General features: G+C 34.1%; 6 protein-coding genes, 1 long non-coding RNA gene and 6 pseudogenes across 9 annotated transcripts; 5 read left to right on the forward strand and 8 right to left on the reverse strand.

The window, feature by feature from the left end:
* Positions 1-4,552: 4,552 nt before the first annotated feature.
* Positions 4,553-4,960, forward strand: LOC120190286 (E3 ubiquitin-protein ligase RNF144B-like). Its single transcript, XM_039193384.1, has one exon. It carries the CDS (start codon positions 4,553-4,555, stop codon positions 4,958-4,960), a length of 408 nt encoding a protein of 135 aa, XP_039049315.1.
* A 1,125-nt stretch (positions 4,961-6,085) lies between these two features.
* Positions 6,086-6,987, forward strand: LOC120190404 (annotated as a pseudogene).
* Positions 6,988-22,387: 15,400 nt separating this feature from the next.
* LOC120190025 (protein ELF4-LIKE 4-like) lies at positions 22,388-24,148 on the forward strand. Of its 3 annotated transcripts, none has more exons than XM_039193153.1 (2): positions 22,388-22,775; positions 23,553-24,148. In XM_039193153.1, the coding sequence occupies exon 2, from the start codon at positions 23,583-23,585 to the stop codon at positions 23,925-23,927; it is 345 nt and encodes a 114-aa protein (XP_039049084.1). In that variant the 5' UTR covers positions 22,388-22,775; positions 23,553-23,582; the 3' UTR covers positions 23,928-24,148. The 3 variants fall into 3 exon arrangements, with proteins under 3 accessions (XP_039049084.1, XP_039049085.1, XP_039049086.1); XM_039193154.1 differs by lacking the exon at positions 22,388-22,775 and adding an exon at positions 22,838-23,295; XM_039193155.1 differs by lacking the exon at positions 22,388-22,775 and adding an exon at positions 23,324-23,348.
* Positions 24,149-32,377: 8,229 nt separating this feature from the next.
* Positions 32,378-34,550, forward strand: LOC120190693 (annotated as a pseudogene).
* A 105-nt stretch (positions 34,551-34,655) lies between these two features.
* LOC120190694 lies at positions 34,656-35,396 on the forward strand. The gene is made up of 2 exons (XR_005522636.1): positions 34,656-34,810; positions 34,968-35,396. It is a non-coding gene; the product is annotated as an uncharacterized LOC120190694 (long non-coding RNA).
* An 18-nt stretch (positions 35,397-35,414) lies between these two features.
* LOC120190287 lies at positions 35,415-37,796 on the reverse strand (annotated as a pseudogene).
* Positions 37,563-38,090, reverse strand: LOC120190288 (GDSL esterase/lipase 1-like). The gene is made up of 2 exons (XM_039193385.1): positions 37,877-38,090; positions 37,563-37,795 (listed from the first exon to the last, which is right to left on the reverse strand). Exons 1-2 carry the CDS (start codon positions 38,088-38,090, stop codon positions 37,563-37,565), a joined length of 447 nt encoding a protein of 148 aa, XP_039049316.1.
* A 317-nt stretch (positions 38,091-38,407) lies between these two features.
* LOC120190691 (GDSL esterase/lipase 5-like) lies at positions 38,408-39,281 on the reverse strand. Its single transcript, XM_039193742.1, has 3 exons — positions 38,938-39,281; positions 38,721-38,842; positions 38,408-38,621 (listed from the first exon to the last, which is right to left on the reverse strand). The coding sequence occupies exons 1-3, from the start codon at positions 39,182-39,184 to the stop codon at positions 38,616-38,618; spliced, it is 375 nt and encodes a 124-aa protein (XP_039049673.1). The 5' UTR covers positions 39,185-39,281; the 3' UTR covers positions 38,408-38,615.
* A 666-nt stretch (positions 39,282-39,947) lies between these two features.
* Positions 39,948-42,372, reverse strand: LOC120190692 (annotated as a pseudogene).
* Positions 42,373-46,145: 3,773 nt separating this feature from the next.
* Positions 46,146-48,152, reverse strand: LOC120190744 (annotated as a pseudogene).
* Positions 48,153-51,526: 3,374 nt separating this feature from the next.
* On the reverse strand, positions 51,527-54,297 carry LOC120190633 (annotated as a pseudogene).
* Positions 54,298-65,651: 11,354 nt separating this feature from the next.
* Positions 65,652-67,573, reverse strand: LOC120190152 (translation initiation factor eIF-2B subunit alpha-like). The gene is made up of 5 exons (XM_039193278.1): positions 67,097-67,573; positions 66,708-66,860; positions 66,453-66,594; positions 66,020-66,261; positions 65,652-65,873 (listed from the first exon to the last, which is right to left on the reverse strand). Exons 1-5 carry the CDS (start codon positions 67,532-67,534, stop codon positions 65,667-65,669), a joined length of 1,182 nt encoding a protein of 393 aa, XP_039049209.1. The 5' UTR covers positions 67,535-67,573; the 3' UTR covers positions 65,652-65,666.
* Positions 67,574-68,015: 442 nt separating this feature from the next.
* Positions 68,016-68,976, reverse strand: LOC120190154 (protein LURP-one-related 11-like). The gene is made up of 3 exons (XM_039193279.1): positions 68,662-68,976; positions 68,319-68,558; positions 68,016-68,170 (listed from the first exon to the last, which is right to left on the reverse strand). The coding sequence occupies exons 1-3, from the start codon at positions 68,899-68,901 to the stop codon at positions 68,036-68,038; spliced, it is 615 nt and encodes a 204-aa protein (XP_039049210.1). The 5' UTR covers positions 68,902-68,976; the 3' UTR covers positions 68,016-68,035.
* Between the last annotated feature and the right edge of the window lie 2,870 nt (positions 68,977-71,846).

Raw genomic sequence — 71,846 nt, forward strand, 5'->3', positions numbered from 1 at the left:
AAAGCAAAACCCCCCATCCTGAAAAGCTGATGGTACCCAAGAAAGTTCAGGTTCTCGTCTTAATGAATTTGTTCTCCAATTTACATGGCCATATGGCCGTCTTTAAAGGCTTAACCACCCTATCGACCGGTTTGAAGGCTAACCAAATAATTAAACGAAATAAAGAGTTAGTACTTCCATTTGCTTTATCCACCAAACGTGCAATTGAACAGAACAAGCCAAGATTTGTATCAATCCTCTCAACGACAGCCTTGTTTAGAACTTCTAATTTCAAAATTTAATTTCTCATTATCATCTTAAAGGACAAGAAAAGCGTAGGTTCAGCAATGACATCATAACATGGTTATAATAGCTAGATATTGAGCTATTGGTCCAGCCAACCATTCTGGTTCAGAAATCCTTTCAGATTATTTGTAGAAACACATGAAAGTAGACCTAGAATACCACCAACAAGAAAGGATATAGCAGTTTTGCCTGTTTGACTTGGCCAGGTAGAGATTATTGCCAAGTGATAACCAAAATTTAACAGCTCTATTCAAGGTATGTTGCAGATTCTTGGTGTAATTTTACAAAGAATCAGGGAATACAATTCAGCTTCATGAACAGTTTGCAACTTACAACCCTCGGAAATTTCCAATGCCAAGACCAACAAAAGAAAGCATTACATATTCTACAATCAGCTATAATTAATCAGTTTAATCATCCAAGGTCTAGCATACATATATTAATCCGAATGCCAGTTACTAGTGCTTCACATTAGTGTCATTAACAAATTCTAAGCTTAGTGCACAGCTCAGTCTCAAAGGCAAATGTAGAATGGTCTATTGGAGAATGTAAATATGTAATATCCGTGTTTATTAAACATACAATAAGGTATGTAAGGAAGTTCCATGTCAAAACTGTTTCAAATGAGGAAAAAACTATGAGAAACTTATCAGTTATCATTCACCTCTAGACAACATTACTCTTACTTGAAGCTCTTGCGAACCAAGCTCAGAATCTGCTGTGCTTTTGCTACTATTTTATCTCCAGTAGTATCCCTAGAGCAAATGCATTTGGTTTAACTAAACCAACAATTGTTGCATCACACAAATACATAATCATGTTACCAACGATACAAGAATATTCTTCTTAGAATTATAGGCAAAAAGCAAGATACAAGATAAATAAATATGAAATAAAATGTTAATCAAATCCACTATATTCCTTCCATGATTTTTAACATGGTTACATGTCAAATAAGTTAGCGGAAAGATCTAAAGAACACTTGATGGAGAAGTTGAAAGCTTTCTTCTTTGTAGAAAAAAACAATCCAAGTAGACAGGAACTAGACAATCCAGGGAAAGAATCAACAAAAGAACAGCAATAAAATTTTAAAAGGAAAAGAAGTAAATGAAAGATCTACCCATTTACAGAAGATCTCAGCAAGGACATATCTGCAGTATTCGTAATCCCTTTCTCAGTTCAGATAATTTCTTTTCTCCAATCCAACAAAAGAACTCCCTAAAAATGAATTGCATTGCAAATGTAAACCAAAAACTTGGCGGAAATTTCAATTTCACGAAGAAGAAGAACAAGTCTCGTATGTTCCAGTGCCATTGACTTTCAACAGCTGCCTTCTTCAAAACCAAGAACCCAACAACACCAAACTGCATGATGATAGCAATGCCGATGAACAAAAGCCCAATCTTTTGCCCCGTATTGAGCTTGTGATTACGTGACAGTTGTGGTGGCTTGTCCCAACTACCATGATTGGTTCGATTCTGGTGTGCTCTGCAGGCGGCGATGGCCGAGAAGGCGCTGGAGGAGGCGATGGGGGAAGGTGGTGGCGGTGGCGAACATGATGATAGCAATGCCGATGACACAAAGCCCAATCTTTGCCCCGTATTGAGCTTGTGATTACGTGACAGTTGTGGTGGCTGTCCCCAACTACCATGATTGGTTCGATTCTGGTTGTGCTCTGCAGGCGGCGATGGCCGAGAAGGCGCTGGAGGAGGCGATGGGGAAGGTGGTGGTGGCGGTGGCGAAGATGGAGGAGGAGGAGAAACTGGTGTGGGTGGGGGCGATGGCGGGGGAGGAGGTGGCGGGGGTGGGGGAGGCGGAGGTGGAGGGGCGGGGGCGGACTTATATTAGACGATTGTGATTCAACAAATATGCAAAGACCGTAAAGAAAAGGCCGAAACTTAAGAGCACTAATTGTAATAATGGCGGTTCCATAATAACAAAAAAGCTAAGCAAACACGCAGAATCTTTGGGGGGGGGGGGTTCAAAATCAAGGATTTTGCTGCATTTTAGCTGGTGGGAATGACCCAAAATTGTTGCCTTCGATTATTCAGCTTTTCTTGTTAGACTTACAACATTAGCTGGATTCTTGCAGCTCTTGTTTTCTTTGAGAAATCAAGCCAATAGTATCTTCCAAATCCTTGACGTATTCAACTTCTGCTTCTCCAATTCAAAATCTATGGGGTTTTTTTATTGCAAAGGTCGAGACTTTAGGCTTTCAAAACTCTAGGGTTCAGCCTAAGAAAGAGATGCTTTTTTTAACATTGGCATCTGTGATTTCTTTCCCTGTTTCGAAGGGATTGAAATGAATCATAAAATGGGGAGGTTTTATCCATGTTTGTCTTTTTTCGTATGGAAGATTCAAAGGAGACAGGGCAGGGGAAGATTTGGGCAAAGAATATTTAATGTTTTTAGTTTTTACAAGGACAGTATTATCAATTTCTGGAAAAAAAATTCAAAAAAGAATAATAATACAATTCATAAAGGAATGGGTCAAACAGGTTGGTGACAGATTGGGAAAACATTAAAAAAAGGTCCCCTTTTTGTAATTTACTTAATTTTCTTTTCTCACCGTCTCACTCACTCACTCAAATCTCATCTTCATTTTCTTAATTATTCTTTATGGTATTTCAAAATTGAATGATTTTTTTTTATTTAGTTTGTGTTATTTAAAATTTAAAATTTTTAAGATTTTATTTTATTAAATCAATTAACTGTTGATATCATTTATTTAATTTTATTTGAGCTTTAAAATCTAAAATTCTAAAGTATAAATTTAAATTTTAACCTTCAAAACTTAAACCCTAAATAAGATATATGTTATTAAAATAAATAAAATTCTCCTAACTAAAGTTTACACAACATATGTATCATGTAATTTTTTTTTAGTTTTAGTCTTTACGGTTCCAATGATTTGCTTTGACTAATTCAGACCGACTCGTATCGCACATTTAGCTTTGGTGGGTGAATCTTCCAGTAGGAATTTTTTGCATACACAAAGACTCGAACTCGAATCCTTGCTTAAGCGAAATAATTTTTATTTTTTTTTATGAGTATATGTATTTTAAAATTTAAATTTCATTAAGATCACTACTCTCAAACTAGAAGATTTATCCAATACACTTGAATTTAAGTATTCATGAAGATTGATATTATTTAAAATAAGTATATCATTAATAACAATTAAAATAACGATTGAATGCACGAACTAATATACATCAGCGGTTAAATGAATCATTATTGATCCTAGAGGTTATAGGTTCAAGCATCAGCGATTGCAAGGGTGACTGGGTGCTCATTATCAAATGATTAAGAGTATTTATAACAGATATTATTATATAATCACCTTTGCTTAATCCAAAAAAATATTGACAGAATAATTTTTTTTTAAATTAATTAATTCAAAAGTAAATTAACCTTAAATGGAAAACAAAAAAAATTATTGGTTTTAAAATAAAATTTAAAAAATTAAGGTTGAATTACACGATTAGTCATTCAACTTCCATAAATTTTTATTTTGATCACCTTAAAATTAAGAATTGATAAGTTAAAAACTAAAATCAAATAATCTAATTGAATTGTGTTGCATGAGGTGTTGTTAACATAAAAGTTAAATTGACAACTTTTTATATTGAAAAACTCTCAAGTGAACAGAGGAGAAAAAAAAACAAAAGGCGTTTGTGAGGGCTGAAAAGAGTGTGATAACTCCTTGTAAAGTGTTAAAAAACTGAAGAACGAACAACACAACAACTTCATTTAATTCTTCCATTGGAAGAGTTGCACGGGAAATTGATTCTCATAATCGATACACTGCATCTCCCCACTAATATTAATTAGTCATTATTTAATCCAATCCAAATGCTTAGGCTACGGTACTCAAGGCAAAACCCTCCACCTTCCTTTTGCATGAAATTATAAAATCTGGAAGTAGATGTCAATTTTATTAAGTGCTTATCTGTTCTCATCGTCTATATCCAAGTGTGGGTGAAAATGGTGAAAATAGAAGAGTAGCGTGATGGTGATACCATTAACTTGGTCGATGATTTCTATTTCTCGGCCCTATATGACAATGAAGAAATATTTCCAATATCTGATGAGAAATATGCACTCGAGTTACATTTGCAAGAGGTTTTAATGTCATCTGCAATCTCCTCTGGAACTGGGTCTGGATCCATACATCATTTCCAGACATATCAGCATGTCAACTCTGTGACAACTCGTAAAGGAAAAGAGAAACAAATCGGTGAGTCATCGAACTCTCTAGCTGTTAATGGCAGTTTGTCTTATTTGCATGGATGTCAATCCATTCGAGGAGATGTTTAGAAGCAACACTTGCTCACATTTGTTCTGCAAAGATTGCGTTGGCAAATACGTCGCCGCCAAAATCCAGGAAAACATAGCAATGGTTAAATGCCCCGATATGGACTGCAATGCTGCTTTGGAACCTCAGTTTTGTCGTTCGATTGTTCCCGGAGAAGTGTTTGATCGATGGGAAAATGTTCTTTGTGAATCGATGGTCATCGCGTCCCAGAAATTCTACTGCCCTTTCAAGGATTGCTCTGCCATGTTGGTGGATGATGGAGAGTCTGATGTGGTGCGATCGGAGTGTCCGGTTTGTCACAGGCTGTTCTGTGCACAAGGCAAAGTCGTGTGGCATGCCGGAATCTCCTGCGGCTAATATCGAAATCTGGGTAAAGACGAGGGATGATATTAAGGTAATGGAGTTGGCTAAGAACAAGAAGTGGAGGAGATGTCCGAGTTGTAAGATTTATGTGGAAAAGATTGATGGGTGTTTGCACATTTCATGCAGGTTTTGTTACTTTTACCTCTTGCCTCTATATATATTAATTATATATAATATACTATTAACATATATTAGGCAATAATTTTTGAGGGTGTATTTCATATATATGGAGGGGACTTTGATATAACGTTGGAGGGTACGGTTTTTTGTTGATATGCAACGTTCTTAAGTTGTCCTCAATGTAAAAGCTGTGGTCTTGGTTTATGTTTTTATCATCTATGTTCCCCCTTGAACAATTGAAGCAAACGGGAAATTGAAACAAAATGTAACAATTTTATTAAATCTCGTTACGTTATTAATAATTCAATCTATCATCCCATATAATTACTTATTAAACTCAGTTATTTTCTAACCAAACCCTAGGGATCAAATAATATAAATATAGTTGGAAAGACATCAGCAGAAAGGTAGCTAAGATAAGTCAACCTTTTGTCATAAAATTTGAGTGAAAATTAATCTTAAATTGTTTTCATCTCCTGCTTGTCCATCCATAGGTCTTCCTTTTGTCATAAAAGTAGCAGCTAAAAGACAAACTTGCTTATGGCATATGGATGGGGAGATCCCCGCCGATTGCTATTCCATAGCCATCTAAACTTTCACACATTGTTTTTTAATTTCATTTTGTCTGTGCCCCCTAAATCAAGTCACAGGCGCACTATGCATTATATATATATCTCGTAACCTGCAGCCTTTTGCAGAGCAAAATGCCGGCTTTGTACAAACTTTACAGCATTTTCATTCCACAATCATCAAAATTCAAAGCCATCACTGCTGTCCTTTTTCATGTTGTCTGTATTCCGCAGCCTTCTGTTGTCTCAGCACTTCGTATCTTTCAAAATATGTATTTATGTGCGTATAGTTAAGTGGTAGTTGAGGTTCTTCTACACACAAAGAAGGGTAGTATAAAACAGTGATCTATATACAATCTCCCCATCTCCCTTTCTGATTATATAGCCATTTACTGGATTGAAAGAAATTTTAAGATATTGGCAGATAAAAATGGAAGAAAATGTGCCCCCTAAGAGATCAGAATCCAACAAGGAGCATGGACGTCTGAAGAAGATAGAAAATTGGATGAGGTTATTGCAGTTCATGGTGCTAGAAGGTGGAGGACAATTGCAAAACATAGCAGGTAGTCACTAAGTAAATTAATCATATAGGCATATATAGGTTTGGTTTTTTCATTCTTTTTTTTTTGTAGGTTTAAATAGTGTGGCAAAAGTTGCAGGCTGCGATGGATGAATTATCTTAGGCCTACATCAAGAGAGGAAATGTAACAGACCAAGAAGAGGACTTGATACTTAGGCTTCATAAACTCCTTGGAAACAGGTTCATTAATTTGGATGAGTCTTGTTGCAATATCTTCCAAAGTTGATTATAAATGATCATTTTCCATTATGCAGGTGGTCTTTGATTGCAGGGAGATTACCGGGAAGAACAGATAATGAGATCAAGAACTACTGGAATTCATTTGAGCAAGAAATGAACCAGAACGAGAAACAAAGTTCAGGTTCGGCAAGACAAGGCTGCAAAACTCAAAGAGATTAGCGGAGAATGACAAAGAAGAAGCGAGAGAAGAGAACAACATCTGCCGGATGTGAGTATCCGAATATCGGCTTGATGGATGAGTTCTTTGATTTCTCCAACGAGGACACCCGCAACTTGGAGTGGGTGAGCAGATTTCTCCAAGTTGATGAGGGCTTTAACTGAAACTTTTATGGAACGGCAAGAACTTTGTTTTTATCCCCTATGATTATGATTCGTGAATGAGATGCAATCCATGTTGATCTGTAAAATCTTGTTATCCGTCAATGAATTTGGCAATGGCAGGGTTCAGGTATTGTTTTGTCAGCTACATATATCCTAGTTGCTTAAATAGTGAAACTACAGCACAAACTCTCGTGATTGGTATGACAATTGAGAATACAGTAAAACACAACTATATGCATATTGTAGTCTTTGGACTATAGTCCCTGAAAGGCTATAAAGAAAAGATAATCTTTCTTAAACATGGTGGGAAAGTTAAGGAAAAAGTGGGGGGGGGGGGGGGAGTGAAAAAGACCTGTCGTATTAATCTTATGATACAAAGGGTTACTAGAAGTGATATTCCCCCACTTTTATTGGGGGCAGATTAAGTGCAAGATCAGTACATATATAACGTCTGGAAAGAAGCAGTCCCCTGCGGAGACTTAACCGTGATGTAGTGGAAAATCATTGCCCTATGCATGCAGTCTTCAAGGAGAATCGGTATCCATTTTTTAGGACCCCCTTTCTTCACCTTTTTCACTTTGTCACTTCTGGGTCAAGCTAAGCTTGTTCGTTAAGCAAACGAAGTTCGGATACAAGTTGGGACAACAAAAAGATTAAGTATAAAGTGTGAAAAAGTGAAAATTCAGGGACCAAATGATAGTTAAGCCAAGTTGGAATTCAGAAAAACAGCGGATTGTGTTGTTGTATATTTCACTTTCACGCATATAAAGCCATGAAGACGGCATGTCGGCCCATATCTGACCGGTAGCTAGAACGGTCGGTGTCGCATTAGATGCTTCCCGGGCTCTCTACTGAGCCTTAATTTTTATAGCTAAACCATATCTGTTAACACTACCAAAATGGTCACTCCAGATTTTAACTGCTAATGTTCAGTTTTTAGGGTACTAATATTTTAATCACCTAACTGCAAACCCAAGGCCGGTTCTGACTTTTTCTTGGCCCGGGGAAAAATTAAAAATTGGGCCCTAATTAAAGATATTAAAAAATATACAATATAAAATTTAAATTAATTTTTATTAAAGTAAATAAATATTAATTCATTACAATATCAAAAATGTCAAAAACATATTTAAGCATATAAATACTTATAAAAAATATTGTCTTCGAGCATTTCTTGATGCAAAATCATTGATGATAGTGTCAACATCAATGTTTTCCAACATATTTTCTCAATATATATAGCTAGTCCATTCAATCTTTCTTGTGACATTGTTGACCTCAAGTAATTCTTCAATAATTTCAGCTTTGAGAAACTTCTTTCTGCGGATGCTACCGTTACCGGCAGTGTTAATAAGATTCGATAAGCAATTGAAACATTAGGATAACAATCTCTAGCTTTAACAAACTCGAACTTCAATCGCTAACATAAATACATTTGGCAAAGTCAATTCAACACTTTCATTCAGAAAAAAAATCATCTGCATCAACATCCGACAAATTATTATGAGAAAAAAATAATCTTAAAATATCTACTAGCTTCGAACCCCTTATTTCTATAGTTTTCAAAATATGAAATTATACCTTCCAACTCCTTTATTGTAGTATCAATGCACATTGATTTAGATTGTAATTTCTTACTTACAGTGTTGATAGCAAATAAAATATACCAGATAACCATCCAAGTAAGAATTCAAAACTTTGAAGGGCACTAGCTAAACTTTCTGTTTCACTTTTTGCTTTTGCATCATTACCACAATATTCATATAATTGTAACAAAGCTAACCTATTTTAGGAGCATGACTTTAATAGCTTTGACACTTTTAATTCGACTTTCCCATCGAGTATCAGATAAATATTTCACAGTTTTCGGAACATTATCACATAAAATTTTCCACCTTTTGGTAGAACTTGCGAACAATGAATATATACGTTGCACAATCCCAAAAAAAAGAAATAATTTAACAAGAATGTGCCATATCAGAAAGAGAAAGATTAAGATTATGACAAGTGCATGGCATATATAAGCTATAGGATTTATTTCAAGTAATCTCTTTTGAACACCTTGGTGTTTTCCTTTCATAATAGAACCATTGTCATATCCTTGGTCCCTCACATCATCAGTTCAACTCTCTAGAGATTGCAATGTATTTACTAATTCATTGAAAAGCCCCAATCTAGATGCATCATCCACTTTCAAGAACTCTAAAAAGTACTCTTCTTTTTATTTTGTTGTTTGACATATTTACGCATCGCACTATTAGAGTCATTTGTTCTTGATGACTTACATCAGGGGTACAGTCAGAATAACAAAGAAATACTTTGCCTTAAGGATGATCTTTAAATAGAAGTTTTAATACTATGGGCCAAGAGAGAGATAGTTCATTTTGAATGATATGACCAAGATAATGATAATGAATATTTCATTTTGAATAGTTCTAATATGGTCTTGCATAGGCAAATCAAATTCAGCAATCATTTCAATTAATCCTAAAAAGTTTCCATTATTCTCATCGTAAATTTTCTAACTAGATCCTTGAAAGCTAAATATTTTTAGCAAGACATTTTACAACACAAACTATTCTTATTAAAACTTGCCTCCAACGTTCTTTCTCTTTTGAAATTCCTTGTTGTAAATCTTTATCAAGTGTTTGATTAGTTTTTAATCTCACTCTTAATTCACTCCAAATATTCATGTTAGCCATATGCTCAATACTATTTTCATGTTGTTCGAGTCTCTCACTAAGATGCTTCCAATCATTTAATCCATCATTTGCTAAATAACTCTTATTGTTTGCTTTGTAAACAATTTACAACAAAAACAATAAACTTTGTCCACATGTTTAGAATAGACCAACCATTTTCTATTGCTAATCTCTCCATTACTCAACTTTTTAGAAAAATAAGCATATGAAAAATGTCTAGAATTGGCTAAGGGAAATTTCAAATTCAATTCTCTTATAGGCCCCTTTCAACTAAAATATCTCTAGATTTATTATCAAGATTACCCCAATTTCTAGGATCATAAATGTCCACAGCAGGACTAAGTGCTGATCAATCCCAACATCTTCAACATTAGACTCATTTTGTGCATGATTATGGACATTTCAATAGAAATGTCACCATCTATGATTAGGATATCATGGTAATTTGCATCAGTAACACCTAGATTGGTACAATTTGAAGAACTATCAAGATTATTTAAATTCCCAGCAATATCATTTAAATTTTCATTAGAAGACTCTCCTACTCCACTTTTAAAGAATTTATCAGAGCTCCCTTTTGTGGTTCTATTAAATCATCTATTTGTTTTTTTCTTTTTTCACTACCTGACAAATGTTTTTTAGGAAACATTATAACAATGCAACTAATGTAGAAAAGAACAATAACACCTGTAAATGGGAAGATCCTCGATCGAAGTATTTATACGCCAAATTCGCAACACCGTAATGATTGAACTTAGAAGGAAGATGAAGTATCTGCATATCCACATTTGACATTTCATATCCAAAATTTATGAAAAAAAAGAGAATAAGTTTATCTATAATTTAGAATTATATAAAAATAAAAAGAAAAATAATTTGGAAACACGAACTTACTTAGGATTAAAAATATCTTCAATAACCACAATTGATGATAAGTAATTGGTTGTGAATTGTGAGAAATATGAGAAATTGAAAATTGAGAACAATAAGAAATAAATTAATTTTACTTCAATGTTCTCCTATCATTTATAGGAAATAAAAAAAAGTAATCGTTATAGGCCCTTTTGGCTCTTGCATTAACATTATTATGATGAGAACATCCAAAAAAAATTAAACTCAACTTGCATTAATTTGCACTAATATTTATGAGTCATCTTGCATTAATGTAGAAATAATATATTAAATTTATGGTAATGTTATGAGCCCTCTTGCATTATGATGAGAAAACGTTTAAAAATTTTAAACTGAACACTAATATTTATTGGCCTTTGCATTATATAGAAATAATATATTAATATAGATGGGTCTTGCTTTTAATTTATTTATTAAAATATAATAAATTAATAAATTAAATTATGGCCTTGGGCGGGTGCCCCTCTTGCCCCTGCCAGAGCCGGCCCTGTGCAAACCCCTGACCACGATTAATGTTTTAGTCGCTCAATATTGTTTTTAATACTTTAACTATTAACTATTATTTCCTGAATAATTATTTGTATTTAATACGTACACATATATAAACCGATAAAGCGATTTCAATAAAAGATAGTCTTATTATTCTTAAATATCACGAATTTAAGTAGTTACGTCAACATAATGTTTATACCCTAATAATAGCTATGACATATTATAGATATAAATTATCTATAACACTTTAGATAAAAATGATACACATATACATATCAATATATTTATTTTATCAATATGAAATTTATGAAAAATATTAAATACTATTAATTTTTGAATCTATATACTTTATACTTTAACTTTTTTATACTTTTATAATTGAGTTAAGCGATATCAAATTAAATTATAGTATATTTTAAAAATATAAAATTTTACCTCACTCAATTTATAAGTGAAAAAATAAATTAATAGACATTATTAAAATTAGTTATATTATAAAATGATTTTATTAAAATTTTAAAATAATTACTTATTTATAAAAAGTAAATTACTATTGACTAGTATAATCTTTAGGTTTTATTTTATATATTATTGTTTAAGTATTGTTTTCAAACAAAATATCAAATTGAAATAAACACTTTAAAAATATATATTATTACAAATTATATCAATATGTATATTTAAATTTATTATTCTATGAATAAAAAATATTTATTCTATATTATAATTAATTTAATTTTTTATTTAACTAAATTAATTTTCCTTTTTCACTTTATTCTATTTGAAGTTAAATTTAAAATAATAAAAGACTTAATGCTAAAAAAGTGTTAAAATTTTGTACCCAAAGTTAACTCTATATCTCTAAAAAAAATTCGTTAAAAATAAATGTCTAACGTTTTTTCTGTTATATTTTTAAATACCTATCGTTTCAACATTACTATTTTAAGTTACTATATCATAATAACTGTAAAAAAAAATTTAAAGTTAATCAACCAATCAATGTTTGACTCATGGTATGATTTTTAAAAGTTAAAATGTATAAATTTTCAAAAATAACTTATATCTTTTCCCACTCCGCCGCGGCATTCAACAATTTCTTCGTTCATGAATTGAAACTCCCGTCATTATTTAACAATTGAAACTCCCCCGCGCCATCGTTCAGCAATTAAATTGTCTGCCGTTATTCAACAATTGATTTCTACTGTGAGTAGGACGGGCATGGGTTGGGTAGGTCGGATTTTTGATCAACTTGACTAACCTAAAAATTATGTATCCTATATTTAACCCGATCGATTCGAAAATATATATCATCCATTGATTTAAATCTAATCCGACTTTTTGAGATAAAATCTGAACTGACCCGAAATAATATATTTATTAAAAAATATTATTTTTGTTTAACAAAAATATATATTTAATTGAAAAATATAGAGAGAGATACATTATTGTAATTATCCTTAAATATAAGGTAAAATTATATTTTTTTGGGTCTGGTTGGGTAAGATATTTTTTACCCTAAATCCAACACAAATTCTAAAAAAATCTGACCCGATCATATCAAAATCTATCAAATTCGGATCTCATGTCCATCCCTTTACTATGTTGTCCCTCCCCATCGACACCACTCCCGTTGAAACCTTCCGACCTTTTATCTCTCACCAGTACCCCCTCGACTCGAGAGATCCTAGTGAGCTCCTCACCTCTCACCAGTGTAGTCGTCGGTGGCATAGGAATAGGGAGAATTTTATGATTTTTTTTTTGTAATTTCAAATATTTAAGAATTTTTTAAAACGTTTGATATATATTTTTAGCAAAAATAATTTAAACATTTAGAATAACTTTTGATATAATTTAATCACATATTTTTATATTAAGTCATAATAAAAATAAGACTCGTCGAATTGGCAAACTCGTTATGTTCTTATTCAATTCGATGAAACCTGACCCCTACTTATTTCTTCGTATGTGTTGTAGAGTTTTAGTAATTATTTTAGGGTAAAGTATAGTAATGGTCACTTAACTTTTCTGATACTTGCATTTAGCTCCCCCAACTTTTAAAACTTGCAATACAGTCCTCCAACATTTAGTCTGTTTGCAATATGGTCCCCCGACGTAACCGACCATTTGACGTTGTTACACTTCTGTTAGTACGTTTGCAATATGGTCACTGAACTTTTCAGGTGCTTTCATTTAGGTCCCCCAACTTTTAAAACTTGCAACACTGTCCTCAATTTTATTCTAAACCCCAAATTCCTTTTCGATCTCGAATTTCATTTTCCGCTTCTCTCTTCTCATTTCTAGCATAACTTTTCAGTCAGGGATGCATGGGAAATTCTAATCTAACTTTGAATTCTGTGGAGGTGTTGACTTGAATAAGAGTCCATTGAGGGAAGACCCGACCAAGGGACTATTGGAACCATCAACGATTCAAGGTGTAATGTTAGATACATGTCATCTCAAGTGAAGCATAGATGTTCGATGAAATGTTTGTGAGAAAAAATGGGGTTAGAAATGCAGAGTTGAAAAATACTACTAAGATGAACTAAGAATGATTGTTGAAAGTTACCAACAAAGCTGGAATTATTTTGTATAAATGACATATAATAATTTATTCATTTAATCCTTGTGGTTAAAGATTTTCCAACAGATGATCAAATATAATGAAATCCCAAACAGCGCCTTCACCTCCTTCACCTCCCAGTCTCTTTCGCTCACATGCACTCTCGTTTGGTTTTTGTTCTTCAGGTTTCTGCCATGTTAAATTGTAAACTCAAGCAGTGCTCTGTCTTTCAGCTTTTTATTTACAAAGAAAAAATGGAGGAAGAATTGCTGAAACGCAACATCGATTGCGTTTATTTCTTAGCTTCTCCCCTCACTTGCAAGAAGGTATTTATTTTCTCTTTTTGGCTATCTGGAAGTAAGCTTTTCCTCTTTCGCACTTTTCCAATTTCAGCTGGCATTGTGTGTTTTTTGTTGAAATTTTTATGTTTCTGGAACCGCATGTCAAGGATTTAGATATTCAGTGTTAGTTTTGAACCAAAATCATCTAATTTTCTTTCTTTCTTCTTAATCAAAACTTTTAGTACTCCTTATGAAATATATTCAGTCCATCAGAATAGAAGTGAAAGAGGGTCCTAGGCTAAATTTTTTTGATCTTCTTGTTTAGTTTTTCTTTAAATTAGGGATTTTTTGTGAGTATCGACATAGTGAAATCGCCAGGCTTAATACGAGAGACTGCTGGTACTATTTTACTGGAATTGTATTGATCCGACCTGTGATTTTCGACATCCTGTGAGCTCGTATTCTTTTTAATAAGTTCATGTTGATTATGGGTATAACACCCATAACCCGTACAATTATACCTATACATATTATATATGTCACCCGAATTTTTAAAACCATTTTCAAATTCAAAAGAGATTTAAAATTTATTTTCTTAAAATGGTAACTGATATTATAAAAATATCATATCATATAAATTACGTTTCATTATAACAAATTTAACTTAAAAGATTTTTATGAATAGTACCGTGAACAATACAAAATGAACAGTGAGGGTATCGGTACCTGTAGCATGGTATCGGTAACCCTATAGCATTCTGGAAAATTTTTAAACGTGGGTACTGTTTATTACTATTCCTGATACATTTTGTTTCCACCTGGATGCATAGTCATTGGACTATAATGTTCTTGAGAAAGAATATATTTCTGGAGGTAACCCAATCACAACCATTCGATACGAACCCATAGATACAATAATAATGCCTTGATAACCATTAATATTGAATTCCTCCTCTCAATCTGGAGGTAACCCAAATAATAATTCTAAAAAGACATATGAAAATTCCCTGGTTAAAGAAATATCATATGATATTACTTCAGATACTTGAGTATCTATCACCTTAGCTACAAAAGCTATACATCATTTTTACATCGTCTTAAACATAATCATTGTTGATATCACATTAGTGATGATTTTGTTTTTCATCAATCACTATTTTTTTTATTTCTCTGCATGTTTCTAAATTAATCGCTTATTGCGACCATTAACCCAACCTTAATGCAGAGACAACCAACTCATTATCAAAATGATCTTAAACTCGTTAATGATAATCCCATAAGATTGACCAGTAACATAAACTCCTAAATCTTTATCGGACATTTACTATTTGTCCGACTAACACTTGTATCATGACCCATAGGTCTTCCCACTATAACATCACTTAATATCAAGTAGAATTGAATATTTCTACTTTGGAATTCCTTATTTCATTCTTAAGGAAATATATATAACTTATCCAGATCCATAGAAATTATTCTCAAACAATTGAAACATTTTCCATCTCAAATGAAAGTCAAAATGTTCAATAAGAAAACTTGATAAATTTTTAGCAATAACTTCATAGCAGTTAATGCTAAAATCACATTATCAAGCAAATTTACTATTTTTCCTCTCACTATGAACTTGACACTTTTCAAGTTCTTGAGAATCCATCTCAATCTATATAGTATTTCATTGTAGCATAGAATGGTATACAATCCATTTTCGCAAACTTACATTCGCAAGATAACTCTATCAAGTTTTATGGATTTGATATTTATTCTCAATCCAACTCATAATCATTTGATTCACTAATAACTCATCTTTCTGTAAACTTTTATCGGAAATCATATTTACCGCTTATTTATTTCCTCTTACTCAAATCAACAATGCTTTAAACAATTTAATGCTTAGTTTAAATATTTCTCACTTATTTAAGATTACCCGGAGGAACCTCAAAATCATCACTAGATTCAAAAATTCTGTCTGGATCCTCATCCGATTCGACTTTTCTTGTAATCCATTTAAACTTTTTAATGGATTCTTCCAATTCAGAAACTTCATTGAAAGCTGGGGCATTTCTTCCACAAAATGGAGGAAAATCCCTAACAACACTCACCCTTTTAAGGCGTGATACTGAAGTCATGTCAGATTCTCTTGGGTTGATTTCAATCTCGACTTTCTTTTCAACATTATCAACTTTCTAACCTTTATCTTTAGTTCCAACATCTGAACATAGTCAGAATCATCATACATTAATGAAGAGTAACTTTACTCACAATAAGCATCATCACAATATATATACAACTATCAGTAACTTTTGATATCCTAGTGGCATGTATACACTTTTTAACTCAAAACAAACTCGGTTTAGTCCTAGAATCGGCTAAACCTGTAGCTCTGATGCCAATAAATGTAACACCCATAACCCGTACAATTATACCTATACAGATTATAGATGTCACCCGAATTTTTAAAACCATTTTCAAATTCAAAAGCGATTTAAAATTTATTTTCTTAAAATGATAATTGATATTATAAAAATATCATATCATATAAATTATGTTTCGTTATAACAAATTTAATTCAAAAGATTTTTATGAATAGTACCGTGAACAGTGAACAGTGAGGGTATCAATACCTGTAGCATGGTATCGGTACCCCTATAGCATTCTGAAAATTTTTTAAACGTGGGTATTGTTCATTATTATTCACTGCTACAGTAAACGCTACAGTTATTATTCACTGCTATAATAAATTCAATAAAATATATAAAACTCATAAAATTACCATTTTGTTTCCAAATTTGTTCAACAAATCAAATTGAACATTAGTAATTACATGTCACTATCTAAGTCAAAATTCCATCATAGGATGTCTTACTGATATTGAAATATACTCTTCGATGCTTGATGTCACTTTGAACGCTTTATTCCACTACTGGCTTTTTACCTACGCGTGAAAATCATCACACGCTAAGTATATACTTAGTGAGGCAATTTAAAATAATAAACAGTGCAATACAACTCATGCATGATTTTCAATGTCATAAACAAATGCCATAAGATCTTGTTACATGCATGTCCAATATTTTACCATGATCAACATAATATAAAATTTCTTACCAATATATTTTCCATTTATCTCATAAGCTCGTAAGCTTATTTTACGAATATACTTACCATTTATCCCATAAGCTCGTAAGCTTATTTTACCAATATACTTACCATTTATCCCATAAGCTCGTAAGCTTATTTTACCAATATACTTACCATTTATTCCATAAGCTCGTAAGCTTATTTTACCAATATATTTGTCATTATTCCATAAGCTCGTAAGCTTATTTTCATGTTTACCATTTATTAACCAATAAACTATAACCCAAAGTATAACTGTATGAGGAACCCGGTATAGGAGTCAAATATTGCACCGAAGTGCTGAGGTCGAGCTTTGCTCACATAATAATGCACCGTAGTGCTAAGGTCGGGCTTTACCCACCTAGTACACCGTAGTGTTTTGTACATTGTCTTTGCTAGACACTTTGAGGCCTGCACTATGTGCCTTCTCTAGACACTCTAGTGCTACCTAATATGCAGCTACTAGACTCTATGTCAAAGTATATTATCATAATTTAACAATGGGGCAGCTCATACCCAAAATAATTTTCATGGTAAAATATCACATTTTCCATAATCAATGTATTATAATTTCATACCATGACATATCAATGTCATGTCAATTTATAAAAAAATGACATAATATCATGCTGATATAAACAAGGTCGACTTATCGCAAGTCTTCCTGATGATGTATAAAACATCCATGTATAATGTCATGTATGTATTGCATTCACCTTAACACTTTATATCTTTCAAAATATGTGACTCACTATTGTCCACAATAAACCTTTTTATACTTGACTTGCTTCAATCGCAAATCAATCATGATCTGTATAAATCACAAATTAATAATAATACATATGTTAGTATTTTACTAACATAAACATATCCCATAACAACTCCATAATATATTTGAAACTCATTTTCAATTAAAATACTCAATACTTAACAATTCCTTCTAACATTAAAACCAATTTTTCCAATTTATACAAAATGGTCATTCACCATATTATCACTTAGAATTTCAATACAAAAATTCCAGTATTGAAATTATTACCATTCAAATGCTTTTACAAAAGCATAATTACATTTAAATACCCAAACTATGCAAATGTTGTGCTTAAATCACAAATCTTTTCAAACTTCCAAAATAGTCATATTTCACATCTAACACTCATTTCAATTCCCAAACAATAATTTCCAACATAGTACATCAATTATATAACACTTACACAACAACCTATCAATTTTCCATATTCAGACAACTCGCACTACCTTTAAAGAATCAGTATTATGTATTGATATACACACTGAAATTTAATTCCGTTTACTCTGTTGAAAACTAGACTCGAATACGAATCTATCCATATAAATAAATCCTTCTAATTCATTATGTACAATTTATGGTGAATTTTCAAAGTTGACCAACAGAATCTGTTTTGCAGAATCTGCTGTTCAATTTTTTTTCTGACCTTTCCTTGGTTGAAAATTCATATATTTTTGTATACACCTTGAAATTGATCCCCGTTTATTTTTAAAAAAACTAGATTGATATATGAACACAAATATATAAAAATAACCTCCAAATTTGTTTTAAATAGTTTCTGGTGAATTTTCAAACCCACTGCTAATTTCAAAATATAAATTGTTTTCTTTAACCTCATCCTTAGGTTCTTCATCAATTCTTACAACCAATTCTTTAAAATCACTTAACTCTTCATAAACCATAAAACACAAGAAATCAACATCCCCTTCATCAACTCAAGATGAATTTGAACACTAACAATATTATCATGCAATATTGGTACCAAATAATAGCGTTTTTCGCATATAACAATTTTCTATTTTCAGCATACTCAAAATCCTAAGGAAATTGCTTGAAAATTGAATTGAAGCTTTCTCTTACCTTAGGAGAAAATCCATACAGCTTTGGAGAAGAAGATGAGCAATTTGGATGAAATGTTGGGTACATTTCATCTTTGTTTAAATTATATTCCACTATAAATTAATATAATATTCATTTAATTGGGATAAGACCAAATCACCCTTAATGAATCTTCTTATTCACCATAAAACCATGACAACTCATCCTTATCATATTTCAAAGTTAAAGCTGAATTATTTTGACTTTCATTTCCGAAATTTCCCCTGAAATTTTCAAATCCTACGTTTTAGTCACTAAATTCCACTGTTTCAGTTAAATCTGAAAAATTGCACATTTCCAAACCAAATTTCTCTGATCCAAAATATTAAAAATAATATTTCCAACCATTTTATAACATCCTTCAAATTTTTATAAAATTCCAATTTGATCTAAATTTCCGATTCCTTGCCGGCTTTAACCCTTTATAATTTTTTTTACTAAAATTCCAAATCCAAAAATATTATTTCTATAAAACCCCACTCTCAAGAATAAACTATCTATTTATGGAATATAATTCTTTTTAGGAAATTTATCACTTAATTCCCTAAACTTTTTCCCAATTTTCTACTTTGCCCATCAAACTTTCAAAATTTTTCATTTTGGTCATTGTCTTAATTTTCGGGGTATTAAAATAGGACTGATATATCATGAACGAATTTGATTTTTTTACATGTTTTGAAAATTTTACAGTTGAATCTGTATTGAATTATAGCTTTAGAAGATAATTTTACATGCACGTAACTCGAAAAGCATCATGACATGATAGTTTATTTGGAGCAGCTACTTGATATGTTGCCAGATCATTGCACATTTGCACCTTCATTTTTGGCATATATATGTTTGTTGCAGTGTCCTCTAAGTTTTACAATATTTTTTATTGCTGACATGTCATGAATTTACAAGAATTATGGGGTTCTATGATTTTAGTTCCGATATCTGTTTTAGATTCTCATCATGTTTGACTATTGAGGAACATTAAACATGGAGCATTAGAAGAAATTATATGTTAAAAGGGTAGGTCATTGATGCATTTGCAACTGGTAATGTTGTATTTGATATCTAATGTTTATCTTAAACAACCCATTTGACGCCTTAGCTTTTGGAGTGACAATGATCGAACCTCTTTCCCTTTATTTATTAAGTCCTCCTTTTGAATGAGTTATTAATTGATATTCTTGGTTTATTTTAATTATTACTTGGTTGTATGTTGTAGTCCTATGAACTAAAACTCTCTTATATTTTCGCAGCCGTTGGATGTGCATGCTCAAGTTCCATCCAAACCTATTGGATTGTTATACCAAAGTGCGACAGCTACAAAAAATACAATTTGGCCTTGTTACTTTTACTTCACAGGTTTATGCAATAAACATGGTAGATACACTTTTAATGTTCAAAGTGCAACAGCCGTTAGATGTGCATGCAATAAACCTCAAATTTATATTAAAGTAAACACTATCAAATAGCAAATTCATGTTCAAAATTCCAAAACACTTCAATTACATTCTAAACCTTAAATTCTAAAATACTTTAATTACATTCTAAACCCTAAATTAAATTATTTTAGAATTTAGGATTTAAAATATAATTGAATTATTTTAGAATTTAGGGTTTAGAATGAAATTGAGGATTGTGTTGCAAGTTTTAAAAGTTGGGGGACCTAAATGCAAGCATCTGAAAAGTTCAGTGACAATATTGCAAACGAACTAAATGTTGGAGGACTGCCGCATCATCTTCTTCTAACGGCAGTGTAACGGCGTCAAACAGCCGGTTACGTCGGAGACCATATTGCAAACGGAGTAAATGTTAGAGGATTGTATTACAAGTTTTAAAAGTCGGGGACCTAAATGCAAGCTTCAAAAAAGTTTAATGACCATTACTATACTTTACCCATTATTTTATTCTAAATTTATTCTATTCCATATGGCAAGCCAAACTGAAGTACATCCAAAATATTAAAATAATATTTCCAACCATTTTATAATATTCTTCAAATTTTTGTAAAATTCCAATTCGATCTGAATTTTCGATTCCTTGCCAGCTTTAACCCTTTATAATTTTTCTTTACTAAAATTTCAAATCCAAAAATATTATTTCTATAAAACCCCACTCTCAAGAGTAAACTATCTATTTATGGAATAAAATTCTTTTTAGGAAATTTATCACTTAATTCCCTAAACTTTTTCCTAATTTTCTACTTTGCCTATCAAACTTTCAAAAATTTTCATTTTGGTCATTATCTTAATTTTGGGGGTATTACGATGGGACTGATATATCATGAACGAATTGGATTTTTTACATGTTTTGAAAATTTTATAGTTGAATCTGTATTGAATTATAGCTTTAGAAGATAATTTTGCATGCACGCAACTCGAAAGGCATCATGACAGGATATTATATTTGGAGCAGCTACTTGATATGTTGCCCGGTCATTGCACATTTGCACCTTCATTTCTGGCATATATATGTTTGTTGCAGTGTCCTCTATGTTTTACAATATCTTTTATTGCTGACATGTCATGAATTTACAAGAATTATGGGGTTCTATGATTTTAGTTTCGCTATCTGCTTTAGATTCTCATCATGTTTGCCTATTGAGGAACATTAAACATGGAGCATTAGAAGAAATTATATGTTAAAAGGGTAGGCCATTGATGCATTTGCAACTGGTAATGTTGTATTTGATATCTAATGTTTATCTTAAACAACCCATTTGACGCCTTAGCTTTTGGAGTGACAATGATCGAATCTCTTTCCCTTTATTTATTAAGTCCTCCTTTTGAATGAGTTATTAATTGATATTCTTGGTTTATTTTAATTATTACTTGGTTGTATGTTGTAGTCCTATGAACTAAAACTCTCTTATATTTTCGCAGCCGTTGGATGTGCATGCTCAAGTTCCATCCAAACCTATTGGATTGTCATACCAAAGTGCGACAGCTACAAAAAATACAATTTGGCCTTGTTACTTTTACTTCAACGGTTTATGCAATAAACATGGTAGATACACTTTTAATGTTCAAAGTGCAACATCCATTGGATGTGCATGCAATAAACCTCAAAATTATATTAAAGTAAACACTATCAAATAGCAAATTCATGTTCAAAATTCCAAAACACTTCAATTACATTCTAAACCCTAAATTCTAAAATACTTTAATTATATTCTAAACCCTAAATTAAATTATTTTAGAATTTGGGATTTAAAATATAATTGAATTATTTTAGAATTTAGGGTTTAGAATGAAATTAAGAATTGTGTTGCAAGTTTTAAAAGTTGGGGGACCTAAATGCAAGCATCTGAAAAGTTCAGTGGTAATATTGCAAACGGACAAAATGTTGGAGGACTGCCACATCATCTTCTTCTAACGGCAGTGTAACGGCGTCAAACGGCCGGTTATGTCGGAGACCATATTGCAAACGGAGTAAATGTTGGAGGACTTTATTGCAAGTTTTAAAAGTTAGAGACCTAAATGCAAGCTTCATAAAAGTTCAATGACCGTTACTATACTTTACCCATTATTTTATTCTAAATTTATTCTATTCCATATGGCAAGCCAAACTGAAGTACTGCAGCACCAGCAGACGAAGTAAACGAGGCGAGGATAATGAAAACCAGAAATCAATAAAATAAAAAAATCTCTGCCTGACTCTCTTCAAAGTCTCGAGAAAGAGACAAAACATAGAGGGAGAGAGGAACCAACAAACAACGTTAATAGTCGTGTCTTTTGAGTATGTCAATCAAATTATCCAACCTCCCATTCATTCTTGTATTCTCTCTCTTTCTTTCTTTTCTGGTTTCATGATTTCAGGGCCTCTGTGTTGACTTGATTCTAATCTCTTTATCTCTCCCAACCATCTCCAGAAGCTTTAGATTTTTCACTTCCATTATTTTCTTTATTTCTGGTCAGAATAAAAAAGAAATCCGAATCCCATATTTTTTCTGGAAGGAGATTCCAATTCTGCTGTTCTTTTATCCCGTCTCTCGCTCGACATGTCTTGTGGCTTCAAGGTAAGAAATGGAAAATGCATATCAACCCAGATTTTGTTATACCATACTTGTATTGTTTTAATGGTGTTGTTTCTTCTTCTTTTTGTGTTGATATAATAACTATACATTTACCTGCTTTTTAAGCTTTTTCCTCACTTTCCATTGTTTTTGAGGGAAATGGGTATATCTTTGTAACTCCATATTTGGAACAGCAGCTGAAGAAATTGATTCCTAGTTCCTTAATATTCCCTTTTTTACACCAAAATTTGTTTTCCTTTCCTGTCTCTATTTTCTTTTTAATTATGTCTTTTTAGATTTGGGTATATGATTTTGTGGGGGTCTCTCAAAATAAGAACTTTGGTTTAAAATTTGCTTTTTGTGGGGAAATCAGTGATTTTTCCTCTTTAAACACAAAAACAAAACCAAATTTCTGTGTTTTTGTGCGTGCTTAATACATTGTCTTTTATTATGCACACACACTCTTAATATCTTCTTGGTTGCTAAGAAATGTGAAGAACGGCAAAGGAAAATAATTTAAGCAGTAATTTTATCCAATTCCGGACTGCTAAAACTCTTTGACTTAAGCTTCCTTTGGTGAATGTTGTGCCTCCTATAATACAAATTAGAAATCTATGGTCCTAAAACTTCAGTTCACCTTTCTTTTGCATTCATTTTCTTCTCAACCAAATAGGGACCATGTTGTTCCATGCCTTTCCTTGTTGCATTTTTATTATTTCCTTACAATAATGAATGTCACTTTTATCCTTTCATCTGTCCTAATTTGGATGTGTTATGCAGGAATAACACTGGTTTTGATTGAACTGTGGAATGGAAGGTAATATATATCAAGGGTTTGGTAATGGAACTCAAGTGGATGGCAAGGTTTTGCAGACATTTCAAAAGAGTTTTGTGCAAGTCCAAGACATCCTAGACCAAAACAGGCTGCTAATCAACGAGATTAACCAAAATCATGAGTCCAAGATCCCCCATAACTTGAGCAGGAATGTCGGGTTGATTAAAGAGTTGAACAACAACATTAGAAGAGTAGCCAATCTCTACGCCGATCTCTCGAGCTCTTTCACCAAGTCGATGGAGCCATCATCCGAAGGCGATTCGGCCGGGATGTACGAACCTGATGGAAACGTTAGTCAGAAGAGAATTAGATCCGAGTAAATTTTATCAAGCTAAGCCTTTTGTTATGAATTATATTATCTTCCACTGTGGAATATTGAAATAACATCCTATGAGATTTACCGTTGTAGTGATGTACAACTATGTTAGTATCTTGTTTGAAATCAAAGCATTACTTGTTTAACATCAGCAAATCGTGGCCTGAAACCAGTGGATTGTCTTCACTTTTTTGTTTGTTTAATAAATGAGATAGGGTTATCTTATCTGTACTTGGTCTGCTTTTTTAATTGTTTATTTAATGAGGCTAGTGTGATTGCTTAACTGTCACTAAATGCTTTTTCTAGTTTAATTTTCATTTGTCAAGAGAGTTGATCTGCCTTTGATGGTAACTTTCGACAATCAAACTTTATTCTTCTCCCATGTTTGTCAAAAAGAGATTCTTGATTGCTCCTTGCAAGTATAGGGTTGGTATATACTGTTTAAAACCCTTTTTGAACGTTCTTTTAAGTTTGGAAGATCCTTTTGTGGTTGAGACGCTGTAGGCAAATGTGAAAACTCCTTGTTTTCTGGCATCTTCATAAGCCAGAAGCAGATTTTATAGTTTAGGACATAAAAAAAATGGAGATCAATTATTGTTTCTGTGACAGCAAGGACAAAACCAGACCGAAACTGTCTGAAACATGTGATGATAATTGAAAGAAAAGTTAGGCCGATTAGCACTGTCAGCCTGGTAATCCTTTTGGGGTACTTTTGTGAATTCCATTCCTGATTTAACTTAACAATTCTTCAATCAACCATTGCCTCAAGCGTGAATCATGTTCTGAGGCAAATGATATATCCAAAGTATTAATCTCAGATATTGCTTTTAAGAGCGGCATCTTAATGATGACTGAATAGATTATATTCCAAAGATAACAAATGGAATCTGAAGGGCTTTTAAGTTCTAATTGATTTTATATTATCAAGTTTTGTTTTAAAAGTGCTAGCCATGTTATACATGGAGCATATATTAATCTTAATCCGGTTCAGGGTTAAGCTGGATTTGTTATTCAAAGAAACAAATAAAAGCTATATTTGTTTTGAATAAATGCAAACACAGTGGAAGATGCATCCGGTATGGACAAGTCAAGTCTCCACATGAAAGAGAGGAATCCGACAATAAAGAATGTAAGATTGTGTCCGTACTCCATTGTGTCATTTCTTAGTATATGTTCTCTTTTATTTTTTTTATTGCACTAAAAGAAGAGATCATATTTGTTAAATGTTGGCATCACATTGTTGAAATTCTAATATTTTAAGCAGATAAGATCATATATATTTTTATAATATTTTAAGCAGTTCTTAACGTTTAGATCTACCCCAGATCATGTACGTTGCTGCCCCACGTCTTGCTTGTAATTTATGTTTCCAACAAACTAAGCACCAAAATACTGTGATTCCATGATATTTACTGGTAAAAATATCCCAATCCATTCTATTTTGATTCAATTCGATATGATTAATTTTTATTTTTAAAATTAAATTTCAGATTAACTTAAATTATCTTAAAAATTTGCTGTTCCATTGGAGGCATATATAGATTTAATAATGACAATCTAACTGAAGACATCATAGGAAAACAAACAAACAAATGGGTGCACTTTTGTCTTTGTTTTTTGCTCGGATATGGTGCCACTGTCATGGCAGCTACTGCTCTGTTTTCTCCATCAATCTGGTCAAACACTCTTTCCAATCTGAAACCTTCTCTCCTCCATTGACAACCTATTTTTCACACAGTAGAGTTGTAGATATCAATTAACTAATTAATGGGAAGGAATATAAGACAAATGGCGAAGAGAAATCAAAAGATTATTCCATTGCTTTTCTTGCGCCTTTTGAACGGTACCACTTCACCTTGTTCAGATATTCTTTGTTCCCGTGTCAAGTCGGACACCATGCTGTTGAAAACTTCTCAGCATTTGAAAGAGCGGCTTATAGATGAATGACAAAAATGAAAAATGGAAGAGTGGCGTTAAACTTTTGACTAGAAAGTAGCAGTGGGATGAATTAGACGGAGAACAGTTTAATATTGCATGTGTGCCTTTTTTCCCCTCCTTAACAGATGCAGACATGATTATTCGCAGACCTCAAATGTGAATCTTGGCAGCATCCTCCATGCCGAGGCTTCCACTTCCTGCACAAACCTGTCATTGGTGGCTTTGGTGGGAATTGTTAGAATCTATTATGATGAATATGATTATTTTTGGTGCTCCCAAAGTCCGCAAACATTTATTCTGGTTTGTAGAATTCAAAGAATCAAGAATCAGGCTTCATTGAGTGATTGAAAAGAGCATCTGAGAAATATTTTAAAGTTTCTCTTCTTTTTGTTGGTCAGTAATAAGAGATGAATCCAGATACTATAATATTGACACAGTTGTCTTAATTTCAAGCATCGTCTCAAGTTTCTCAGAATTGCCTTCTTTCAGGAATAAGTCACAAGGAAAATGGGTTAAGCTACTAAAACAAACGGCCATGCTTTTTCATCCTTCGACTAAAGCTGTATATTGTTGCTCAGATTTCTAGTTAACTGCGACAAGGCTAAGGAGGATTACCATAATGTAAGTAGCATGCTTGGTCTTAAGACTAAAAGGCTAAAATGGTATACCTCTTCAAAGCTGAAACCTTGTGTTCCACCAGGAGTATTTTGCAACTTTCCTGCTCTAATTATGGTGTATCGAAATCCTGAAACCATCAGTAATGATTCATCTTTCTCAGCTAACTTTCTTTGATTGTTTGTCATGAGAGCTTGAATGCCACTGCCTAGCTCTGTAAAGTGTAAACAGACAGCTGCAACCTTTGTAAACCACAATCATGCAGAAACACAGTTTAAAGCCTTTCTTTTGCATGTGAGATCAGGGAAGAGAGAGAAAGAGTACTTGAGGCAAGAGAACTATATGTTCAACACCTTTAAAGCTCTCAACTCTTGATAAGAAACCTTTCTGCAAGACAAGGCAAAAGTTACAAAATTTTAATGGCAACCAGAGCAAAACAAACAATGCCAAAGCATTAGAACATAATGGATGCCAAAGCATTAGAAGATATATGAAGTTACCGCAACATAAGTTCCAGAGGCTTCATTAGCTGAGCGCTTATCCTTCGCCAATGCTTTTACTCAAGTTCGTTTGAAATCCGATGACAATGTCACCATCTACTTGAAGTGTCTCATAAGCTAAATTTTCATTCCGGTTAAGAGATTTGAATCTCAATAACTATAATCTGGAGTATGATATATAAGAAACGATAACTTGCCTGATCAATTTCACTATCCCCATCTGTTTATTAAAACTGCATCTCTGACTTCATCCTCTGGAAAATCAAATAATAATAGTTCATCAATTGTTCTTCCTCTCTAACAACTAAACATACCGATACGTCTTTCGAGTTTCCATAACAAATAACCTGGATAATCCTCCTCCTCCACATCTCCCGCGACAGATCCATCTTTTGGCAGTAGTTCAGCCTCATCAGGTGCCCCGTACAATTTCGAGTGTCATTATTTATAAAAGAATATAATGATAGATTTATTATTATAGTTTATTTTTAAAGGAAACTAAAATATTTTAAACTAAATTTTGTGGAGCTTGTTATGTTTTTCGGTGAAACAAACATTAAATTATTGTTTAGGAGGTCAAAATATATTGAATTAAAAATTTTGAGGTCCAATATTTGTCAATAATGATTAAACACCGAAGGTGACCGAAAACAATGATAAAAACCCGTGGGCGTTAGAGATTTTGACTTTAGGATAAAATTGATATTTTATCTAAAATTTAAAGGTTAAATCAATATTTATTTAAAATTTAATAATCAAAATCTAATTATTTTTATCAACTAATCAAATTAATCAGAGTTAACGTCTCAAAAATTAAAATGTAAACTTTTTTTAATTAATGACTAAAATAAAAATAAAAATAAAAATAAAACTAAAACAAAATGACCACATCCATGATCCATGGCTTACCCTTTTTATTGACCAGTGACCAGTCGTTTGATGGATAAGCGATAACAATGAACTTTCGGTAACCGAAATCCCATGTATATCCCTGTAGTAAAAAATCCAATCAGAACCGTTGGGATTCTTAAATATTGGATCTTTGCCGTCCAATCTTCCTATAAATCTGTCATATAACCTTACTCTTTTTCTAGGGTTTTTTATTCCAGTATTCTCTGCCTCTTTTGTTTGATCAACAATCTTGGTCAATTGGAGACCTAGATGAAAGCTTCTAAAATCCAACCCATGCTTTTTTTCATGCTTGACAAGATCCGGCCGTAACCGGAATATAGATGTCCAGTAGTTTAATTTTCTCGCATTTTTTAGCATCTTCTATTACTCCTCTCTTGCCCAATTGTGGTGGGTAAAGAGGATCTGAATGATGCTTATATTAAAGTTGGGAGTTTTTTAGTTCTCTCTGAACTTATTCATTCATAGTTCTTGGAGTTCGGGAACTCGTAAATTTCTTCAATGTAGATGTCTAGTAGTTTCATTTTCTCGCATTTTGTAGCATCGGGTATTACTCATCTCTTGCTCAATTATGGTGGGTAAAGAGTATCTGAATTCTGAATGATGCTTATATTAAATTTTGGAGTTTTTTAGTTCTCTCTGAACTTATTTATTCATAGTTCTTGGAGTTCGGGAACTCCTAAATTTCTTCATTTGGTTTTGATTCATCTGTTCGTTGTGTTCTCGAGAATCTTTTTAAAAGAAAAACTGATGCAATTACATTTATGGAAATTGGCTCGGGCTTAGGTTGCAACATACTCCACGTTGCATCAAGTTTAAGACGATGATTGCATCTGGGCGTTGCCAGTTTTTAATTTCTTCAAGGAATGTTTTCATTGTTTGTTGTTTATCAATTGATTTCTTATTTATTCTTGCATAAACTTGGGGTGAAATAATTGTTTATTCTCGGAGGATGTGGAATCCCTCACCCTGTGGACATCTTCGTTGTTTCTTACATTTTCTGGAAAATTGAGACATATGAGCTGGACATGACTCAGGAGATTTGAAATACATTCATTAATCTTTTTTAAGATATAAATATATCTGTATGGAGTACGCATAATTTTGGCACTAGGATATATCTTTTACTTACCCGTGTTCCACACACTCTGATTATTGATCCGGTGGAATCTCGGTGGATAAGCAAATTTGCTTATTCTGAAACTGTTGTCGACCAAATTCCACAAGAGGTGTAAAGAGTCGATATCTACAACATATACTACGGAATACCTACACCTACTTTACAGCTAATTACTTAAATGAGGTTCTATTTGCTTATTCTGACATTCTGTTCATAGCTGAATAGAAGACAGAGAAGCCATCAGCTTAGCTGGGGAAGTACGTAGATCAATCTCCAAATACTTAAAATGCCAATGACAATGGCAAATTGTGGAACTAGAAGGAATTGAGGTTATGAAGCTACTTGCATAACGAATGTCTCGTTGCTCGAGTTTCCGGACGTTCTATGATGTTCAGTCAACGGAAACAAGTGTCGCACAATAGTAAGGCTTGGGTTGCATGTTGGTCCTCGCCGGCATTTGGGCGGACAAGGCACATATCTGAAAGTTTGAGTTCCGATTCACTATTTTGATTTCGCAGGCGTGTTTATTCTATACAATAAACAATTATAGTTTTAATTCACAATGGGATGTTGTTGTCGACATGATAACCTCTATACAAAATCATCTACCAACATCACTGCTATCATTGTAATACTACTTTTAATATTTCTATGAGAAGATTTTATCAGGTATCTAACAAATATTTTTTTCCCGGTTTTAATATTTTTTGAAAGTACAAGTCACAACTATGGTAATATATCTAGACAATATTAGAGCATCGATAATTAGGGACGGATGTAGGATTTTATGTTAAGGAAGAAATTATAAAATTTTAAGGGACGATAAACTTATAAAATTTTAAGGGACGATAAATTTATAAAATTTTACATGAACAAAAATAGATTTTTAATCGAAATTAAAAAGAAAATATAAAATTATATATATGAATTTGAAATTTTTATGGGGATGATCGCCCCACCCGTTCCTCCTATCCATGTTGATAATTACCTACGATGTTTTTCAACTAGGAATCTATTTTAAATTGGTTGCTAAATTTCAAGTTATATCTGTCCTTAGATTATAAATATTTTGTCGTTTTAACTTTTTATTAATAGGTTAATCTTATTGGTTAAAAAAATTAATTTGATAGTTTGAGTATTGATATAAAATATTTTAAGACTATATAATATAATTTAGAATAAAAATATTTAAAAATATTTAAAAATTTAAAATCAATTTAAAATAAAAACATAATTTTGTGCAATTAACTCATTTGAACATTATGAGTTAAAGAACATGGGAGCAAATTGGTGAGATATTGTTTCCATTGTATCTATTGGAGCAAGTCTAATGACTAATCATTCACGTTTTATGCTTATAATTATCTTAGATTAATCAAAAAATAAAAAATAGTTTAAATTAAATTAACAATTTATTTACTGTCAAATATAAGATCACTCAAGTAACATAAATACCTTCATGAGATTGATTTTTTATTTTTAAATTTGACAAATTTTATCAATAATAAAAAATATTTTACAACCTATTTTATAATATTAATTTAAAGACTTTCAGCCATAACAACAATCCTTCAACCACTGAGGTTACTTAATTTGTGTTAATTATTATTTATTATATTTTTATTGTATTTCAATTTATGTTATATTTTATATAATTTTTTTTTATCAATTTATAAATAGATGGTTTAGCTTTAACTTTCAATCCAATTACAAATTATTTTTTCTAAAATATTAATAAAATAATAATAATTGTTATAATTTAAATTAAATTTATCATTTTAAATATATAAAACTATTTTTATATTATAAAATAAAAAATAATTAAATAAATTTAATTTAAATAATTACATATTTTAAATTTATATTTTATAAACTCTCTAAACACATATCAGTACCGAGCAAGATACTTGCAAATCGGCGAAAACCCAGAAGTCCAGATATTATGGCCCAGAAAGCAAATGTGCTTTCCAAATCAAGTCCATTACTTTTATCTTTTGAGCTTAAAGCCCTTATTGTCTGTTCTACTTGAAATTCTTCTTTTTTTCTCCTCTCCTTTCTACCTCTTTCAGCTGTTGAGTGGAGTCGAGCTTCACACAGTTCGGTGAGTCATTCGTTAAACACTCTCCTCTCAAAAGTTCTTTCACTACTATTTCAAGTTTCTACTTTTCTAGTACCAACTTGATTTCAATCGGGTACGATCGGCATTCAGTTTCTCTCCCCCTTCATTATTTAATTTGATTTACTTATCGAGTGAGATTGGAAAGAAAAAAAAAGATAAGGGAATTTTTTCAACGTTCTCAAGTTTCTCTTCTCTCTTTCCCATCATTTTCTCATCAAACTGGTTTTCGTTCCAAATTGCCCTTCTTTCGTCTCGTGTAATTGGGTTCTTTCCAAAGATTGCCTTTTCTTTCAATGTGCACTGGTTTTGCATGATATTTAGAATTTAGCCAATTTCACTTATTCGTAGTTTATCGGAATCTATAATTACACTTTTGGAAGCTAAATCCGTGCCTTTGAAATCAGAAAAAAAATATGGGGATTGAGAGGATTAAAGAAATTGAAGCCGAGAGGCGAACCCAAAAAAAGGCCACAGGTATGTGTTCATATCTCTTTACATGCGTAAGTGCCTGTATATGTTATCTGGTTTTACTTTTACTTCATTCCAAAACATTTTCATTTGTTATATTTAATATTTACTGAATACACAGAGTACCATCTTGGTCAGCTCAAGGCAAAGATTGCAAAGCTAAGGACACAATTACTAGAGCCACCTAAATATTTCTAATTTCTTATCTAAACATGGATTGTAACCGTTTAAAATATGCATATAGTCAACGCATAGTTTTCTTCAAATTCTTTTCTTTGCCACATTTTAATGTTTGTGCATACGAATAGTGTTACAATCAATATTTATGTTTCTTTAACAATTTGAAGTGTTGAATGAAATATCAGTTTCCTGTCATTTTAACTATTTTAAATTGTTTAAGCTTTATAGCTTTGGTTTTCCACTTCTAGGTGGGTTGATCTCTTTTTACAGTAACCTATCCATATCCGGGACGGAGAGCAACATTGAGGGGGGTTAATTGTTTTATATCAAAAGAACAGGCTCTATTGAGTATTTAAATCTAAAAATTGGGAGGGGCAACAACCCCTCCCAGTCCCTTAATAGATTTTTCCCTGCCCATATCTAACATGCTCAAACCAGTTTTTCTTTTTCTTGCTGGGGTGGCTAGATATTGAATATGATATATTCTGAGCGATCCAAGTGATTATGTTGTTCATTTCCCGGCTGGTAACCTATTATAATTGCAATACTTTTTCTTTACACTTTTCATGTAATTTCCCCCCTCCTTAAAGCTGCTTTTTGAATCTATTATCAGGGTTCTAGTGGAGGTGGAGATGGTTTTGAAGTTACAAAATTTGGTCATGGACGTGTTGCGCTAATAGGATTTCCAAGGTCTGCACCTTTATCGTTCGAGTGCACATGCTCTATTTTTTAATAAGTTATTGAGAACTATTGGCAGTTCATGGGTTTGCAAAAGTAGAAGCCTGGTCTTCGGTAAGATGATTTTGGTTTTATCTCACTTACGATAAATGATGTAGTGATGATATCAGTCTACTGCCAGTACCTTCATCTTCCATTCTTCTCTAGCCTACTCACTCCATCTACTTGCACAACTATGTAGGAAAATATATGTTTTGCTTTCTGTGTAAACATGCATTTGTAAGAATATACATACTTACAGGTGTTTTTATACTCTATGTTGACATTGTTCTTTGAAAAGAGGGTTAACTATTGTGTTGTAATGCAATGCAGTGTGGGGAAATCAACCCTTTTAACCATGTTAACTGGAACACATTCAGAAGCTGCATCTTATGAGTTTACACTTACATGTATTCCTGGTATCATACATTACAATGATACTAAGATTCAACTGCTGGATCTTCCTGGAATTATCGAAGGTGCTTCTGAAGGCAAAGGACGTGGGAGGCAGGTGAAATTTTTGCAGCTTCTAATTTTACCCGGTGATATGTGTTGTCATTTCTTGGTATAAAACTATCGTTGCCAAGTGAGGTATCTGTTAAAAGTTAGCTGAATGTTGTTTGATTAAATGCTTAATGTTTTTCGTGGTGAGTACACGTGGAAAATGATAATATTACATCTCTTTTTTTTCTTTCTGTTCGTACCTATGATTTGTTCTCTCCATTCTTATTGCTTAGTTTAGTTGAATAGTTTCTTGAATTTGAGATTACTTGTAAAACTGTTCACTTATCAGGTTATTGCTGTTGCGAAGTCATCAGATCTTGTACTTATGGTTCTTGATGCCTCTAAAGTAAGAATCTATATAATAGTAGTTTTTTCTATTCAAGATTTTTTAGGAGACTTCTCTTGCCTTGTGCCTGTGTAATCTAATATGAAAACCCCAGAGTGAGGGTCATCGCCAAATATTAACCAAGGAACTGGAAGCGTGGGTTTGCGTTTAAACAAGAGACCGCCTCAAGTAAGTTCATTGCTAACATTGTCTATGTGGATCATTATTAATACATTAGGCATCTCTATGTTTTAAAATATCATTTAGTTGTTTGCCTAAAGAAAAATGAATAATTTTCTTATCACAACGGTTTAACATTAACTAGTTCAAATTGTATAAAAGTTCTGATTTTTTATTATAATTATTATAAATTTTCAATTCTGCATTACTGATGTGTCCTTCATTTTGGGTTTCTTGCAGATATTTCAAAAAAAAAAAAAACTGGAGGCATCTCTTTCAACAGTACATTACCTTTAACTCATGTGGATGAGAAACTCTGTTATCAATTTTACATGAATACAAGATTCACAATGCGGAGGTATGGAGTCTTGTAACGATTAAACTTCTCATTTGATTTATCAATTCTTTCAAATGGTGTTTTCTTACTTATTCTGACATATTCCTGATGTACACTTTCAGGTTCTATTTCGTGAGGATGCCACAGTGGATGATCTTATAGATGTCATCGAAGGAAACCGCAAATACATTAGTGTGTATGTGTACAACAAGATAGATGTCATCGGTATTGATGATGTGGATAAGTTAGCCCGGCAACCTAATTCTGTTGTAATAAGCTGCAATCTGAAGGCATGTTTTATCTTTTTTTTAAATGTTAATGGCTTTTTGGCAATATTAAATATGGAATGGAAGTTAAAGAGTATGTTAATAGTTTTAAAATGCAAGAATCTTCAGTGCCATTATAACACAATGACATTTGATACTATCTGATAATTTATTTTTGTCTTCATGTTTTATTAAGTTCCATGATCATTCCCTGTTAAAATGAAAGTAAAATGCTGTCTACAATACATCAATGCCGACAGTTGCAGACATATATTACTTGTCAGTTTCATACTTGATGTAATTTGAACATGACAATATGCCTGTCGCTTGTGCAGCTGAATTTAGATAAGATTACTTTCAAAGATGTGGGAAGAGATGGGGCTTGTTCGAGTATATACAAAGCCACAAGGGCAGCAACCTGATTTCAGTGATCCTGTGGTTTTCTGCTGTACGCATATGTTTCGTCGTTTTTCACCTCTAATATTATGTACTGTTAGATTGATGTTGGAAGTTTGCTGACTAATTTTTCTTGGCATGAGATAGGATCGGGGTGCTCGGTGGAAGATTTCTGCATCACATTCATAGGAGTTTGATAAAGGATGTCAAATACGTTCTGGTCTGGGGCACAAGTGCAAGGCACTACCCTCAACATTGTGGCCTTAGCCAAGCTCTGCAGGATGAAGATGTTGTTCAGATTGTCAAGAAAAAGGTATAAACTGTAAAAAACTCAGTTCGTAGTTCTGATTGTTCTGAATGACTTTGCAATTTCATTCCAACAATTTAAGAACTTGCTTTGGCTGGGGGCAAGGGCAAGTGTATTTTTAATGAAACATGAAATTGAACAATATGAATATGGACTTTTCCAGGAAAAAGACGAAGGAGGGAGAGGCCGCTTCAAATCACATTCGACAGCCCCTGCACGGATCTCTGATAGAGAGAAAAAGGCTCCATTGAAGACCTAACATGAGAAAAGCTGTCAGCATGAAGTATTAAGGGTTACCTTTTTTTTCTGTTGTATTTTAAGCAATATAATCTATTTCCATTTAAGTAGCTGTATTTCAATGTACTTGGATACAAATTTTTGTCTTTTACACTACAAATCCAGTTCTGTGAAAGAAAATTTGACTATCTTCAGACAAGAAGGCAGAGGCTGTAAGCTTCGAATGGGATTTGTCTTGTATTCTGTTATTGTGTTATAAAGACTAGGGAAATCTCTGCAAGAACTAGTGTCTTGTTGCTGGGAGGCTTATTTATTTAAACAACTAACAAGTAATTACGCTAGATGATATTGGATCAAATCAATGATCCACGCTTCAAATAATGCTTTCAGGTTGTAACTTGTAAGGCCTCGTCTCGTAATAAAGGCTATTCAGCTCCCGCATAAGCCTTGCAATCTGCTTGGTGGCCTCCTCAGAAAATTGGTTACCGTCAAAAGAATAAATATTCTGGAGGATAATTCTTTTTTTTTTTTTTTTTGCCATACCACGGTTTGGAATACCTCTTTAGGACCACTTCCACAACATGCCATTTCTTCTTCCCTGAAACCTTAAAAGAGAAGAGAAAAGCAAAACAAACATCTAGACTAGAATATGCTTCGTTTTCTTTTCATAATAATATATTTAGGTCGAGATTGTGAATATATTTTCGATCTCTTCGATTTTTATGAATCATTGATGCTATTTTGTTTATGTAAAAGTCACAAACTCGCAGTAAAAAAATGTATGTAATAAGATAGCCCGATGCATATCGTATTTTTGGGATTGTTAGTCCTTTCACTGAAAGAAAAGTTCAAACTATGCATGGAGTATTTAAATTCTACTAGTTTCATGTACATCTGTTCCGGAGCTTCACGCAGAGCTGCATCGTGCAGTTTTGGGAGTTCATTCGCTTGTTCAAAGCAGAAACCGTTATTTCCAGGAGCACGTGCTTTCAGGAATGGGATACATCCCAATGACACCATGTTTAGAAACCCAAGTTTCCTTCCTCCTTTCTTATGTGTTTCCCGGAACATCATCAAAATCAGATATACGCGGAATTGGTTCATGAATCTTAGCAGCCATAACTGGAAGGGAATGCTTGAAGTACATGGAAACTTACTTTGATAGTCTCAGTTAGATTGTTATTCACCATTCCAACATATTATTGTTTGGAGATGCATTCAAGTAAAATGGAGTTAAAGATGGAAGGTGATATGTAATCATTGGCTCCAATGTTAAATCAAATCAGTTTTGGGAGAGGACATGGTTTCTGCATCGCCTAGTTCCTGTCTCAACACCTTTGCCACCTTCTTGAAATAACTCAAGTGAGTTTTCAAATCTATTACCCGGATTTGAATTAAGACAGCAATTTGTAAATGATCAAGAAACCAATACCCATTAAGAACCAGAGAAATTGAAATATATAGAACAAATTTGAAGACATCCTGGCCTATATTAAGATTATTTATTGTTTAAGCATTTAGAGATGACTATCCAACTCAGTTGGTAGAGCATAAGGTTTTTAACCTTGAGGTCATGGGGAGTCTCACGGAAGGTATTTCATAATTCGGAGGTCTTCTATGGAAGTTGCTCTCAACCTAGTGTTGGGGGCACAGCTACTTATCTCCCCTTACCCCATTATATGGAACAAGGGACAATCATTTTTTTATTGTTTAAGCATTAGCAATTAGCAATTAGCCGTACGAATCCTTGATAAGTTTCAGACAAAGCACCGGCTCCAGCTGAAGCAAAGTTGACCTCATGAGTAAATTGATGATTCCCAGGTTGAAAATATGGTGGAATAAATGGTATTTTTGCATTCTCGGCTGCAAGAAGAATTGGCGAGAACACTAAGAACACACTCTTACTTTCACTAGAAAAGGGGAAAATGAGTAATTTTGTGTTCCCCCGATAAAGTCTGGAATTAAACATCCAGAAAACCTTCCAGTGGGGTACTTGAAGAAGGTTTCACCATATGAAAAATTTGCCCGCACTAGTGTCTTTAGTTATTTTTTTCCCGGACCAAGAATACCCGAAGACAGAGAAGGGGACATCTATTTTTTTTTGGCAGACTACGGCTGCATACGAGGTTGATAAAACTTGCAGTAAAAAGAAAAGAAAGAAACACAAACAACCTTAACCTCGCCATTCTTATGTCACACTCCTTATTTGCATGAATTTATATAAGTTGCCTGCTTCCTACACGAAGGACGATTCAGTCCTATGAGATGCTACAAATTTCCTTGTTACTTTGGCAGAATGTGGTGTAAATTTGTAAGAAAAAAGGGGGGAGCAAGTTAATTACTCTCAAACCATTGGTTATTCTAAGCTTTAAAGGGATTTATTCTCTTCTACACATTATAAAATCTCTACAAAAACAAGTAGCTTCTGTTTCTTGGCAGAAAGTTTCACATTTCAGCACTTCTTCTAAGGCTTTGTTTATTGGAACACGAACAGAACTATGTTGAGATGATGATATTTGGATCAAATCAATGATGCTTGAAACAATGCTTTCAGATGTAAGGCCCCGTAATAGTGGGTGTTCCACTCCCACATGAGCTTCGCATCTGCTCGTTGGCCTTGTCGGAAAGATGGCCGGGAGTCGAAGAACACATATTCACTAGGATCTGAACATAATTCATATTCTGTCACAACCCTCCTCCCGCCGCAGCTGTCAATTCCTCGTATGGACCGCTTCCCAAACATGCTATACTTTTCTTGAAAAGAAAACATATGTAACTTGCGTTTCGGGGGCCATTGATAAGTACTAAAATAACATCAAATGGCTTGATGCATACCATATTTATGGGGATTGTTCTGCCTTTCACCAAAAGAAATATTCAAATAATGCATGGAGTATTTAAATCCATCTAGTTTGATCTCCAACTCTTCAAGGGCTTTAGGCAGAGCTGCATCGTTCAGTTTAGCGAGTTCATTAACAGGTTCGAAGCAGGAACCGTTATTATTTCCAGGTACAAGTACTTTCAGGGATGGTATAGCCCAATGACCCATGTTCAGAACCCAAATTTCCTTCCCACTCTTATGTATTCCCTGTAACATCATCGAAATTAGATATACATGGAGTGGTTCATGAATCTTAGCATCTATAACTAGAACACTTGAAGTATATTAAACTTACTTCGATGGTCTCGGTTAGATTGCCGATTACCATTCCGACATATTCTTTTTGGAGAAGGTTTCAAGTACCGTGGAGTTTGAGGTGAAAGGTAATATGTAATCATTGGCTCCGACGTTGAATAATATACGGCTCTGAGAAGAAGGCCATGGCTTCTGCATCACCTAGTTCCTGGCTCAGCAGCTTTGCCACTTTCTTGAAATAACGTAATTCCGACATATTCTTGTTGGAGAAGGTTTCAAGTACCGTGGAGTTTGAGGTGAAAGGTAATATGTAATCATTGGCTCCGACGTTGAATAAATATACGGCTCTGGAGAAGAAGGCCATGGCTTCTGCATCACCTAGTTCCTGGCTCAGCAGCTTTGCCACTTTCTTGAAATAACGTAACTGAGTCTTCAAATCTACACCTGGATTTCAACTGAATCAGCAACTTGTAAATGATGAAGAAACCAATGTCCAACAAGAACCTCAGAAATTTTTTGTTAAGCATTAGGAATTAGCCATACAAATCCTTGAAAAGTTTCAGACAAAGCACCAGCTCCAGCTGAAGCAAAGTTGGCCCCGTAAATAAACTGATGATTCCCAGGTTGAAGATACGGAGGAATTAGCGGTAAATTTGCATACATGGCTGCAAGAAGAATTAACCAAAACACTAAGACACTCTCATAATTTAACTACAAGAAGGCAAAAAAAAAAGAAAAGATTGAGAAATTTGTGTTATACCAATGAAGTCGGAGATTAAACGACCGTCAGAAAACCTCCCAGTGGGGTGGTTGAAGAAGGTTTCACCATATGGATAAAAATTTGCTCGACCAATCGTGCCAACGTAGTTATTATTTCCAGGATCAAAGAGTGAATCACCGAAGACAAACAAGGCGGCATGATGCTTTTGCAGACTACGGCTGCATACGAGGTTGATGGAACTTGCAGTGATAAGAAAGCAACACAGGAACACCCTTAAACTGGCCATTCTTTATGTCGTACGGTTGGATTTTCCTTCAATCACTCGAAGAACACACAGAACAGGTAAAGGAAATAATGAAGAAACAAGACAATTCAACTAAACCAGTCGAGCAACACTGTCGTATCAGTGTAAAAAACAATACTAACTAATACAACACGATAGCCACATAATTAAACACGCACTCCTTACAGTTTGCATGACATATAGTTGTCTGCTTCCTATGAAGGAAGATTCAATCCTCTGATATGCTAGAAATTTCCCCGCAACTGCAAATTAATTCTTATCACTGGCTTTTGATTTTTCAATTCTTACAGTTCTTCGCCGACAAAAAAAAATTGAACTTTCTATTTGGCTGACTTTTCAATTCTGATAATCAAATTTACCCTCGTCTTTAATAGTCAAGAGTTGCAACTCCCAAAATTATCCAAAGTTAGGCACCGAATCAGCGTCTGGAGGCTTCCATTGTTTTGGCTTAATTGTATATTTGATCCTTGTTTATTCTAAAATTACTTAAATTAATCCAGATCCCTTTAAATTTTCTAGTTCCACATGATTTAGTCAAGAATATGCTCGTTTGCATAGTAGATCCAAAGCCCTGCCTCCCCTAAAATGGTTAAATTTGAGTTTATCCCTTTAAAATTTAAATAATGTTAAAAGTATATTTTGACCCTCCAAAATATAAAAATTCAATTTGGTCCATTTAAAAATTAACCAATGGAGGGGGGGGAAAGGTGAATTGGGCAAAGAACTAAGAAAAGAATGAAAAATACTTACCAAAGTGACCATTTAATTGATGAAATGAACTTAATGCTATATATATAGAATCATAGTATGTACCATATCCAAAATTTGCATTAATAAATTTGAAATAGGTTCTTCATATTGTAAGGACCAACGTCATGAGAAATGCTAGTTTCTCCACCCCACATTTGATCTGCCAATTGTTTATAGATCCTCTCGGTGAGATGGAAAGAGTCCCAAAACACATACTCTTTGGGATTCTTACAAAGTTGAAATTCCTTCACCGTCCTTTCCCCCCCCCAGCTGAATACTCCTCCATATTGCCCACTTCACAACATGCTGTCTCCCCTTCCTTGAAACCTTCATTACACAATAAAATATTTTCCACCCAATGTTAATTGCAATTCTCTATATTTCTTTTAGGTCGATAAGAATTTTTTTCTCGGGAAACAAACATGTAGTTCCATTTCCATATTTGGCAGTGTCTTTATATACTGTGAAATGCATGCAGTCCAAATCAAATTATCATAGTGAAAAAAAATTACTCGGCTCTTTACGAAGAAACTTTAGAAAAGGTTTCCAATTAAGCTGGCTTGGCAAGATCTCGAGGTTTCAAATAAGCTGCTAAATTATGCCTTTTTACCTTTTGACCATCATCATATCATTTAGAAAAGGTTCAAATTTTAAAATATAATTATGAAAACCATATCTTTATGTTAATTAATGGTCCCCCTACGGTGTCAAGTTCATTAAAAAAACCAGGGTAAAAACCATAGTTAGTAATGAGAACATCTTTTAATTTGCTTGTTACCGTACGTACCATATGTAAAAGGATGTTTCATTCTTTGCCTGAGATTACTGTTGAAGTCAAAAAGTGAATACTTGAAACCCTTGAATCGTTCTTCTAGCTCAAGTAGGAGCTTCGAAAGAGCTTTGTTATGTAAGTTGCAAGTCTCGTTGCTTCCTCCAAGCAGCTTCCATTGTTCTCGGACTGGATTATCCTCATCCCCGGAAACAACCTAGTTCCGGTAAGTTGATGAACGCAAATTTCAGACCTCCTATTCTATATATTCCTGTCAATTCAAACATCAAATATTTTACACATTTTAAAACGTATACAATCATTTTTAAAAGACGACAAATATATATCATCTCGCGGTTTAAGCTAAACATGTGCAATTGAGACAGGAAAGAAAGAATGGGTTACTTGAATGACTGTTGTAAGGTTGCCGATGACCATCCCAACATAAGTGGAGTGATTGTAGTTGTTTAAGATAGTGGAATTGGTCAAGAAAGGGCTCATGTAATCATTGCTTCCGATGCTAAACAAGTGTACAGCTCTTGATATTGTTGCCTGCCCTTCATCCTTCCCTAATTCAGTCTAAACCACCTCGCTACCCTCTTGTAGTTGCTTAGCTGTGTTTTAAGGTCGATGACCTGAAAATTGAGTAACCCAATTCACAAAACAAAAAAAGACAGAAAAATATATTTTGTTTTCTCTCACAAATTCCATGGCCGTTCCTTTGACACATCATTGAGCCTCTAAGCTAGTCTCCAAGTTGAAATTTTGTTTGTTTGATGTTTTTGGTGAAGATTGGACAGGGTACCAATAAGTTTCTTTGGGCCTCACCCACATGATGTTTGACAAATCGAAGGATATACATTAGTGGACCCTAAGCCAGTTGGTGCATCCAGCCAATTAAAGTGGCTACCTCAGTTACCATCCAATCAAATTATAAAGTATTATTCATTTTAAATCCAAAATTTTAATAGTTGAATATACGTAAATGTAAGATTCCCATATGCAATTTGGTTTGAACAATATGAATTTTAAAGAACGAAAAAACAAGTTTGAGGAAGAAGATAAGACGTACAAATCCTTGAAACGTCTGGGCAAGAGCACCAGCTCCAGAAGAAGCAAAATTGACCCCATGGTAATATCGTCGAAAACCAGGTTGCAGAAATGGCGGAATCAAAGGCAACTTTGCACGTTTAGCTACAATACAAAACAACACATAATCTATGAAAATATATACAACTATGATGAGACCAGAAAGAAGATCATGTTAGGCAAAAAGAATATGTGTTGGTTAACCAAACAACAACAACAAAAAAATCGATATTCTCACCAATAAAGTCGGGCATCAAACGTCCATCGGAGAACCTGCCGGTAGAACTTGAAATAAGTGAGACCGTAAGGCCAAAAATTAGCTTGGGTCAAGAGTCGAGGTGTTTATGTAGTTGTTGTTCCCAGCATCCAGAAATGAATCACCGAAGATGAAGAAAGGCACGTGCTTCTTTCCAAGCTGCTGCGCCTGTGATTTCCCTCTGCAACATGTTGCATTAATGAAGAAAACGTGGAAGATGAAGAAGAAGAAGGAGCTAAGTCTCGCCATGGTTTAACTTCTCCTCTATGGCTTCGTTAATCCCTCAGTTTCCCTCTTGAAACATATCGACTTTGTCCCCATCTGACATGTGAAAATGACTAAACCACGTATATACGTGAGTTAGCAATGGTGGACCAAAAGTTCCAGTACCTCTATTTGCATTTGATTAATAGTGTGGACAAATTTTTTATTGAGTTTGACCAATAGGCAAAAAGCAAAAGCTTCTGCCGCATTTATATCGGTCAATTAATTTTGATTTACTAAATTTTAAAAGAAAACACGAAAATTTCACAGTTTAAAAGGAAACAAAAGCTAAAACAAAACTTCACATTATGATCATGATTTTGTACTTTATGAATTATGAGGTAAAAAAGAAAAAGAAAATAATTGACGGTTTTTTTAATTAAAAAAAAAGATGCCAGCGTGGATTTTTGACTAATGAATTATGAAAGTATTTAATAGCTTGATTAAAGTGATGTTCGAGCTAGTCGTGTTTATACATGGTTTGGGATTGTTAAATTAAACAAAGTCTTCGGTTTATTTATTAATATAAGACTATAGAACAAATCAAATCTTTATTTTAAGTTGCCAAATGAAATGATAAAGTCAATATTTTTATATCAAGATATCAAAATAATTATATAATTTTAAAATATTAAAATATTTTTTATTTTAAAAATTATTTTTAAAGGGGTTAAAATGTAACTTTATTGGGCCAAAACCACTTCAAGCCCGCTTTGAATCTGTCACTATTATGCTGAAGCTGATCCACAATGAAACCATCTCCCGGATTTCATCTTAAAAGGTAATCCGTTTTCCAAGTCCAAGGCGAGAGACAGAAATCAAAACCTAAACTGAATTTGTCTTGGATTATAAATTGAATTTTCCCAATTTTAATTTATATTGTGTTTATCATGACTCAATTAGACAATTATTTAATTAAAAAAATAAAAATATATTTCTAAATGGTAATAATTATCGTTAGAATGCTAGTATTTTTCATAATTTTATATAATTTTAAATCAAATAATTACAATTGATATGATATTTTATAAATATACTTTTATATGAATTTTTTTATATAATATAGTTTTTTTTATCAAGACTTTAAAATTAAAATCCAAGACTCAATTAAAGCTCCTTATAAAAGTAAAGTCAAGCTCGTAAATTACTTTTCGCGATTACAATTTCTTATTCGATTCTTTCAATCTGCTCGACATTTTTGTTGGTTTAATATAACATTATACATATTATCTAAATCTTCTATATTCTGATAAAAATGTATATAGATGTACTTTTTAGAAGGAAAAGACGAACTTTCTTTCAATAAAGCTTCCGATTTCCTTTATAGGTAGATAGCCAAGCAACATTTCTTGATGAAGGATATGGAATCATTGGAGAAAGATGCCTGCAAAGTCCAGTAATTCTTTTTACAAAAATGCATCAAAGACGCTTCATGGTTAATTGAGGTAAACTGGGGAAACACTTGAGATGTGAAAAATGAAACTTACAAGGACTTCTTTAGTTTTTGTTTATGTTAACTTCATTTAAGAATGCCAAGTCTCTATACTCGAAATTCATGTCACAATCCAGGGCAAACTGTAACAGAATCACACTATATTTAAGCTCAAACTGGGAATTCATGTCCGGGGAATTCATGTCACAATCGGTGCCTTGAGAAACAAGGAATTCGGAAAGTAAATGATCATCCACGTGAAAAGCAAAATTACAAACCTTGATCTTTGGCAGGGTGATGCGTAAAAATGGAGGTTCACTTTTATGTCACCTGATAGCTCATTGGAACAATGTTCTGCCCCTGCTGGTCTTGCAACCAACCCCCACTCAAAACGCGGCTGACATTCACCAAGGAATTAAAACCCTTGTTGTCAACTGACCATTTTTACTATGAGCAGGTTGAAAGAACCCGTGGAACTCGAAGAACCGCCATCGGGAGTCCTTCGAGTAGAGTTGAAGCCTCGAAGGGCTGAATATTAGGCTGATCTTGTTAGGATTGGTAGCGTTTAAGACCAAAGATGCAACAGCAAGACAAACGGGTTGATTTGAATAACATTCAACTGGTATGCATCTAATGTTATGGTTCGGACCGAAAAAGCGGCTTCTGAGGCTTCAAAACGAATACGACCATCAATCCACCCAGGCCGACAGTGGAGACTATGACTAGAACATAATAGAGAGAAAGAAACAACATCTCCTGAGGAACGCTCTTGTTTCATAGGTTGCCGGAGAGGTAACAACCCGGTGTGCATTGGTGCATGCATGATAAAACCTTCATTTTGGAATTATGTCAAACTTAATCAAACAGTTTAAATTGATTTAACGTTTTGTTTATTGTAGCTGCTTCATGATTAAGAAGGAATTCGATGTTTCCTTTTAACGTAACATTCTATTATTCCTTCCTGATGGGGTTCCAAAGCCTTAAGTAGATTATATAGGTATAGATTGAATACAAAGAAATGGTTCCTTCTTAAACAACATTGCCAGAGCTGCCGTAGCAAATTGAAGTCAACATGTCGATTCCGTACATCCTCCCTCGTTGAAATGCTAAAACCACTCAAAAGGGCCCCGGTGCTGGTGCATGCAGGTGGCGTTGCTAACGGGCATCACTCATATGGACAATCCCGAGACCCCTTAGAAGCTTTATTTATGGCTTTTTTTATTGGGTAACTATGCGTTAGATCACTTAATTACGAGTGTAGTAATAAATCAATCACTTTTTCCTTTAAATTATAATTATAAATCAATTAAAATAATATCATAATATATCATTGGTTGTTAAATATTAGACAATCTATCAATTTGATCCTAATTTAAATAATTCAATAAATTTAATCCATCATATTCAAGCATTCTATCATTTTAATCTTCATTTTTATCTAAAAAATATTATATTTTTTCTTAATATAATAATAATTTAACAGTAATTCATTATCATTTTATGAAAATGTAATTATTAACTGTTATTTTGATTCGATAGACATTTTCTTTGACAATATTGTAAAAAAAATAAATTGATAATTTTTTAATATGAAGAGTTAAATTATTAAATTATTTTAAATTAAAATAAAATTAATAAAAAAATATATAAAATTTAATGACTAATAATATTGTTATATAAGGTATATTATACATCTATTTTAATTTAACGATGAAATAATCTATTTATAATACTATTTAATTAAATAATATTTATAACTTCTATCATTTCATTGTTATCACGCTAATAATTAAGTGGTGTTGAATTATTATTTCTTCATTTTGTTTGTTTTGAGGCAGGGAGGAGGGGACTCATCTTCGTAGGGTTAAGTCCTACTGGGACCCAGCATACCAGCAAATCTGACCCCACGGTGGCCCTAAATGATGGCTGAATCCCTTGAAACAAACTCCCGTGACAGATTAGTGGCCCTACAGACACTTATGTAAGGAATGAATAAATTTGCAAAGCTCCCCACATGCGAGAGAGGGAGAGTGCGGTGAAGATTGGATACTTTTCTTTCTTTACCCCGATCTTACCTGCTTGACGTGGCTACAGTACGAACGTCCTCCTTACTAGTACTAATACATATATGATGCAAAGCTTCAGGTGACATTGCGTGGCATCCTGTTAAAAGAAACCCAGGGCTGGATTATAGGAGAAACAAATGCCAAACATTCATGCTCTTTCTACATTCCATCCTAAATCAAACATGGTCAATGGCAGTTACTCAAATTCAACGAAAACGTACTAAAATGTAGATAATGCTTAAGCATGTAATAGCTGCTTTCACGACAGATTGGCCAATTCCTCAGTGCAGTAGACCACAAAGACAAAACTCAAGATATGAATAAACTCAACATTTATCCATAAAAATGAAAATAAGTAATGTTAGAGATAGCACAACTGATAAAGCGCCTGTCAGGGGGGGTTGGGTGAAACTCACTAGCATGCCTTATTTACAGAAAAAATAACTACTTAGTAGAGATTAATGGAAGGGAAGTCCTCAAAGCTCCAAAGATCCAGTGGGTTTCCACCATCTTGAGTTGCATCTCCATTGAGAAAGGCATCGATAGAGGCATCCCAGTTGCCCCCAATAATGTCATCTGATCGTCCAAAGCCAATAGCTCATCAGACAAACTCTTCGCAGAATTGTTTCAGTAGGCATAACATTGTCGGAACTTGGTTTTAGCTTCTTCTAGGGTTTGCATCCTCCAGAAACTCATCGCCTTCTATAGAAGCTTCAAGAACAGACGATATTTCCGGAGTCTTAGCACCATGTTCTCCCAGCCGAAGTCAGAACTGTCAAAGGGGTTACTTCCGTTGTCCGAATTGAAATACAAGGGTGAATTGTCAGATTGAGCGAAGGGTTTAGAACCAACATCTACGGCAGCAGGAACAGGGTCCACATATGCAAATGGATCTATCGGTGCCTTCTCTTCTATGAAATCCATGATATCATAGTAGTTCTGCCCTGATTTGTTCAAGCAATTGAAGTCCTGATTGATATTTGGTTCAACAGGGCTTAAATTTGACATGGGAAGTGACTTCTCATCATTTGTCTTAATTACACGCTTTGGAAAGGCACGCGAAATCTCATCGGGGAAGTTCAGCTTTCCTTTCTTACCCCGAATCCTTCGTGCTTCAGCATCATAGGCTCGTGCAGCTTCTTCAGCAGTACTGAAAGTTCCTAGCCAGACCCTAATCCCTTTCTTTGGGTCTCGGATCTCAGCAGCCCATTTACCCCACGGACGTTGTCGGATTCCACGATACTGATTCTTCCTCTTCTTTTAGCACACTTCTCAGCTTGACCTTGAATTGCACAGATTTTTACAGGGTTCGGACCTGCATAATTAAAAATAACATTAATATTCTACGTGTGCACTAACCTTATGAATAAATTATAGTTAATGAAAGCCTATAAATCATGGGAAGAAGATGGTAGTAAAATTATACTCAAAAGTTAAAATTATTAGTTAAGGTATGAACCATCAAGCTCAATTTCCTCGAAAATAATTGAAGGTAAAACTTTGGTTTATCCTTTCGGACACAACGAGGATGATCTTCCTCCATATTAATAAGCCAGAGTGAAACAATAAGAAGAACCACGTTGAATTATCTTAAGAGAAAACTACAAAATCAGCTGTTTTGAGCATATAGAAAGAGTCATTCTTCTCACAGATCTTTGTCTTAAAACTACCTAATATTTTTCCCTCTTAGCCTTCTGCTAAGAATCAAATCTTGAACATCAAAGGAAAATAATTAACTTTCTAAATAGATAAAGCATAATATACAGCAGGAAAAAGCAAATCTTTTATGCATAGGCATAGACAAAATCTACCAATGTATTCAAAATGCATAACAAGAAATCTTTAGCTACATCCCAAAAAATACAACCCATGGTAATTAATTAGTTGAATAAACCAAGCTTTTCCTACAGTAAGGAGTGAAATTCAAACAAATTTGAATGACAGATGAGAAATGAAAAAAAAGTGAAGAATTGAATATTATTGTTATTTACCATGAGTGACAGCCCGCGGTGTTTTCTTAGTGGCAACGAAAGCAAAAGGCTTGATATCAGCCGAAACATCATCAACATCAGATTCATCATCCTTGAAGTCCTGGAAGTCAGCTCGAAATCATCGGCGAAATCGAACACCGGCTTTGAGTACCTCTTAGCCGACCTCTTTTTGGACTCGGATTTTTTCAACTCAGGCCACAAGAAGTCGGCCGTCAGCCGCCGCGACTGCGGAGCAATAAAATCAGATATGATAGCTCCTCCACACATGATGAATAGATTTGGAACAGAGTACAAGACTTTTATGTAAAATTGAGAGAAAGATAGATTCTTTGGTTTGCTAATGAAAAATGAATGACTTGTTCGGGTTTATAGTATTAGTGATCAAGGCATAGTGGTAGTTTTATATTTCATGTTTGGGAATGTCCACTATTTTTCGAAAATTACAACTATATGTTAATTCATATAAATCCCCAACTTTTCATTGATTTCTTCGTCAAATATGTCTGGTGCTATTATATCTAATTCAAAGATGGTGTCTTGGCTGTCATTTCATTTTCGAAAAATTGTTTTTGTTCATTTAAAGATGACGTAGTATGTAATACGTGCCTGTAGTCTGTGCTGGAAATACATGTGGTACGAATATCTTTCTTACTGGAATATCCACTGTATTAAATAATAATTAAAATATATTTTGATACTCAAACGTAAAAACTTTATAAAATTAAAATCAAAATTTCTCAATATAACCTGAGAGTTGAAATTATTTGAATTAAGTTTCTTTTCACATTTCTTAAATAATATAAAAAAAAGCCACTTGTATTATAGCTAGTTGATACGCATAATTGGATGTTCCTAGCACCACACGTTATTAATTATTTTTATCATAAATTCATTCATCGTTGTTATTCTATCCTTGTTGCTAATTGATAGTATTTTTCTCAATGAAGCCCTCCATGATGTTGGAAGGGTTGTTCACCCACTAAACACAACTTGTTTCATTTCTTACAATCATACCCGAACTCGACGGATTTCGACCCGACTCAACCCAATCGAGTCGGATTTTTTAAAAAAATCGGTTCATGTCGGTTTTTTTCAATGGTGATGTTCAGGTCATATCGGATTCAGGTTTAAGGAGAAAATATCTGACCCGATCAGATTTGAAAAATATAATTTTACCTTATATATTTACGAATATTACAATAATACCCCTCTATATATTTTTTTTCAATTAAATCACTATTTTTATTGAATTAAAATAATATTTTATTATTATTTCGGGTGGAGCCTGATCGGGTTCGAATCTTTTCTCAAAAAGTCAGGTCGGTTTCGAATCGGATGAAGGATATATATTTTCAGGTCAAATCGAATAGGATGAATGATGTAAAATGTTCGGATCAGTTCGGATTCTGAAACCCAACCCTTACCATCCCTAATTAGGATTAACCTTTCAAAATGTTCAATAGCCAAGAAGTCTTCCTTTCCTTTATCTGTCCGAATTATATTAAATACTTTAACATTAAAAAAAACAACCTTTGATTTTATCAAGTAACTAAATCCAATTTAAACCCAACTAAAAGGACCACATCAGGGCGGCTCGTCACCATTCTTGTCTGTCTCTTGGACAAACACATGAAACGTGTGGACCCCTGAAAGATACTTATGAGGCAACATTGTCATCCCGTCTTAACTTATCTACATTTTTTTAATTTTAAAATTATAGGGTAACTAATCTCACTTAACATTAGATTTTAATTTAACAGTTCAGATGACTAAAAATTTCTAATAAAATGTTATGCATATAATTTAACGAAAATTTCTTTAGGCACTAAAATATTTTTCAGACAAAATTTAATACTTATTTGTATTAAAAAATAGTAATATCACATTGTTCTTAACAAGTGCAAACCAAATCACTATGCATCTCAATTCAGGGGAGAAAGGATGATGTTGCCACACTCAACAAGTACAAATGAACACAGTTAATAATGAACACCATTAAATTAATTTATAAAACGTTAAATTATAAAGTATTAAACGTATAATTATAATTAGTTAAAAATCTAAATATAATTTAATTAAATACAATATTATAAAACATTAGTTTTTATAATTTTATTTTAATTATAATTAAAACACATTAATTTGAGAAATTTATAAATCCTAATTTATTTTCATAGCTTTGAGGTTCTTGCCGTCGTCGCCACCTGTATCATCTTCACCATCGACGAACGATAAAGACTAAATCAACGGCGAAAGATGATACTGGTGACGGTGGCGATGGTGGAAACGGCGACAGTTGTGGTGGCAAAGCTATGAAAATAAATTAAAATTTATAAATTTCTCAAATTAATATTTAATCTAATTATAAAAACTAACATTTTATAATTATTGTATTTTAATTAAACTACATTTAGTTTTTAACTAATTTATAATTATACGTTTAGTACTTTATAATTTAAAGTTTTATAAATTAATTTAATATTACTCATCGTTAACCTTGCTCATCTACGCTCGACAAACATTGTAGAATTTTCCGGGGAGAAATAATATTCCTGCTCTTAGGCAGGAAGAATCAGTAATATAAAATATTTGGTGATAGACAATAGTGTTGTTAGATAAATTTGTGGATGTTTTTGTGTTCTACTTTTAAGAGGAAGGTTACCATGGTTTTCTCCTTACTAGGCAAAAGCAGCAGGTAAAGCTTTTGCAGGGGATCTCAGAGTTCTATTGCCCAGGATATTACTAGTGTGGGAGCTGCTTCGTTACGCAATATCAACTCTTGGAAGAAGAACAATGAAATCAGAGTTTGAATTTGAATCCCAAGTCTGGGGTTGACCATTTTTGTGTCCATCCTGGTGGAAGGGCATTGGTCGATGGATTTGTGAAGAGTTCGGGGCTTAGTGAATATGATTTGGAGCCAACTAGAATGGCACTCCACAGAAGAGCAAATATCAGAGTATTATGAAACTAATTCACGTTCTACATACTAAAATGAAGAAAAAAATGCATTGCTTTGCTTTGATTGTCAGTAAGAGGCTTTCATTTGTCTCGCTATATATTTCAGTTTCACCATTTTTTAACAGAAGTTGAAAACTCTTTCACGGGCTTGATTTCTTGCATTATTAAGAGAAGCAGCCTACTTTGTAACTTATAATAAGCCCAAACTAGCCCAAGTTTATTGATGGTTGATCTCATGGTTTACAAGGAATCAGAGCACATTCACATCAGGCAAATACATCTCCTTGTTTCCACATTGTTCTGCATCTTTCATTCCTAAACAGAAAAAATTCCCTAATCGAATCACTCCTGGCCTTTTTTAATTTCCTTTGATAACGATTGGGACATTATGACCAGCCAAGGTCGTGTCAGCTGAGAAGGAAGGCCTACTCACTTGTGTTCTCAGGTTTCAAATCCATCCCACCAGCAATACAAATCAAACAAACAAGTTGGCAATTTAACTTCCCATCAGGCAACCCCACATGCGTTTCGTCTTGCGCATTGTCTTCATTGTGATGGATTTACCGTTGAGCAGTTCAAAAGTTTACATGCAAATATAATACTTTTGACTAGAAAGATTACGTGACGACGATTACCTGCCAAGACACCTTCCCAACATCTCACATGCATTCACCAGTTCAATCAAAATACACAACCCGACATCAAATTTATAATTTAAAAGAATCAAAGTAAAATGAGGGGAACTTGTTTTTTTTCATATTCATTTGGCGTCTCATCAACACAGAATTTATACAAAACCTTCTTCCTTCTCGATCTTACAATAAAAACATATATTAGACCTGCACTTTCCAGTAGGGTGTGCATTACAAGCCAACTCCACTTGTTTTCTGGGAATGAAAACGCCAACACAATCTCATTACATATATATAGGGAGACAGTTATTATACAAATCCCTATCGTAGTAAGAAGACCAAAATTCCTGAAACCCAAAACTCTAAACTACAGAGGTTGCTGCATTGTCACAATTATGGGACTCGTCACATTGTGCTTCCCATCAGACCACACTATTGTACCACTTTTCATGCTACTGCTTCCGGGGGCGAGCTTCACTGCCATGGCCTCCACTCGTACAAGGAAATTCAATTTCTGGCCTACCCTCCTGAACACGAGCTGCTGTGGCTCTACCGTCACCAGTGTGCCACTAGGTGGCCTGACTGTAACTTTGTACACTGAATTTGGATCCCCGACATTTGTCACTTGCCTAATGAAATGTGTCGACATCTTATGCTTGCCATACTGTTGGAAAACAGCTGAAAACGAAGGGTAATTAAGATTCCCAATATGGCCAGCTCTTTTGCCCCACGGCAATCCGCATTCCTTCTAGTGATCACTTGAATGTTGTTGATCGTATAGTTTGAATTGCACAAGAAATCCACATAATCCATCGGAGTTATATCATAAACCAGACCGGGATCCAAAGCCTTTGTGGGGTGAACATGACCAGATCCGAAATCAAAAACTGTTGAAGTATTTCCATTGGATTCATCGATCATAGTTTCCCCGCGATTATCAACTGTGTAAGCAGTTGTCATCAGGGCAGACTTAATGGCTGCAGGGCTCCATTCAGGATGAGCCGCTTTTAACAAAGCAGCCAATCCCGAAACGTGGGGACAAGCCATTGAAGTGCCTGAAAGAATATTAAACTCTGTCCTTCGATCATCTGATTGAATCCCAGATGGACCAACTTTATCAGGCCAGGCGGCAAGGATGTTCAATCCAGGAGCAATCACATCAGGCTTCAAAATTTCAGGGGTTTCCGGGTTAGGCCCACGAGCCGAAAACGAAGCCACCACAGGTGCTGGCCTGACTCCTAACCGAGTCCCTTTAAAGACAATAGTGGCAGTGGGCGGTGAGTTGATTTTGATGCAGAATCAATGTATTGCCTGATCTCATCTGCATTTGATGCACCAACAGCAGTAGCTGGCAAGACATGGCAATCAACAACTAAGCCTTCCCCATCGAAAACCCCATTAGCTATAATCATTCCAACCCCTCCAGCTTTCTTCACAACATCCCCTTTAGCAGCTCTGGAATTAATCCCTCTATCACACAAAATGATTTTGCCTTTCACGAAGTCGGGATCCAAAGAACCTTCCAAACACAAAGAAGAAGAATACCCATCACCACCACCGGATCCAGCATAAACCAATGGGTACATTCTACCCGGAGACAAACCCGGCCCATTATACACACCGACTCCAGGCACAACTTTCCCATTTCCGAGCTTAACATCAGCCGGAAAATCCCTATCAATCGTCCCAGCACCAATGGTAGCCATCCATGGAGCCACATTAGTAACAGTTAATCCACCGGGACCCCCATTGCCAGCCGAGGCCGACACGAAAATCCCTTTATCAGCAGCACCGAAAGCTCCAATCGCAATGGCGTCAAGATAGTAAGGAACCACAGCACCGCCAACACTCAACGAAATCACATCAACGCCATCGGCCACGGCGGAGTCGAAGGCGGCGAGAATATCAGAGTCATAACAACCAGCATTCCAGCACACTTTATAAGCTGCAAGTCTTGCCTTTGGCGCCATCCCGGCAGCCACTCCTTTAGCATAACCTAATGTAGAAGCTGGAAACACATATCTTCCAGCAGCAATGGAAGCAGTATGAGTCCCGTGGCCGTCCGAGTCTCGTGGAGAACGAAACTCCGAGGTTTCATTCATTTTGCCGTTAGTTGCTTCGTAGCCACTGCAAAAATATTTAGCACCGATAAGCTTTTTATTACAAGAAACCGGGGCCGAAATCTTTTGTCGTAACGCATTGGCCTTTCCATTTAGAAGGAATAAGACCCAAATCACGGTCGTTGAAGCTTTGACGCTCGGGCCAAATACCCGAGTCGATGACTCCGATAACAAGATCCGACCCAAAGTCAGATTCTTTCAAAAGACCAGCTTTGTCGGTGGTTGTGAGTCCTAAGAAGTGAGGAGAGCGCGTGGTCTGCAAGTACGGACCTGTTCAGGGATGACGGCGATGACATGGGAAAGTGTTTGGAGCTTGAGGGCTTCAGTCGGCGAAAGCTTAGCCGCGAAACCGTGGAAAACGCTGTCGTATACATGAAGAACGTGGCTGGGAGTTGAAGGCGAGAGAGAGAGGAAAGTGAAGATTCGTACCAGTGCTTGTGATTTGTGAAAATGGAAGGCTTGGCTTCGTGCTGGACTCTAACGATGAAGGTTTTCTGCTCGTCCCTGGAAGCTGAAGAAGCTAAAGACAGAAGTGAAAGAAAGAAGACAAGAAAGAGCCCCATTGGTAGGCAAAAGGGAAGAGCTTTGAGAGTGTGCGTTAATGGAGAAGTGGCGAAGCAGAAAACTGGCATAAAAAGGAGAGAGATTTGCCTTAGAGCAGGAAGTGACGGTAATGTACGAAATTACCAATACAATACAGAGGCCAGAACTCTCTCAGCAGGCCAGGCCATGCCAAGCAGTGAACAGAAGAAAGAGAAGAAACAGTAATGGCGGTGGGGTTTGCTTTGCTGTGTTGCTATTGTTGTTTTGTAGGTGCACTTTGGGCTTAATTACCCAAATATCACTTTTTTTTCTAAAAGATTATATACCATCCTAAAACTAATTATTTATTAAAGAGTATGACGCTAAAATCGTATCCAATTAATCCACATTTCACTACCTATGTTAGTATAATAGAGTGATATTTTACCACCAATTCGTTGATCTATTCAGATGAAATATTAGATTTTTAAACAAAATCAGAGAGTTAAATCTTGACATTTATGAATAGAACAATGATGATCGTCCTTGATCTATATTAATTGTTTAATAAATTTGATTAATTAAAAAATGATATTTCAGTAATTAAATCCACATTTCACTAATAGTTGTGTCCACTACCTATGTTAGTTATTCTAATTTTTGGTTAAAAGAAATATTTGCTTATAGTTTCTTAATATAGAACACAAACGTTTCGTAAACTCATACATCAATCCATTCTAAAATTTAAAGATTTTATTTAAATGAAAATGGAAGTTTGGTCCGTGACAGTGTGGTAAGTAAACTAATATGTATTGTATATTTAATCTGAAAACTTCCAAAAATTAATTATTTTGTTTCTACGACAGTGTCAAGTTTTCGTTTCCTTTAAAAGCCGATACAGACATACGTGTGACGATTAAGTCATGCCATGTTCATGTAGATGCCTGATTCAATCTATATCAAATATTCATCACTTGCATCTTTCCATTACTTTTCCGTGAATTCAGTTTATTTATTATAATTTGATTTTTTTAAATGTATAGTTTAATTTGGGGTTATTTTTAAAATTTTATATTATCTTTTAAATGTTTGGTGTTTGATATAATATAATAGTTTTAAAGGTTTGAGATGTTTGTTTTAAATTACTTTTATCATACTATCATTAGAATTTAAAAACGAGAATTGTTGAATAAAATATTATCTATATTAAGTGATTTTCACATAAAGCTAATATAAAAAATATACGAATAAAAAAGGTGTTGTCGGTTTTATTATTATTTAAATAATAAAACCGGTAAAAAATGACTGAAAATATTATTATTTCTATCAGTTTTATTATTATTGGACGTTTTACCGGATTTGATAAAGCGCTATTAGTTTTGTTATTTTTTTCTACAGGTTTTATTATTGTTGGGTACTTTTATCAGAAATATTAAAAAATAATATTTTATATAAAAACAATAATTTTTAAATAATTTTTTATCAATTTTATTATTTAAATAATAACAAAATCAATAACGTTTTAATTTAACCTATAAGGTATCGCATGGTAAAACTTTATTTATCTAAGCTGTGTTTTGTGAGTTGAAATATACATAAGATATGATGAAACCACAAAGTTTTTGTTTTGTTTGGAATTAAAACCTGTCGCAGCCCCGGAATTGGGCTTCGACTTAGGAAAATAGATTGGAGTCGTCACCGATCATTTATTTAAAAATAAATGGGTTGATCGGATACCCTATTTCTTACTTGATCTGCGTTTTACCAGAAATATGTCGGGCTCGGGAGTCGGTTACGGTCAAGGAAGGATTAACACCCTTGAACCGCCCTTTCGGTACTACGTAATTTCCAGTTGTCTTAATTAAGAAAAATAACAAGTTAAATTAAAAGGTAAAGTTTCGACCCCAATTACTTACCCTTTATTGATTTGAAAATATCCTTAAAAAATCGAGAAATGTGTTAGATAAACAAGGTAAATAAAACAAATAAGGTAAAAGGGAAAAATAAAATAAATAAAATAAATAAATAAGATAAAGGAAAAACAATAGTAAAGTAATAATTATATATAGTAATATTTGAAAAAGGAAAAATATATATATATATATATATGTATACATCAAAGTATTAAAAATAGAAAAGTTACCCTCTCACTTCACCGAAAGTGAGGGGCTTTAGTCAGAAATAAGACAAAAAATGGGTCCTCTAGGTTAGTAATATATAATATAATGTTTAATAATAATGATAAAGACACAAGATTTTTAAAAATAATATAATAATAATAAATAAAAAAACGAAAATAATATATATATATATATAAAGTTATAAGATATTCGTAATAAAAAATAATCAAATAAAATAATTAAGAATATATATATAATAATAGGTATATAATCAACCATTAAAAGTATAAAAAATATATGACTAGATAAAGATAATTACATATATATAGTAATAATAGACTTATAAGTAGAATATTAAAGAAATATATATATATATATACATATAATAATAATAACATAATAATAAAATAAATGAATAAAATATCCATATAATAAATAAAGGGACTAATATAGATTTTTAAAAAGCTCTTCCCCTCCTTTAACCGAAAATCAAACCGGTTTTTCAAAATAAGCCTCGGGGTAGATCTAGGTTCGAAACTTCGAAACCCTACCCATTTTGGTCATCAGCGCAACCCACGTTTTGGGTTATTCGAACCAAATCTCAAGAAAATAACGTGCACATGCAAAAGAAAGAAAAAAGAAAATGCTACCTTTTATTTCATTTTCGAATCCTTTACAATAGCTTTGCCTTTGTATCCTCCCGTGCTTTCCTCTATGTTTTGTGTGTAAATCGTCTGTTACAATAGTGAGTTACAATGGCTATTTATAGTGCTTGTGGATCCTATCTTTAGGAGTTTAAATCATAGTAGAACTATATCCTATTTTTAGGAGTTTGAATCCTAGCAAAATTCTATCCTATTTTTAGGAGTTTGAATCTTAGTAGGACGAAAATGTGTGTTGACAGCTGCCCCTCTTTGCCCATTGTCGTGTAACGGGGATAGGGCAAAGATTAAAAGACACACTTTTCGTTCGGTGGAGTTGAAAATTGACTCCGATGTTTCAATAACTCCCTGTCGAATTGAGTTACAGATGACTCCTCCGTCGTGAAGTTGGGTTCATCTTGAAATAATATGAAATTGAAGCCGTAGTTCGGAATTTGAATCAGCACGTGGCTTCTCGTTGCCCTTCGGTCTTCTTCTCGGTTTAAAGACCTTGGATCGGAATCGAACTCAGAAATCTTCATTGACATATAGTTTTTTCTTGACTTAAGCTATGCTGCTTGAAAATAGTTGCTTGTCACTAAGGCACGGCTAACCCAGGTCCTCTTCTCGACTTGAAAACCTCGACTGCAACCGGAAAGTAGTGCGATTGATGTGTCATCGAGCTGAATGAAATCGAACTCAACAATTTTGATGGCAGATAACCCTTCTTGCCTTGAGCTATGCTGTAAATTTGATTTGCCTCTGAGTTGAATGTAATCGAACTCGAAGGTCTTTGATGACAGATAACCCTTCTAGCCTTGAGTTATGCTGTAAATGATGTGCCTTGGAGCTGAGCGTAGTCGAACTCGAAGGTCTTTTGTTGGCAAATAGCCCTTTTTGCCTTGAGCTATGTTGCAAATGATGTGCCTTGGAGCTGAGCGTAGTCGAACTCGAAGGTCTTTGCTGACAGATAGCCCTTCTAGTATTGAGCTATGCTATAAATGATGCGCCTTGGAGCTGAGTGTAATCGAACTCGAAGGTCTTTATTGACAGATACTCCTTTTTTGAGTTGGACATCCTTCGTCGTGAAGTTGAAATCCAATCTAAAGATGGATGCTGCTTGTGTGCACGATTCCCTTCGTCGTGAAGTTGAAACCGCGCGTGAAGTTGAGCTTGAAATTGGATATCCTTCGACGTGAAGTTGAAATCCAAGTAAGTTGTACTGTTCCGAGTCCAATATCCTCCGCCGTGAAGTTGAAATTGGCTCTGGAACTGGGAAATTACTTGTTGACAGTCAGTCGCCCCTTCGCTATGAAGTTGAGCTTGTGCTGTCTCGAGTCCAATATCCTTTGCTGTGAAGTTGAAATTAGCTCCGAAATTGGGAAATTGTTTGTTGACAACCAGTGGTCCCTTCGTCGTGAAGTTGAACTTGCGTTGTCTCGAGTCCAATATCCTTCGCTGTGAAGTTGAAATTGGCTCTGAAATTGGGAAGTTGTTTGTTGACAACCAGCGGTCCCTTCGTCGTGAAGTTGAACTTGCGTTGTCTGGAGTCCAATATCCTTCGTTGTGAAGTTAAAATTGGCTCTGAAATTGAGAAGTTGTTTGTTGACAACCAGCGGTCCCTTCGTCGTGAAGTTGAACTTGCGTTGTCTGGAGTCCAATATCATTCGCTGTGAAGTTGAAATTGGCTCCGAAATTGGGAAATTGTTTATTGACAACCAGCGGTCCCTTCGTCGTGAAGTTGAACTTGCGTTGTCTGGAGTCCAATATCTTTCGCTGTGAAGTTGAAATTGGCTCTGAAATTGAGAAGTTGTTTGTTGATAACCAGCGGTCCCTTCGTCGTGAAGTTGAACTTGCGTTGTCTGGAGTCAAATATCCTTCACTGTGAAGTTGAAATTAGCTCCGAAATTGTGAAGTTGTTTGTTGACAACTAGCGGTCCCTTCGTCGTGAAGTTGAACTTGCGTTGTCTGGAGTCCAATATCCTTCGTTGTGAAGCTGAAATTGACTCTGAAATTGAGAAGTTGTTTGTTGACAACCAGCGGTCCCTTCGTCGTGAAGTTGAACTTGCGTTGTCTGGAGTCTAATATCCTTCGTTGTGAAGTTGAAATTGGCTCTGAAATTGAGAAGTTGTTTGTTGACAACCAGTCGTCCCTTCGTTGTGAAGTTGAACTTGTGTTGTCTCGAGTGGCACGATATCCTCCATTGTGGAGTTGAAATCGTGGATGGCCCCTTCGTTGTGAAGTTGAGCCTTGACTTGAATATCCTTCGTCGTGAAGTTGAAATCCAAGTATTGTATGTTGTGGGTGAACACAATTCCCTTCGCCGTGAAGTTAAAACCGTGGAGACCCCTTTATTGTAAAGTTTGGCTTCGAGCTAGATATCCTTCGTCGTGAAGTTGAAATCCACTCTCGAGCAAATTGTGTTGTTTCGAGAGAAACTTTTATCTGTTGAGTTGGTTGAAGTGTAGCTTCTTGCTGCTGAGTTGAGCAACCAACATCAATCTTTAAAGGGTGCTTTTGAATCGAGTATCCTTCGTCTTGAAGTCGAAACTTGACTCTAAAAGCTGTAAAAAATTATGTATGTGGGAAAAAATGATAAATATGATGCTCTAAAATGCATGCATAAGATGCATGTAACATGAATTGGTTATATTTTATCTCCTGAAAAAGGTCTGATAGTTCACATTAGGATGTTGAATCCCCAAAGATGCCCAAAAAAATGCCCCAATATTTCATGTTTAATCTTCAAAGATGCCCCAAATGTTCCTCATTTCTTGCTTCAGCATTGATTCTGAGCATGAGTTTTATGTCTAAGAGTCACATGTCATTTATCAAGATCCACTCTAGAGAGACTGTCTTGTTTGAAAAAAATGTTTTTCTTTCTTTTTTATTTTTAAAGTTATGAAAATATCAATTAAAAGAGTTTTGAAAAGTGTTTGATCCAAAGTTTTGAAAATATTATCATTTTCACGGTTTTACAATTGAGACGAATCATAAAACTAGAGTTCATCGGATATCAAAGAATTAATTACAATGTTAATCCTTCAATAAATTATAGCTATTTGACAAGTGCCAAGATCAAAGCTATCTTTGGGAAATGGTTAACTAAGGAAATGATAAAAAGGTCTCAGGTTATTGTGTTTGGTCAAATGTTTGGCATTTGATGCTCAAAGGTTTGGCATTTGATGCTCAAGGTTTGATGGGGTAGCTTGCATGCTCCTCTAGTGGAAGTGTTCTTTGACTCCCAGTATTCGTGGTCACACTCGGATTGTGTGATGCCTTATCAAGGAATTTGTGTGATCGCCTCAGTTGCACAATTTTTATATTCGAGCCGCCTTTTCAGGTTTTCAACTCGAACCCTCATTTGGTTTCAAGACGTTATTCAGGATTTACGTCTTGAACCCCCCTTTGTTATTTTTTCTACCATGCATTAATTACATTGTTTTTTTGCAAACAAAGATTAATCCTGATGGGCGGGATGAAATATGAAGATAGTCTCTTCTGTTTAGAAATCCATGTATGATTAGAAGGGACTTTTAAGGCACGTAATGTAGGCCAAGGCTCATGGTTATGAAAGAAAATGATAAATAGGCCCAAACAAGTGTTTCAGGGTGTTGAACCAAAGATCAATTCATTCTGATGCCTTCAATCCTGTCTTGCTCAATTTGGATCTGCTCATATGTGTTTCTCTGGATGTTCCATGATCTTCGAGTAAAGTGATTCAGAGATTCGGGAATGATCGTGCTTGATCAATCTCATAGTTTGAAGCTTGATGTGCCATTTGTCTTTAGGGAATCTTTGCATGTGCTTTTTGTCCCTTTTTCTTTTTGATTTTTGCTCTTTTTTCCTTTTGTTATTGTTTCTCTTTTTCTTTGTTTTTTTTGCTTTTTTGCTTCTTTTCTTTTTTGTTCTTGATTAGATATTCGCACTTGCCATTTGGTCCACCTTTTGGTGTCTCCTTTTGATTGATGTCTTCACTCATGTGAGCAGATTTCTTCCACCTTGCCCCCCAATGTGGAGGGTGATCCTTGGTTAGGGTTGAATCAGAAGAAAAATACTACAGGCTCAAAAGGGGACACAAGGGATATATATTTTCTCCTGTTGTAAAGGGATAAAGAAAGAAAGCCGTTCATCATTTCATACATGGAAGTCCTCACAGAAGAGGTATCCCCAGGGGATAGATTTCAGGATTAATTTCATTCACATAAAAACAGTGTAGTTAATGCGTGATAGAATTATTTCGAATGAATTGTTTTTTTGCTCCTTGCTCCCAACATATCTCAATGTTCAGGCTCCCGGCGAGATGCCCCAAATTGTGTCTTAGAAGAATGCTCATGTTCAAATGAACAACTCAATGCCTTGGGTATTAAAATGTCAATTTTGAGTCTAAAAAGACAATGGTGTGACTTTATTTGACTCAAAGAAAGGTATGGGTGTATCAAAAAGATAAAGACAATGTTCAAGAATTTCAAAGGGAAGTTATGTCAAAATTTGGTCTTTTTGGTAATGATCAAGGTATTTCATTTTGGGGTTTGAGACATGATAAGAAAGGTCTAATCTTGTCATATGTCAAAAATCTATAATTCTGAAGAGTTAAAAGAATCATTAATTCATTTAATATTCGAAGAACTAAAGATTAAAATTTGTTCAATTGCTCCACCTTAGAAAGTAGCATAAATTCAATCGTTTAAAAGATTAAGCAAACATGAAATATCAGTGACGTGTTCAAACAAAACAATCCTCTAAGTGCAAATGGTATATGCCATGCCCCCTTCTTCGGCTGTCAATGCCCCTGAATCCATCAGGTTTGGATCTTGCGCTTCAGCGCCTTATAGTTCTCAGAGGAATGTTTGGAGCATCTTATGTGGCAACTACAAATAGCTTCAACATTGTAGCCCTTAGGATATGTGGACTTTTTTCTCAGATCATCTTGGCAGGTTTAGTCGTACAACCAGCTGATTGGGCTCATTCGTTGTGATAGTTTTTTATGATGTTACAATCTTGCTTCCATGTGGTGTCATGTGGTTAAAACCACTTCATCGAATTCTCCATGAAGAGATTTCATGTTTATGAAAATACTTAAAAAATGAAATGTATATGCAAAATGCAAAAATGCATGAAATGTTCGAGGCATTGATCCAAAAACATGTATGTTATTGTAAATAACCTTTATTGGGACAAAAGTATTTTATCTTTTAAGAGACAATAAACATATTTAAAGGTACATCCGGACTAAATCCTCTAGACCCGAAACCGGTTGACTAGTCATTTGCCTTCGTCTTTCACCGGTTGAATAACCTGTCGAACCGCTCCGACCTCTCTGGATGAACCGTGAAAATGTTGAGTTTTTTTGTATTGGTTCCCAAAAAGTGTCGAATGACTTCATCTCTGGCTTTCATCCTTTGCTGAATCGGAAATTCCATTGCAATCCTCCATCAAAGGGATTATTCGAAGTTCATTTGATTGTTTCTTGAATTTGTCGACAGTGACTTGCCATCTTGTTATTGTTGTCTTTGAATGGACTCTCGAGGTCAGTAACCTTTTTCTCGTCTTGCCCCTGCCACCTTTGCCAACCCATTTTTGAAAAGTTAACTTTTGATGTACTTGATTGTGGGCACCATGAATGTGACACATAGTTGTCTTGCAAATTGTCCTCATTTTCTTTCTGAGCCCTTTTCGGACCATAGCCGGACCCCTGCGTTCTTATCTCTTGTATTACAACCCCTTTGTCCATTAATGCAAATTATTCATGTTTTAACAAACAAGTTTTTGGTGGATCAATGACCTCTTTTATGATGCAAGTGATGAAAATAAAATAAAATAAAATAAAGATGAAAAGAGTTAGTGAGGTGAAAAAATAATAATAAAAAACTATCATAAAAATGAAAGTCCTACCCCACATGCTTATTATTCCTACCCGGACATGATCTCTATCCCGCATGCTAATCTCAAACAAATCCTAACCGCATATTTGTCTAGTTCGCATGCTTTGAACAGAAAGTAAGGCATGAAATAAAATCAAAGCAGCCTAAGGTTTGGAATGAGGTTTTGGGGTGGGCTCTAATTCTCCATCGTCTCCCGGTTTAGGTTCTAAAAAAACGGTACCCGAGTTCTCCTTGCCGGTGCCCCCTTGGGCTTGCCAGACCCTTAGTCCTAAACCCATCACAGGTTTGTGTGGACTAAGTTAAACTCGAGAGGAAACATTCCCTTATGCCCACACGGAGAATAAATTCACACGAATGCATAAGGTATATGTATCCCGAAGGCTACTTGCTAGGCCCGCACGGTGAATAAATTCACACGAAGGCGTCGCTTTCACCCCCATTTAAAGCAGGGTTTGGAGCTCGGGTTTAGAGCCTTGGATGAAAAATCTTTAAGGGCTGAAATCATTAAAAAACGGTCAGTACAACTATTTACTCGAAAATATAATCAAAAGTAAGTAATAAGGATCGAAATGTTACCTTAAAATTTAAACTTACCCTTTTCATTAAAAAGACAACTGAAAATTACCTTAGCCTGACTCACTTACCTGTTTCCCCAGCGGAGTCGCCAAGCTGTCGCAACCGTCTTTCGGTTGGGCCCTGGAATTGGGCTTCGACTTAGGAAAATGGATTGGAGTCGCCACCGATCATTTATTTAAAAATAAATGGGTTTATCGGATACCCTATTTCTTACCTGATCTGCGTTTTACCAGAAATATGTCGGGCTCGGGAGTCGGTTACGGTCAAGGAAGGATTAACACCCTTAACCGCCCTTTCGGTACTACGTAATTTCCAGTTGTCTTAATTAAGAAAAATAACAAGTTAAATTAAAAGGTAAAGTTTCGACCTCAATTACTTACCCTTTATTGATTTGAAAATATCCTTAAAAAATCGAGAAATGTGTTAGATAAACAAGGTAAATAAAACAAATAAGGTAAAAGGGAAAAATAAAATAAATAAAATAAATAAATAAGATAAAGGAAAAACAATAGTAAAGTAATAATTATATATAGTAATATTTGAAAAAGGAAAAATATATATATATGTATACATCAAAGTATTAAAAAATAGAAAAGTTACCCTCTTACTTCATCGAAAGTGAGGGGCTTTAGTCAGAAATAAGACAAAAAATGGGTCCTCTAGGTTAGTAATATATAATATAATGTTTAATAATAATAATGATAAAGACACAAGATTTTTTTAAAAATAATAATAATAATAAAAAAAACGAAAATAATAATATATATATAAAGTTAAAGATATATACGTAAATAAAAATAATCAAATAAAAATAATTAAGAATATATATATATTAATAATAGGTATATAAATCAACCATTAAAAGTATAAAAAATATATGACTAGATAAAGATAATTACAATATATATAGTAATAATAGACTTATAAGTAGAATATTAAAGAAATATATATATATATACATATAATAATAATAACATAAATAATAAAAATAAATGAATAAAATCCATATAAATAAAGGGACTAATATAGATTTTAAAAAGCTCTTCCCCTCCTTTAACCGAAAATCAAACCGGTTTTTCAAAATAAGCCTCGGGGTAGATCTAGGTTCGAAACTTCGAAACCCTACCCATTTTGGTCATCAGCGCAACCCACGTTTGGGTATTCGAACCAAATCTCAAGAAAAATAACGTGCACATGCAAAGAAGAAAAAGAAAATGCTACCTTTTATTTCCTTTTCGAATCCTTTACAATAGCTTTGCCTTTGTATCCTCCCGTGCTTTCCTCTATGTTTTGTGTGTAAATCGTCTGTTACAATAGTGAGTTACAATGGCTATTTATAGTGCTTGTGGATCCTATCTTTAGGAGTTTAAATCATAGTAGAACTCTATCCTATTTTTAGGAGTTTGAATCCTAGTAAAATTCTATCATATTTTTAGGAGTTTGAATCTTAGTAAAACGAAAATGTGTGTTACAAAACCTATGGATGGAGGCAGGCGGTAAGGTGTTGGGGTGGGGAGTCCCACACCTTTTTCCATTTCAAAATTCCCAATCACATTAAACAAACATTTTTTTTATTTCCATCACTCTCTCTCCCACCACCCACCTCTGTGAATCTCACAGTGGAAATGGACCTTCTTTCTTTTACTTTTTATAAAGTAAAACAGACCTAAGGTGCCGTTCCACGTGTTTACAAGGACAGCCTTTTAATAAAGGTTTTGTTACTTTGGTTTCAATCATCTTCATCTTAATTATGTCTACATAAGGATGGACTTCTTCATACAAATCAACTGATTTTTATAAGAACATTTCTGAATTAATTTTATGTAAATATAAACACTTTAATAGAGAACATTAAAAAACTGAAGGTGCAGTCTGTGTTAACCCAGTCCATGGGAAACCAGTCTGACGAAGAATGTCGATGACAGGAGTGGGGTTTGGTAAGACCACATGCAATCCATATTAATTAGTAGCAAAATGAGTAGACGAATGGGCCTCTCAAGTCAAAAAAGGGTTCTTGTTTTCCCTAAAGCCTTTCCGATGTCTTCATGTTTTAGAAAAACTGTCGTCTAACGTACATTTTAATCTTAAATTATATATATTTTTTTCCAATTTGATATATATATTGAATAGAGAGAGGCCGAGGCCAGTAAATTAACTTCTTACAAAGCTAGAGGAATGACTATTCATGTAAAATTTTCGAATTCATGATTCATGGATGTAATTTATATAGTTCGAGTAAATATATATGCCATACATAAAGATCCAAAAAGAATTTTCAAGCATTGAAATTGAATACAAAATTTGTCATTTAGGATAAAAAGCGTTCGAGATACCAAAAAAAAATCCGAAAAATATAGCTGAACTGAATTAAACAAACTCACATTGAAGCTTCCCTATAAATAAAGCTGAATGAGCTCATCACTAATCACGGAAGGAGTCGGCACACCCAAATCTGTAAAGAGTAGAGTAAGATACTGAGGAGGAGTGTAATCTCGACCCGATGTTTCTACCTCTACCTTGGATGGGATTGGTACCCCGAAATCAATAGGGCGTAGGGCAGGAGCCATATCCTTTTGATTCAACAGATAATGTCGGGCAAACTAAAAGGAAAAAGAACGACATAACTGAGTTGTGCTAGTCGCTAATCTGAACCCTTCTTTCTTAGATTCACAGTATGTAGCATAATTTCCTAGCTCAGGTTCAAATAATTCTAAAACTAGAAAAAGAAATGCGGCTTTTAAATTACCTTGTAGCTTTCTGCAGCCACATAAACGGGCTTGTTCATGCTATGCGCCACCAATGCAATCTGGAATGTACCCATCATGTTTATGATGCCCCCACTTTCAACCACTCCATCAGCCCCGAAAAATACCATGTCCACCTCATCCATAGTGTACGCCACAGCAGAGTCTATTAGAAGCTTTACAGGAACATCAAGCTTCGCCAGCTCATTAGAGAATCGTAATCCGGTTCTGTCTGGCCTTCCCTCTGTATTGAAAAGCAAGGTGTACTCTTTCATAAACACCACAATCAGACATGAACTACTATATCATAGTCGCAATACAAAAATCCAACATAAACAAAAAAATAGAAAATTACAAGACTTCTCTTGTGATGATTTGTTTTATCCTGTTGAGATTTGTTGCATGCAGAAGACAAAGGTACTAAGAAAACTATACTTGTGCAGAGAACTCGAAATAGTTTCTTGTTTTCGGCTGCTGTCTTCATTACTTCTAGAACAACTCTAGAGAAACCATGTACCAAAATGGTACAACCATCAAAAATAAAATCTTGACTTAGCATTGCAATAATCCTGCGTGCCTACAGTGTTTGGAAACAATGTCTTTCAACAACAAGAATGCTTCGTGTATAATTAAAATGAAATGACACAGTAGTGAAGATTACTGAAAAAGGCACAATTTTATCTGAAATACCTTGCAAGATATTTCCCCAAACTTCTCTGCGCGTTCAATCAGACGAGACTTTGCTGAATTAAAATCCTCATACTCTAACGCTGATGTTCTTGTTACATATCGCATGAAGAGATCACAACCTGCTGTCAAAGAGATTGAGGTTGCATCCCATGACTGTCACAGCAAACATAACCTTAAGAGTGAGGCAAATCAGAGAGGCACCATTATTTACACATCAAACTTGAAATTATCATTGCCATGTCTGCTAGATATGATAAACTTGAAATTACTCAAACAAGCAAAAGATAAACTAAACCAAATTTCCAATACCACTAAATTTAGCAGACATGATCAAAACCTAACTATTCGCTAACTAAAAAGGGTTGTTTTAAATTAAACAGAAGACTTACTTTAAGCGAATCCGAAGCCTTTTTAAGCTCAATTTCAAGCTCCATCATAGTGGTAGCCTCACTTTTCCTAATAGCAGCGGCAAGAGCGCGAATAGCGGCCACGGCCTCCGCCAAGTCAGGCTGTTTCCTCCAGTTATTGAACTCGTCAATAACACTGAACGCCTTCCCGCTTCCTTCTCCCTTCCCACCAATCTGGGCCTCACTTCCCAGCGAATCACCGTCGTCGGTAGCCGCCTGGGCCTGAGCGAGCCAATCGCTCGTAATAACAGCGTGGTGGGCGGCACGGGTCTGGTAATAGGCAGAAACGTTAGACTTAGGGTTTAGGGCAGAGTCAGCCATAGACGGAGATGACAGAAGGGCGGATTCGGGATTTGGCGCAACACCGTCGTTTTGATGTTGCTGTCCGTCGAGAATGAAAGAAGCTGATCTCCACCACATTGAATAAATTACGTGTTTGATACGTATTTTCAACGAAAATGATTGTGATTAAGAAAATAAACTAGGTTAGTAGCTTCGAAGGCAGCAACAGAGTCTCCGATTATGTGCGTGTTTGGCAAAGCTAATTGGGTATTCATCTATGTTATCAATACACCAAAGACAAGTAAAAAAAATAACCCATAGAATTAAATATATTAATTTTTTTAAATAAAATAAAATATATTATATTCTCAAGATAAATGCTAAAATTCGAATTCATAGAAAATTGGATAATATAAATATTTATGATTATTCAATCAATTAATGGATATCAATTAAATATATTAAATTTTATTATGTTTAAAAATATTTATATCTTTAAAATTTTGTTTGAATGATAGTGGTCTTATCAATAAATCACATGTATCTTTAAACAGGATAATTGGAAGATGTATTAAATTATAAAACAGTGACATGTACATTAATAAAAATCACATATTTGTGTAGACTAATTGTACAACTTCACATTAAACCATTGATGAGACCATAAGCTACAACGAGGCCCATGATGAGAGAGTGATCAATATGGGGTTCCACCACCATTGTCAACACATCTTCTCCTAAGCTAATCCCACATTTTGATTGCTTTCTCTTCACCTGCTCATCATCATCATCATCATCATGCAACACACATCAAAAACTATTAATCAACGATACTTCAAGCACAAATTTAAAGCAGTTGATGATCATGCGGAGTGTGGGATTTAAGTATGTGTTTAAATATAGTGGGTCGGAATTAGTTTACCTCCGTAATAAGCCTGCCAAGCTTGTCTACAATCTTGAACGTCGACTTGTCTCGACAGCTTTCAATCTGATAACGTTGACATGGTTGATCTTTATCAAACCAGACAACAACTTCACAGATGGAGTCACCTTGTAAAATCCTATAATTTGTTCTTACTTCAAAACCTGGGTTTTTGTCTTCGTCGTTAACTCTGCCATTGAATGATCTAAATCCTTCCCAGAACCCAATCAGCCTAAATTTCTGCAAATAATAGGAAGAAACACCTTAATTAATTCGCATATCGTTTAATTCGTATTTTGAAGATGATTCTGATAGGAAATGATTGAAATTGCTGCATGCTTACCTGTCTTCGAATGGTGAACAGAACTTTGCCGGTAATATCCATTAAGTAAGCTTCGTGGCTGCACTTGCAGTGATAGTTATCAACACGATAAACAATCTGGCCATTTGAATCGAACACAGTACAACCTTTACCACTAAGAACCAGAGATTTCATCCAAATAGTGAAAGTTTCTTGCGTTGACGTGGTGAAAGGAAGAGAGACGAGAGAAACATGTGGGGCTTGGGGATGGATCTTTGACATCTAAAAGGAAATTTCTAGTTTTGATTTTCTATCTTAAAACCTCTCTACATTTTATACAAGTTTTAGAGTACTATTCTGTGGCCTGTGGGGTAGGAACAAACACATGCATGCTTGTATACAAAATAGTCATTCCAATACAAAAGTGATGTTTTACGATATCTTATAATAATATGTGTTTTGTTTTAGTTTAAATGAATTCATACATGAATCCATTAAGTGATCTAAGTGGTTAGGGAGAGTACGGTTATCTCTAGATGTCTTGGATTTGAGCAGTTATATCTGTAGGATGTGTTTTTGTCAATAATTAATAAAGATTTTAAACAAATCTTACTTTATAATCATTTCATATTATAAAAAAAATGAATTCATACATATTTTACAAAAAAAAATCTTATAAAAAATAATTACTTTTTCATGAAAAGTTTACACCCAATCAAGCCTTTATCATTGGTGTGAAGAGTTGACGAAGTCCTTTTATTGACAAGTTTTGTTAATTGATCAATTTTAGCAGTTAATTATAAATATCAACACATAATACCTTCCAAGATTATCACATCTTCAAACCATTAAAATAACTAAAAATATATAAAAATAAAATTATAAAAACTATAATTTTTATTTAAAATTCTCAATTAAATATAATTTTTCTATATAAAAAAGTATTTTTTTTCAGTTTCCGGTAAGAATTTATTCAGCCTTAAACGTTAAAATTATAATGATCACAATTTGATTTTTCTTTTAAAATTCTCAATTAAGAGATAAAAGTTCTTTAAAAAAAACGTGACTAATCAAGAGTCTTTTATATGTGTTGATCATTATCAATCTATAATTTGTTTATTATTTCAACCTTATCGTTTCAGTGACTAGGGCAGCTGCATCGAATGCCATAATGTAGGGCTTCACTGTTTCACCCCTAAGATTAAGTCATGCAACTCCTAAAGACTCCTATAATCTGGTCTTATTATCAACGATTTGAAATATACTAATTGGATTAATAAGACATCCAGTTTTTTAAATTTAAATTTAAATAATTAATCTTTATTTACTCGATGTTTCATTCATTGAGCTACAACTCGAATTATTTTTCGTATTTAAATCCGTATAAAAATTAATTAATGATTCACTCGATTTGAATAATAAAAGAACAAGTTCAAATTTAAATATAGCAATTAAACACTTTACTAATCACACGCTTATCGATTAAAACCAGATGTGCGTAACACGTCACTCAGCATTAAGGGGGTAAAGAAAAGAAACGATGTCGTGTGCTGTATTTATTATACTGCACAAAAAAACAAATAATGGAATTCCTCGTCCGAATTCCTTCCTGCTACGTGCTCTTAACTGAAAACCATGGGGTTTTGGCTTTTTCTTTATCAGGCAGCATCAACTTGTTAATTGATTTAGTTAATTAAACCGTAAGCACGCGGTTAAGATGATTAGAGATCGCAACTTCCACGAGCACGAGTACCACTAATCAGGCCGTGGCTGGGTTTTCGGGTCTCTTGTATAAATTCTTATGAAGGAGCCCCTATTTTTTAGATATATTCGATTTCGGGGTAATAATAGTGGCGGTTTTTTGACAACCGCCGCGATAGATACATATATAATGGCATTTTATCAATAAAACCGCAATAATAGTGGCGTTTTTTTAAAACGTCACAATAGGTCCATCTATAGTGGCTTTTATTGAAAAACGCCACTATATATATACATTTTTGAGAGCATTTTTGGGGGCCTGTGCGGTCGCGCAATTTGCGCCACCTCAGCCACGACCCTACCACTAATTAGGTCACAGTTTGAAGATAATAAACTTTAATAAACACGTACGTCTGAAATTTTAGTTGATATATTATCCATCATATTCAAATAAGCTTAGGTTTAACAGATGCTAATCTTATACCCACCTCATGTGTTTGTTAATTTATTATTTTTCGATATTTATAAATAAATAGCGTCCGCACTTATCTCAATAACAAGGAAAATACCATGAAACTTGCACTATTAGTATTGATGATTCAAGTGTGGAACCTAAATCCCAAACAATGCTTTTCTTTAATCAAATTATTGACTCCTCATATACATATGTGTGTGTGTGAAAATTATTCAAAACTAATGACATACGATGAAAAGTATGTTAATCCTAACAAAGCATCTGATAAATGCGCTAATCGTAATCAAACGGAATTAAAAGTTTAGTGATTGTAATGTAATTTTTAAAAGTACAGTGACTAAAGTGAAAATTCTCTAAACTTTTAGTGACTGCCAATGTAGTTTACCCTAATATTGAATTGAGATTTATCACTTTTTGAGAGCTAAAAGATAGTTATATCATTATTTTAACTTTAAAATCTGAAATTTTGAAGGACTAAAATAGCCATTTTATCATGGGGAATGACTCATCCCCTGTTTCTAGTTATTATTATGTCAGGTTCAAATTTTTTTTATTGGAATCTAAATAGACAATTATCAATTGATGACAAATCATGTGAAATGCTTAATTCTAGTTCCACATATTATATAATCATGGAAGTGTAGCTATGAATCCACCACAAACCATTTTTTGGGTACTATTTAATTAGGTTCGGTTATATCTAGGATGGGTATGGGTCGGGTTTCGGCCAACCCGATCCGAAAATTTTACATCTTCACCCTACTCAACCTAACCCGAAAAACATATATCTTCTATCAGATCCGGACCCGATCCGACCTGACCTGAAATAATAATAAAAAATATTATTTATTCAATAAAAATAATTATTTAATTAAAAATAATATATATAAGTATTATTGTAATTATTCCTAAATATATAATATAAAATTATATTTTTTTCGGGTTGGGCGAGGTCGGATATTTTTTACCCTAAACCCGAATCTAACCCGAGCCGAACATCACTTAAAAAAACTAAACTCAAACCTGATTTTTTTTAATAAACCCAACCCGA

This window comes from Hibiscus syriacus, unplaced genomic scaffold (genome assembly GCF_006381635.1).
Source record: "Hibiscus syriacus cultivar Baekdansim isolate YM2019G1 unplaced genomic scaffold, ASM638163v2 tig00116962_pilon, whole genome shotgun sequence".
NCBI lineage: Eukaryota > Viridiplantae > Streptophyta > Magnoliopsida > Malvales > Malvaceae > Hibiscus > Hibiscus syriacus.

Excerpts from the sequence above, each read along its gene's own strand:
- LOC120190286 (XM_039193384.1), top strand. The coding sequence starts at position 4,553 with ATGGCAGTTTGTCTTATTTGCATGGATGTCAATCCATTCGAGGAGATG.
- LOC120190025 (XM_039193153.1), top strand. The coding sequence starts at position 23,583 with ATGGAAGGTAATATATATCAAGGGTTTGGTAATGGAACTCAAGTGGAT.
- LOC120190288 (XM_039193385.1), bottom strand. The coding sequence starts at position 38,090 with ATGGGTCATTGGGCTATACCATCCCTGAAAGTACTTGTACCTGGAAAT. Across the intron at positions 37,796-37,876 it reads GAACAATCCCCATAAATATG|AAAAGTATAGCATGTTTGGG; the intron begins GTATGCATCAAG and ends TTTCTTTTCAAG.
- LOC120190691 (XM_039193742.1), bottom strand. The coding sequence starts at position 39,184 with ATGGCCAGTTTAAGGGTGTTCCTGTGTTGCTTTCTTATCACTGCAAGT. Across the intron at positions 38,843-38,937 it reads TTTAATCTCCGACTTCATTG|CCATGTATGCAAATTTACCG; the intron begins GTATAACACAAA and ends TTCTTCTTGCAG.
- LOC120190152 (XM_039193278.1), bottom strand. The coding sequence starts at position 67,534 with ATGTGGTGGAGATCAGCTTCTTTCATTCTCGACGGACAGCAACATCAA. Across the intron at positions 66,595-66,707 it reads TTGGGGAAATATCTTGCAAG|GCACGCAGGATTATTGCAAT; the intron begins GTATTTCAGATA and ends CAAACACTGTAG. Across the intron at positions 66,262-66,452 it reads ATTTCGAGTTCTCTGCACAA|AGGGAAGGCCAGACAGAACC; the intron begins GTATAGTTTTCT and ends TTTTCAATACAG.
- LOC120190154 (XM_039193279.1), bottom strand. The coding sequence starts at position 68,901 with ATGTCAAAGATCCATCCCCAAGCCCCACATGTTTCTCTCGTCTCTCTT. Across the intron at positions 68,559-68,661 it reads TGTTCACCATTCGAAGACAG|AAATTTAGGCTGATTGGGTT; the intron begins GTAAGCATGCAG and ends TATTATTTGCAG. Across the intron at positions 68,171-68,318 it reads TTGGCAGGCTTATTACGGAG|GTGAAGAGAAAGCAATCAAA; the intron begins GTAAACTAATTC and ends GATGATGAGCAG.